Genomic DNA, 60,948 nt, shown 5'->3' on the forward strand with positions numbered 1-60,948 from the left:
GCCACATTGCCCTGTGCTCCCCTTACCCACTACCCCAAAGAGAGAGCAGCTGTCTTCAGAAGAGAGCAGCAAGTTTGAGAAAGAGAAGTTTACAATATCAGCGATGCAGCTGAAGAGATAATCCCATACTATCCAAACCAAAAAGACCTCAATGACTTTATCAGAGACTTTGATCTCACCAAATCCAATGCCAAGTTTTTGAAATCTAGGCTCAAGCAGTGGAACTTGGATGAAAGTGTACAAGTCACAGATCAAAGGAAGTATCACTAAGAATTTTCCACCTTCTTTACCCATCAAGATGGGCTCTGCCACAATGTGACTAGTCTGAGGCAATTGGAATCACCTGTAACCTGAAAGAGGTTCATTGACAGTTCATTGACAGTTCATCCAGGACAGCTCATCAAAGCTGTGCTAATCCATTAAGGGAACAATTGCCCGTCTCTTCCACTGGCTTATCCTCAAAGAGGATTACACTGGCTCATCCTCAAGGAAGTCCTTGAGGCGACCTGTATGCTATATGTAATTTTATATTTTGATGTATTTTAGGGTTTGGCCAATTTTTTAGCTTTAAATGATGGTCGTCGTTGATACGATGTGTATGTTTTATTGTAATTTGATTTTTTGTATGTTAGTGTGGAATTTGTTTTTCAGTGTGTATTTGATGTGATTTATATGATACATGTTATGTCTTATTTTGTATGTAAATGTGTAACTCGCCCTGGATAAAGGTGGGGGATAAATAAACAAACAAAAAAAACCCCAGCACCAACATCTTACTTGGTGCCTTGAAGTATGTTGAGTAAGGCTAGGAGGTAATCAGAAATTTCAAAGTGGTGGCATTCCTAATGGGTCTCTTCGGCAATTTTCTTGCTATCTCTGCCTTTGAGAGAGCAGAGACACAAATGTGCAGTATCAAAGGTGGGACTGGCCACAACAGACAAAGTTCTCTGTGGGGAGAAACAACGTCAAATGGGAGCCACTGATGAACCCGAAGAAGGTGCTGATGCCACCACTGCACATCAAATTGGGTCTAATGAAAGGAGTCAGCAGCCTTCAAGTACTTTCAAGATATCTTCCCTAATCTGTCTGACGCAAAGGTCAAAGCTGGTGTCTTCATCAGACCACAGATAAAGAATATTCTGGAGTGCAAGGAATTTCCCAAGAAAGAGGCACAAGAGGGAAAGAAATGCAAGAAAATAACAGGCCACAAACTCAAGTGTATGTACACGAACGCAAGGAGCCTGAAGAACAAGATGGGCGAATTAGAAGCTATGGCACAAAAAGATAATCTTGATATCATCGGCATTACGGAAACATTGTGGAATGAGAAAAACATCTGGGACACTGTGCTACCGGGATACAAGCTATACCGCAGAGACAGAGTGCTTCAAATAGGTGGGGGCATTGCCCTATACATCAAAGAGGGCATTGAGTCTACCAGAGAGAACACACCAGAGATGAAAAATAGGGTAGAGCTCTATGGGCCAAAATTCCAGGGTCAAAAGGAATGGAAATGAAGATCGACATCTACTACGACCCCCAGTCCAAAGAAATTAATGTAGAGTTGACAGATGAGATTAAATGCAACTGCAAGGGAGGCAACGTGGTTATTATGGGTGACTTCAATTATCTAGGGATAGACTGGAACCTAGGCACCTCCGGCTGTGGTATGGAGACCAAGCTCCTAGATGCTGTAGGCGATTGCTTCCTGGAACAACTTGTCAAGGAAAATATGAAAGGAAATGCAATTCTGGACTTAATTATAAATGCAGTACGAGAACCGGCGCAAGGTATAGAAGTAGAAAGGACACTGGGAAGTAGTGATCACAATATGATCTGCTTCGACCTGGACACAGGGGCAAAACATCGGACCAGAATGTCAGCCACAGCACTAAACTTGCAAAAAGGGAATTACGAAGGGATGAGACTCATGATGGGGAAGAAGATTAAGAAGAGGATAAGCACTGTAAAAATGCTAGAGCAAGCATGGTCCCTTTTTAAGGACATGGTCACCGAGGCGCAAAATCTATATATACCGCATATCACCAAGGGATCCAAGAGGAAAAAGAACAGGGAGCCGTCATGACTCACTGTAGCAGTTAAGGAAGCGATCAGAGACAAGAAGACTTCATTTAAGGAATGGAAAAGGTCAAAAACGGATGAAAACTGGAAAAAGCACAAACAACATCAAAGCAGGTGCCACAAGGCCAAAAAAGACTATGAGGAAAAAATAGCCAAGGAGGCGAAAAACTTCAAGCCGTTCTTTCGATATGTTAAGGGGAAATGACCGACAAAGGAAGTGGTGGGGCCGTTGGATGACCATGGAATAAAGGGAGTGCTAAAGGAGGACAAAGCCATCACCAATAAACTGAACACATTTTTTGCGTCTGTTTTTACCAAAGAGGATATACGCAACATACCGGAACCAAACAGGCTATACTCAAGAAACGAGGATGGGAAACTGACAGGGATGACGATCAGTCTAGAAGAGGTATGCAGGCAGATTGAGAGGCTTAAAAACGATAAATCCCCAGGACCAGATGGCATCCTCCGAGGGTGATCAAGGAACTGAAAGGGGCTATAGCTGAACTGCTTCAACTAATAGCCAATCTGTCGATCAAATCGGGAAGGATTCCGGAAGACTGAAAAGTGGCGAATGTCACGCCGATCTTCAAGAAAGGTTCGAGGGGAGATCCGGGAAATTATAGACTGGTGAGTCTGATCTCAGTACTGGGAAAAATGGTAGAGATTCTGATAAAGGACCGCATCATTGATCACCTTGACAGACACAAGCTGATGAGGACCAGCCACCACGGCTTCAGCAAGGGAAGAACTTGCTTGACGAACTTGCTTCACTTCTTTGATGGAGTAAATAGGCAGATAGACAAGGGCGACCCGGCCGACTTTGTATATTTGGATTTTCAGAAAGCGTTTGACAAGGTCCAGCATGAACGACTACGTCGAAAAATTGCGAGCCAAGGAATCGAGGGCAAAATCCTCATGTGGATTAAAAACTGGTTGGCGGATAGGAAACAGAGAATGGGGGTAAATGGACAATACTCGAACTGGAAAAACATCACGATTGGAGTGCCGCAGGGTTCGGTGCTTGGGCCCGTGCTCTTCAACCTATTTATAAATGACCTGGAAACTGGTACGACGAGTGAAGTGATTAAATTTGTGGACGATATGAAATTATTCAAAGTAGTGAAGATGCAGAAGATTGCGAAGACCTGCAATGTGACATAAACACGCTTGAGAAATGGGCTGTCACATGGCAAATAAGGTTTAACGTAGATAAGTGTAAGGTGATGCATGTCGGTAACAAAAATTTTATTCATGAATACAAGATGTCTGGTGCGGTACTCGGAGAGACTCCCCAGAAAAGAAACCTGTGAGTACTGGTCGATAAGTCAATGAAGTCGTCAGCGCAATGATTGTTGGCATCGGCGAAAAGGGCAAACAGAATGCTAGGAATGATTAAGAAGGGGATCACGAGCAGATCGGAGAAGGTTATCATGCTGCTGTACTGGGCCATGGTACGTCCCCACCTGGAATACTGCGTCCAGCACTGGTCGCCGTACAACTCGAAAGGGTCCAGAGAAGAGCGACTAAAATGGTTAAAAGGCTGGAGGAGCTGCTTTACAATGAGAGATTAGAGAAACTGTGCCTCTTCTCCCTTGAAAAGCGAAGACTGAGAGGGGACATGATCGAAACATTCAGTATAATGAAGGGAATAGACTTAGTTGATAGAGACAGGTTGTAAGGTAGAGAGAACGAGAGGGCAATCTCTAAAGTTAAAAGGGGATAAATTCCGTAGAAACATAAGGAAGTTCTTCTTCATTCAAAGAATGGTGGAAAACTGGAATACCCTTTCAGAGGCTGTTATAGGAGAAAACACCCTTCAGGGATTCAAGATAAAGATAGACAAGTTCCTGCTGAACCAGAAAGTATGCAGGTAAAGCTAGACTCGGTTAGGGCACTGGTCTTTAAACCAAGTGCCACCGCGTGTGTGGACTACTGGGCACGATGGACCACTGGTCTGACCCAGCAGTGGCGATTCTTATGTTCTTAACTAACTAGCTTTGTTGCAGTGGTTCAGAGCTTCTGGATAATCACAGGGTGGAAAACTACGTGGAGTTGGTTGAAAATCTGATGAAGAATTACAGTAAAATGGGTTGTAGGATGTCTTTCAAAGTCTATGTCCTTGATGCTCCACCAGAATATACTAAACTTTGAACGTAAATACCAAGGACAAAATAATGAGAACCTGATGGGAGACTATATCTGGGGGCTGATTCGTGAAAGTAACTTACAGTATAAATGCAAATCTTGAAAAACTACTCACTTCTAAATCATCTGTGGTCATCTTTGTATAACTTCAATATAAATACAGTACCTGTTAATTGTGAGTCATATGTTGCTTTTTATGACTATTTTATAAGAATGAAAAGTTGAAATTTCATGTTCCTGCCTGGCACTGAGCCACTCGCTGAATGGTTGCTGCAAATTCTCGCGGGACTCATGAGAACTCATGGCAGCCATTCAGGGAGTGGCTCAGCACCGGGCAGGAGTGTGGAAAGCTCGCTCATGCCCAGTACACCGCTGGGACGCAAGAACTTGAAGTGGCCATTCAGGGAAGGGCCCAGAGCGGGACAGGAATGTGGAAAGCACATTCCTGCCTGGTAGACTGCTGGACTACCAGGAATTCAAAAAAGGTACGTGGGGAAGGCAGGATGGAGATTAAAAAAAATGTCAGAGATGGCTGGGACAGGAGACGGGATGGATCCCTCCTATCCTGGCCCAAAAGGTCATACGGTAGGCCTGGTGTAGGCCTGCAGGTCATCGGAAGAGAGGGGGGACAGGACAGGCAGATGGGACAGAGTGGAAGGGAGGGAGGGAGGAACAGGGTATAGGGCAGGCAGATGGGACAGAGTGGAAGGGAGGGAGGGAGGAACAGGGTATAGGGCAGGAAGGTGGGACAGAGTGCAGAGCCTAGCAGGGAAGGAAGAAGGACAGGGTGGAGAGTCTGGCATGGAGGGAGGGGGCTGGGTGCAGAGCCTGGCAGGGAGTGAGAGGGATGGGTACAGAGCCTGGCAGGAGAGGGAATGAAAGATGGGGGCAGGGCACAGATCCAGACAGGGCACATGAATATTAACACATACACCTTCTCGGTTTATATTCAGGTCAACCTTTTTTCCTCCATTTTTTGGGGAAAAAGAGTACCTTTTCTTATACTCGGATCAACTTACATTTGAGTATACTATTTTATTACAAAAATATAGATGTTGTGCAATGGTTAAAGCTACAGCCTCAGCACCCTGAGGTTGTGGGTTCAAACCCATGCTGCTCCTATTGACCCTGGCCAAATCACGTAATCCCCATTGCCCCATGTATATTAAATAGATTGCGAGCCTACCGGGACAGATAGGGAATATTGCTTGAGTACCAGAATAAATTCATGTACACTGTTCTAAGCTCCCTGGGGAGGATGGTATAGAAAATTGGGGGGCTGGAGAGAGATAGAGAGAAGCTGCTCTAGGGGAGTAGGGCGGGGCCAGGATCAGTGGTGGGGTCTTGTGTCCTCTTTTTTTAGTTAACAAATATGGTATCCCTACCCATTAACGTTTTGCACCTATCCCAGGCCTACTTGAATTTCTGTCCAGCTTCTGCCTCTACCATCTTCACTGGGAATTCTTTTGCATATATTCTCCACCCTCTCTGTGGTGCCACAGTGAAGAACTAATGGCTTGATATCTGCCCTTTTCAGGGACACTAAACCGACTTTTTGCATGGAAGAACCAAACGAGACAAGCTCTGTCTCGCTATCGCCCTCCCCCCTTCTCCTTGGCTGCTGAAGCTATGAGGAACAAAAGTTTGATAGGGCCCAACCTGCATACACTAAAAGTGTGATGTGAGAGATAAGAAGAGAACCAAGAAAGAACAGAGCTCTAAAATCCAAATGAGGACAGCGTATCAAGGAGAAGGTGAAGGTGACCCGACCTGGTGGAGTAGTTAACTCCCAAAAAGCTAATCAAAGAGGTGTCATGTTAGACTAATAAAAAATAAGCCTCACTTATTTGCTGATCTCTATTTCCAAATAAGTGGACTGACAGTAACCACAGGCCTTTGTCTCATATTATTTCCAAAGCCCAATCCTAATATATACTATTTTGTGTATGTGAGGGGTAATTTTATAAAGGTTCTTCCATATGTATGGCTGGTGACAACACAGCACGTACTTGTTCTCTTTCATGCATTCTGGATTGAACCTCGATATTTCCAAGCTGTCCCAATTCATAGCTAACTTCCTTGTACAAAGACAAAGGGAAACTCCTACTGAACCTACTATTTCCAGTCTTAAAATTCTCACACAATACCCTGCCAGGAGCAGGTTCATCCTGCAAAGCAGCTTTATTTTTACCAGAGCAATCTCAGCATCTCTTATTGTGCGGAGGACCATTAAGCGAAAAGAAAGACAAAACAACGTCAACTTTTTGTGTCAGTTGCTAAGTGTAATTCCACTTGTGTTTGTTCTTCCAGCTCTTCTGTGACCTAGAACAGAAGACAGACCTACTCCACTTTCTGGACTCTGTTTGCTCTATACTATTAACAAAATCCATCAAGACTGTTATTTTTCTTTCAACCATCCATTTGTCTTTCTTTTGCTTTCCTCATACCATTGAAAGGAGGTTGCCCTGATGCCAGACTATGAGCTGTCTCTCAACCTGCTTGATTATAGGTGTGCCATGGGAGTGTCATGGTCTATGATTCACTGTCTCTTCATTTTCTCAGGTGTCTGTTCTTGCCAGAAAAGGTGAGTGTGTACACCATGGCCAGAGCTGCAGTATGAGGGTAGCTTTATAAAAGTTTATTTATATTGATAAACAGACACTTGATCGTAGCAGTGGTGTAGCTACGAGTGAGCTCAGCCTTTGAGCTCAGGCCAACCCAAAATTGTGGTACCCTTGAATCCTCAAGCTCCAGCAACTGAAGAGGTCCTCCTCCAGCGGCCAGAACACTCCCCTACACTTTGCAGTCATCTACACTGCTCATGGACTTCCCCCCCCCCACCCCCTCCACAAGTATGAAGAGTGTGGGGGAGTGTTCTAGGAGGAGGATCTCTTCAGCTGATGTAGCTTGAGGATTCCTGACAGCTCAGGATTTGAGTTGGGGGTTGTTGGGTGAATTCAGGCCCATCCAAAACTGCATATCTAACTACACTACTGAATTGTAGCCTATTCTATAAAGAACATAAGAATAGCCTTACTGGGTCCATCAAGCCCAGTAGCCCGTTCTCACGGTGACCAATCCAGTTCACTAGTACCTGGCCAAAACCCAAGGAGTAGCAACATTCCATGCTTCCAAACCAGGGCAAGTAGAGGCTTCCCCCATGTCTTAATAACAGACTATGGACTTTTCCTCCAGGAATTTGTCCAAACCTTTCTTAAAACCAGCTACACTATCCACTTTTACCACAACCTTTGGCAACGTGTTCCAGTGCTTAACTATTCTCTGAGTGAAAAAATATTTCCTCCTATTGCTTTTAAAAGTATTTCCCTGCAATTTCATCGAGTGCCCCCTAATCTTTGTAATTTTTGACGGAGTGAAAAATTGATCCACTTGCACCCATTCTACTCCACTCAGGATTTTGTAGACTTCAATCGTATCTCCCCTCAGCTGTCTCTTTTCCAAGCTGAAGAGCCCTAACCATTTTAGTCTTTCCTCATATGAGAGGAGTTCTATCCCCTTTATCATCTTGGTCACTCTTCTTTCAACCTTTTCTAGCACCACTGTATCTTTGTTAAGGTAAGGAGACCAGATTGAATGTAATACTCCAGATGAGTTCGCACCATGGAGCAATACAGGGGCATTATAATATTCTTAGTCCTTTTTTAATAATTCCCAGCATCTTATTTGCTTTCTTGGCCGCTGTCGCACATTGGGCAGAAGGTTTCATTGTATTGTCTATGATGATACCCAGATCCTTTTATTGGGCGCTACTCCCTAAGGTGGACCCTAGCATCTGGTAACTGCGATTCAGGCAATTCTTCCCATTGTACATCACTTTGCATTTGTCCACATTAAATTTCATCTGCCATTTGTACGCCCAGTCTTCCAATTTCCTAATATCTGCCTGCAATTTTCCACAATCTGCATGCATTTTAACAACTTTGAACAATTTAGTGTCATCTACAAATTTAGCCACGTCAATCGTTGTTCCAATTTCCAGATCATTTATAAATAAGTTAAATAGCACGGGTCCCAGTACAGACTCCTGTGGCACTCCACGGTTTACTCTTCTCCTTTGAGAAAAATGACCATTTAACCCTACCCTCTGTTTTCTATCTGATAACCAATTCCTAATCCACAGCTGAACTTTGCCACCTATCCCATGACACATCAATTTTCTCAGGAGCCTCTCTGGAACTTTATCAAAAGCTTTCTGAAAATCTAGATACACTATATACACTATATGAAGAGCAGCAAAAATTGTGCGTGAAATGATGCTGTAGATACTTATAGCTGCTCAAGTCACAAGTCCACCTATAACTAGGGTTACCAGATGTCTGGGACAACCCAGACATGTCCTCTTTTAGAGGTGCCCCGAGGGATTTTCAAAACCCAGCAGTTTGTCCAAGTTTTGGAAGTCCCTGAGCTCAGATCCACGTCTGGAGGCCCTCTGTGCATGTGTGGACATCGAAGCAATGATATCACATATGGATGCATGCATGCACGTGACATCATCCCATTGACATATGCAGAGGCCCTCCAGATGTAGCCGTGAGCTCAGGGAAGGATACTGAAGGTTTATGTGAGGTGGGATCAAGGGTGGAACAGAGCATGGCTGGTGGCAAAATGGGGTATGGTTGGGGCAGAACGGGGTGGAGCTAGGTGTCTTCTTTTTGGAGGGTCAATATACTCCCTTAGCTTTTGAAACTGCTTTCTATGTCCCTCATTCTTTACGTAGTCTTTTACATTTGCCCAGCAAGGATATTCCCCCTATATTCAGATCTAATATTCTCTTGAAATCTATGAGTGCTGTGGGGGAGTTTAGTCAATAAGTTGGGCGGGGATCCTAGAGTCACCAATCTGCTCCCTTTGAGAGGGAATTTGGCTTTCCCGTCGGGTGAGACAACCCTCCTTTTTTGGATTGGGCTCGTCAGGGGATAAGCCTTGTGGAACATTTGTTGACCCGGAGGGTCATTTGAAGTCCCTGACGGCCTTTGGAGATCAGTTGGGAAGATGTTGGGGGCGATACTTTTGCTTATTGTCAGGCTAAGCACTACATTCTCTCTCTTCCTCCAGAGCGGTTGCACAACCGATAGGAGAGGGTCTCTGGGATTTCCATACTTCAGTGTCCGTGCTACATAGGGCGCTCACTTGCTTTGAACATCCTAAAGATTGTCAATGAATACAGAGGAAATGGGGGCAAGAATTACATAAAGACCTTGGTCATTGGAATATCCAGGCCACTGTTAGGGGCATCCCTTGGTTGATAACTGGAGCACTACTCCGGGAGTATTGTGCTAGAGTGATCTATCGGACCTATTATACCCAAGTGCATCTACATAAAATAGGGGGCGTGGATTCTCTCCTCATTCTCTTGGTGCTCTGATCTATAACCATGGTTTTCAGTATCACCTCTATACTGATTCCTAGATCTACCACTCTAAACTAGAAATCTCTACAGGAATCCAGGCCCAAGTCTCAGTCTGTCTGTCCGACATTGCTGACTGGATATCCCACTGCCACTTAAAACTGACCATGGCCAAGACTGAGCTACTTATCCTTCCACCTAACCCTACCTCTTCTCTCCCCCAACTCTCTATCTCACTGGATAACACTCTCTCATCCTCCCTGTCTTGCCAGTTCGCAACCTTGGGGGTCATCTTTGACATCTCTCTCTTTCTCTACACAAATCCAACAAAGCAGCAAAACTTGTAATTTCTTTCTCTATAATATCACCAAAATCTAACCTTTCCTCTCTAAGAATGCTACTATAACCCTTATCTACACCCTTATCACCTCTCGCCTAGACTACTGCAACTTGCTTCTCACAGTTCTTCCACGTAACCATCTCTCTCCCTTTCAATCTGTTCAAAATTTTCCTGCACAAATTATATTCCACCAGAGTCGCTATGTCCACATCACCCCTCTCCTCAAGTCAATTCACTGGCTCCCTAATCATTTCAACAGACAGGTCAAACTCCTCATATTGACTTACAAGTGCATTTACTTTGCAGCTCCTCAATATCTCTCCTCTCTTATCTCTCTCTATACTCCTCCTCAGGAACTCCACTTATTGGGCAAGTCTCTCCTATCTGTACCTTCTCCTTTACTGCCAACTCCAGGCTATGCCTATCTCTCTTGCTGCACCTTACTATCCGAGTCTGTATGTCAAGCTCCATCTCTGGTAGTATTCAAATCTAAGCTAAAAGTCCACTTTTCCGAGATTGCTTTTAACTTCTAACTCCCACTTGCTTGTAAAGCACCCATGCCTGTTATCATTACCTCTCTGAGAATCTCCTAACCCTCTACTTGTCCTGTTTGTCTGCTTGATTAGATTGTAAGCTCTACTGAGCAGAAACTGTCTCTTGAACGTTTAATGTACAGAGCTGCGTATGTTTAGCAGCGCTATAGAAATGATTAAGTAGTAGTAGTAGTCAGTGAAGAAACAGTACACTTATGTGGGGTTTAAATAGTACAGAATAACTTAGGTCTTCGACTGTTTCCACATGCTGTTAAGGCATAGAAGCAGGCAGCCTACCACCATTTTACCCTTACCTGGAGTCCAGTCAAAGTCCTCCCATGACCTTCCCTAGCCACTTGCCTGGGTGCAAGAGTAGCCCAGCCAATTGTCCTGCAAACAACAAGAAGTAGGGAGGGACAACACCACCAGGGTTACCCTCACATCCCTGCACACTCCAGCCCAGCGGGTCCTATAACTGCCGTTTTTCTTCAATGACCTGAAGAAGGGAGCCCGTTTAAAACTAGTGGCTCTGTTACTGGCAAAGGCAAACTCACTGTGGCCTTCGCATTCTTTCTAATTGCAACCAAACATCCTAACATAGTAACATAGTAGATGACGGCAGATAAAGACCCAAATTGTCCATCCAGTCTGCCCAACCTGATTCAATTTAAATTTTTTACATTTTTTTTCTTCTTAGCTATTTCTGGGCAACAATCCAAAGCTCTACCCGGTACTGTGCTTGGGTTCCAACTGCTGAAGTCTCTGTCAAAGCTCATTCCAGCCCATCTACATCCTCTTAGCAATTGAAGCCCTCCCCAGCCCATCCTCAACAAAAAGGCCATATACAGACACAGACCGTGCAAGTCTGCCCAGTACTGGCCTTAGTTCAATATTTACTATTATTTTCTGATTCTAGATCCTCTGTATTCATCCCATGCTTCTCCACCACCTCTCTCGGGAGTGCGTTCCAGGCATCCACCACCCTCTCCGTATCGTAGAATTTCCTTACATTGCTCTTGAGTCTCCCATTCCTAAACCTCAAATTATGTCCTCTGGTTTTACCATTTTCCTTTCTCTGGAAAAGATTTTGTTCTACATTAATACCTTTCAAGTATTTGAATTTTTGAATCATATCTCCCCTGTCCCTCCTTTCTTCTAGGGTATACATATTCAGGGCTTCCAGTCTCTCCTCATACGTCTTCTGGCGCAAACCTCCTATCATTTCCTAAGGAGACTTCACTGAACCAGTTTTAACTTGGAACTCCAAAAGGAAACAGAAAGTAAGAAAAGAGGTAGAGAGGCCCTTCTCTGTCACTTTGATGTGAGGGAGAGAAGATAGATATGCAACATTTGAGTATGAGACATATTATGGAACTCTAGGGGGATAAACAGGGATTGATGCAGGAAGGTTGAGAATGACTAAATCATGGGCGGGAGAGGGACAAAAATACTTAGGAAACATCAAAGGAGGGAAGGAGATGGAGGTACTTTCTCTCCAGATAGGGAATTCAATCTGATTTTCTGGGGTTAAAAAAGAGAAGAAATGATGGAATAGGTCTGCAGTTATGGAATTATCTGCTATATCATGAAGAAGGACACGGTACTACTCGAAAGGGTCCAGAGAAGAGCGACTAAGATGGTTAAGGGGCTGGAGGAGCTGCCGTACAGCGAAAGATTAGAGAAACTGGGCCTCTTCTCCCTCGAACAGAGGAGATTGAGAGGGGACATGATCGAAACATTCAAGGTACTGAAGGGGATAGACTTAGTAGATAAGGACAGGTTGTTCACCCTCTCCAAGGTAGGGAGAACAAGAGGGCATTCTCTAAAGTTGAAAGGGGATAGATTCCGTACAAACGTAAGGAAGTTCTTCTTCACCCAGAAAGTGGTAGAAAGCTGGAACGCTCTTCCGGAGGCTGTTATAAGGGAAAACACCCTTCAAGGATTCAAGACAAAGTTAGACAAGTTGAACGTGCTGAATAGTCTCAGTTAAGGTGCTGGTCTTAGACCAGAGGGCTGCCGGGTGAGCGGACTGCTGGGCATGATGGACCACTGGTCTGACTCGCAGTGGAAATTCTTATGTTCTTATGTTATCACTTGTGTTAACTACAGAAATATAACATGGCTGTTTAAGAAACATTATAGTTTACAGGAATGTCAGGTGGTTTTTTTTTTTTTAACATTTTTGCAATCTACAAGTTAAGAAATCTCACGAATTAAGAAAATGTTTCCCTATAAATTCTCAAACTATTTGCAGATGGATATTGTGAACATTTGCTATTGTAGTGATAAGAATGATCCTATGCAAATAATGCTTTTATTGTACCCCATCTCGAGCTAGAGAGTTGTAAATGTAATGTATACGCTACGTCTTGTTTGTTGGTAGCTCTGTAGGTGGCATGACACAGACACGTTTCATAAGAGTACGCCAGTGTCTGTGTTCTACAAATAATAGATTTGGTCTCTGTTTATTTTTCAGGATCTAAGCTCTTATATTGAGTGGTGAAAGATGATTGCAGTAGGATGGTCATGGGGTCTGAGCTGAAGCTCTTTGAAATCTCACAAATGCATCTCCTTCACCTGGTGTCACAAGACTGGCTGTAATTTAGTCATCTGCAAATTTGGCAGTTGTTGCAGAAAAGGCTTTTTATTGGAATTGGAATTGGAGGTATGCCCATGGATTGCTTCATACTAATTATAACAATTAACTCATTCTTAAGCAATTACTTGTCTTATTAACTTATGATTTGCTTTTATTATCTAGTCACAGCTTGTACAGTGTTAGAGGGACGGCTGCCAGCTTTCCACAGGAAAATGACTCTTCCAGGCAGAGCCCATCTTGTTCAAACAGCCATCTGGCCATCTGCCAAGACTGTTTTGTTCAAAGGAGCCAGCATATAGCATATAATCCTCTGAACAGAATTTCTATACTCATTTATTTAACTGCATGTATTTTATAAGGCAGACTTTGCACCTGCAAAGACTGCAGCTATATTAACGTGCCTATAGCTCAGCCTCTTACATAGAAACATAGAAAATGATGGCAGAAAATGATGCCCACTTTAATGACCCAGCCCCCTAATTTCTTTCTTGAAGTGATCCCACATGCTTATCCCACTTTTTTCTTAAAATCTAGCACGCTGCTGGCCTCAACTACCTGCAGTGGAAGATCATTTCAATGATCAACGACTCTTTCGGTGAAGAAATACTTCCTGGTGTCGCTATGAAATCTCCCACTCCTGATTTTCAACGGATGCCCTCTTGTTGCCGTAGGTCCTTTAAGAAAAAAGATATTTTCTTCTACCTCAATACGGCCCGTGACATATTTGAACGTCTCAATCATGTCTCCCCTCTCTCTGCGTTCCTCGAGTGAGTATAGCTGCAATTTACCCAGCCATTCCTCATACGGGAGATCCTTGAGTCCTGAGACCATCCTAGTGGCCATTTGCTGAACCGACTCAACTCTCAGTACATCTTTTTGATAATGTAGCCTCCAGAATTGTACACAATATTCCAGATGAGGTCTCACCATGGATCTGTACAACAGCATTATAACTTCGGGCTTCCGGCTGACGAAACTTCTTCGGATACAACCCATCATTTGTCTAGCCTTGGATGAAGCTTTCTCCACTTGATTGGCAGTCTTCATGTCTTCACTATTGATCACTCCCAAGTCTCGTTCTGCTGCAGTTCTTGCTAAGGTCTCACCATTTAGGGTGTAAGTTCTGCAAGGATTTCTGCTGCCAAGGTGCATGACCTTACACTTTTTGGCATTAAAACTTAGTTGCCAAGTTATGGACCATTGTTCCAGTAAGAGTAGGTCCTGCATCATACAGTCGAGCACTGTGCGTTTGCCTACTATGTTACATAGTTTGGCGTCATCGGCGAATAATGTAATTAGAAACATAGAAACATAGAAAGATGACGGCAGAAAAGGGCTACAGCCCATCAAATCTGCCCACTCTACTGACCCACCCCATTAAGTCTGAGTGTATATGACTTAGTTCCTTAGCTCGACCTTCGTAGGGCTCCCACGTGGATGTCCCATTTATTCTTAAAGTCGAGCACGCTGGTGGCCTTGATCACCTGCACCGGAGGTTTGTTCCAATGATCCACCACCCTTTCTGTGAAGAAGTACTTCCTGGTGTCACTGCTAAATTTCCCTCCTCTAAGTTTAAGCGGGTGCCCCCTTGTGACCGAGGGTCCCTTGGAAACGAATGTGTCGTCTTCCAGCTCTACACGACCTGTGATGTATTTAAATGTCTCAATCATGTCACCCCTTTCCCTGCGTTCCTCTAGAGTATAGAGCTGCAATTTGCCCAGTCTTTCTTCATATGAGAGATCCTTGAGTCCGGAGACCATTCTAGTGGCCATCCGCTGGACCGACTCAGCTCGAAGTACATCTTTACGGTAATGTGGCCTCCAGAATTGCACACAGTATTCCAGATGAGGTCTCACCATGGCTCTGTAAAGTGGCATTATGACTTCAGGTTTGCGGCTGACGAAGCTTCTCTTGATACAACCCATCATTTGCTTTTCCTTGGATGATGCCTTCTCTACTTGTTTGGCAGCCTTCATGTCTGCACTGATGATTACTCCCAAGTCCCGTTCTTCTGAAGTCCTAGCTAGTGCTTCTCCATTCAAGGTGTATGTTCTGCATGGATTTCTGCTGCCGAGATGCATGACCTTACACTTCTTAGCGTTGAAGCCCAGCTGCCATGTCGAGGACCAGTTTTCCAACGTGATCAGATCCTGCGTCATACTATCCTTGAGATTGCTTTCACTTACTATGTTACACAGGTTGGCGTCGTCGGCGAACAGTGCTACTTTACCCTGAAGCCCCCCGGTCAAGTCCCTTATGAATATGTTGAAAAGGGATGGTCCCAGGACTGATCCCTGCGGCACTCCGCTAATCACCTCCGATGTCTCAGAGAGGGTGCCATTGACCACCACCTTCTGAAGTCTTCCACTCAGCCAATCATTGACCCATGCAGTTAGTTTCTCACCCAACCCCATCGATTTCATCTTGTTTAATAGTCTACGGTGCGGGACACTGTTGAAAGCTTTACTGAAATCCAAGTACACTATGTCCAGAGACTCTCCCGAGTCTAGTTTTCCTGTCACCCAGTCAAAGAAGCTGATGAGATTGGATTGGCATGACCTGCCCCTAGTGAATCCATGTTGACAGGGATCCCTCAGATTTCCCTCATCCAATATCATGTCTAATTTGCCTTTAAGTAGAGTTTCCATGAGTTTACACACTATTGATGTGAGACTCATAGGAGGGGACCTTATGTATCTGAGCTAATCAGGGCCTTGGGCCCCTCCCAGTGCATCCCAGGATGCACCAGGAAGGGGAAAGCCCACTATTTTGCAGAGGCAGGGCCTGCTGGCAGGAAGGAGTGTGTAACCCTTTTGCTGGATTTCTACTATGAAACCTACAAAAAGGTACGGAGTGGGGGTTAGGGGCATCCGTAAGCTGGAGGGGTCTGACCTGACTCCTCCCGACCCACCATAGTCTTCTTTTGAGGACTTTGGTGGGGTGGCAGAAGGGGTCAGAAGGGGGGCCATTGTGTCAGGGGGAGTGTTAGGGGAGAGTATCGGGGAGGGGCCCAGATGCACTAAAACGTGGTGTTGCTGAGGCAGGAGGGAGTGGGCATCCCTCATTGTTCTCTTTTTCAGGGATGTGGTTGGGGAGTGGGCAGCCGTTGTTGAGGGGGACAGGCACAACTTTTTAAAAAATGGGGACAGACTTTGTGTGTGTGTGTAACACACACACAACATTTGTGCCATTTTAAAAAAAAAAGTTTTCCTGCCCTGAAAAGCTAGCTGAATGACAGGAGGCTGCTTCGGGGCTTCCCCTGCCTCTCAGCTGTTTAGGCTTCCCCTGCCAGCTCTGTGCATGTGTGAAAGTCGCTTTTCCAGTGACTGGTAGGGTAGGATTATGACAGACCTCTGCAAAACTCATTTGCATGGGAAGCTGTTTGAACATCCATCATCGTTTTAGAATTGGTCAAAACTAGGTCCAAAGCGACCCACATGGTCTTAATGACCATTTTTAGTGCATCTGGCCCAAAGTTGAGTGTGCAAATTTGGGCAAAGAGGACAAAAAGCGTGTACAAATTAACGAGTTAATGAGATGTCAACAATCATTGGAGTTAATTGCATCGATTTAGATTTGCTCGTGTATCTGGCCTAGTTGCTGTGCTATAACATCTGCACTTAAATTTCATAGCATACAAGTAAAAAGGGGGTAGAGTCATGGGAGTGGCATCGGCAGGTCAGGAGCATTTCCAGAAATTAGGTGTGATGTTATAGAATACTTAGATTTTCGCACCCAACTGCTATCACTTGGGCGCAAGGATTTATACCAGGTTTCAGCAAGCAGATGTCCTCCCGCCCAGAATCAGATGAGGGAATCTGCTCTACTGCTACTATAACTGCTTATCATTTCTATAGCGCTGCCAGACACATGCAGCTCTAAACATTAGACCGCTAGGCACTATTCTATAAAAGGCATTTAACTCTAAGCAACCTTTATAGAATTGGCATTTAGCATGAATCGTAATGGTGCCATTTTCTGAATCCAACCCATAGCATGTATTTTTTTGTATATACAGAGTCACGCTGTAACTTGATGAATAAGCATGGAGTAGCCAACTGGTTTAGGGTTACCAGACGTCTAGATTTCCCCGGACATGTCCTCCTTTTCGAGGACATGTCTGGGGGTCCGGACGGCTTTTAAAATCCCGGCACTTTGTCTGGGTTTTGAAAAGCTTCCTCAAAATTGTGTCGGGCTTGAGGGTGTCCCCACATGCACAGATGCCATGCGATGATGTCATGTGCACACATGCGCAAGCACGTGACGTCAGTGTGTCGCATGCACGGATGCCCTCCTGCCTAATGAGAGCAAGCAGCGGATGGGTGGGACTGGGGCATAATGAGGTGGGGATCTTGCCCGGTAAAAATGGAATGAAAAATTAAATTGCTCGGAGTCATCCTAGACAAAGATTTAACCTATCATGACCAGATAAGCTCCGTTATAAAAAGTTGTTTCCACAAACTTCGGCTCATCCGTTCTTTAACCTCAATCCTCACTGGTCATTTCTCATTTAGATTACTGCAACTCCCTATATAATGAGATCACCCAAAAAGAATTAGACTGCAATTCATTCAAAATACGGCAATTAAACTCATCTATAAGGTAGGAAAATAAGATCATGTTACCCCTCTTCTGCAAGAAGCAAATTGGTTACCCATAACACATCCTATCACATATAAAAATTTACTGCTGGTCCTTAAAATCAAACTTTTGCACCTACCATCCTTTCTTGATAAACTTATCATCCTCTATTGCTCTTCCCGGACCCTTAGATCAGCTGATCAGAACTTATTGACCATACCGCCTATCAAGGAATTCTACTACACTAGAAATACTAATTTTTCCATTGTAGCTCTAACTCTGTGGAACGCCATGCCACCTCAACTCCGTTACGAAAACTCACTCGATAAATTCAAGACTAAACTAAAAACATTCTTAATCAAAGACGCATACCATAGCGTCTAATTGTTTCCTTTTCCAATAACATAGCAGTTTACAAAACGAAGCGCTTTTAAGAAGTGATCCCCCTTCCTGGTGTTTTCTTCCCCCCCCCCCTTCCCCTTAATTAATTTGTTTTGACGATGTAATTATTTAACTTTTCCTCCCTCTTCACCCTCAAACTTGTGTTCGTAATCGTAATTTGTCTATTTAATGTTCACATTTTCTCCCCTTATCCCCCTTCAAAAATTTATTGTAATATTTTTAGCTTTGTAAACCGGCCAGGTGGACGTTGATGGCTGGTAGATTAAAATTTAAATCAACTTGAAACTAGAACTGGGCAGACCTGAAGGCGAGTCTAGGGGTCCGGATTTTACTAAAGTAAAATCTGGTAACCCTATACTTCTTAGAGCAGCAGGCTATCAATCAACAAATCCATGTTCAAATCCCTTTGCTGCTCCTTATAATCTTGGCCAAGCCACTTAACATCCATTGCCTCAGGTGCAAATTTATATAGCAAGCTGTCTGTGGACAAGAAAGTACAGGAATTCACCTCACATGGAGCTATTACTACAAAGGTGTGAGTTGTGAACCGCCTAGAACTTTTTCGGTATGGCGGTATATAAGAATAAAATTATTATTATTATTATTAAATCCAATTAAATAACAGACAAGATACTTTGAGTTACCGCAGTTGTTTTTCTCGGGGCCTTTTTTTCTGCCAGCTCTTGTACCTTTTTTGTCTTTGAATCTGCCTTAGGAAATGGCGTTGAGGGAAGGGCAGGATTAAGCAACAGAGTAATTTACTTCGGTTTTCTTCGGTTACGGTCTCTCGCTCCTCCTACCCTCTTGACCTCTAAAGTTTGCTCCCAGGGAAGAACTTGGACGGTGGAGGAAGCAGAGATCTGTTTTCTGCATTAAGGGCCCCTTTCACAAAGCTGCAGTAGCAATTCTGCCTGGCAAAGGTGACACAGCCCCATTCAATTCCTTTGGGCTGTGTGGCATTTGCCTTGTAAAAGAGGCCCTAAAGTAAAAGTTTGTCTCACAGATTTATACAACTTGCTCTATACTTTCACTGTAAAAGAACAATTACGGAAATATTCAAAAAGTAGTTAAGGATAAGAAACCAAAAAAGTCTCAGCTGTGTAAGTCTCCACACAATACCCAATTGATTCCGTTTCCAAACATTGCCTTCAGAAGTCTCTGGAAAATGAAATAGATAGAAGATCAGCTAATGTGAACACTCTTGGGTAAAGGCTCAAATTGTTTCTGATCTATGAAGTGAGTTTAAAGCAGAGGTCTCAAACTTGCGGCCCAGGGGCCATATGCGGCCCGCCAGGTATTACTTTGAGGCCCTCAGTATTATAAAGAATGATTCTTTATGGAAAACCTGTGCCTTAAGTGTCCAGCGGTCACGTTCTGGAGCGTTGCCCGCCTGCCAGTGTTCCCGCTAAGCTGCGCTGGCGTGCGCTGGCGCACAAAATATTACATCGCAGCGCACAAGTTTCACGTCACAGCGCACACTCGAGCGGAGGTGAGAGGAAGCGGCGGCGGTCTGCCCTGATCGCCTAAGATGCAGCAGCGGCGGCATCCCCGTAATTTACGGGGATCATGAAAGGAGCCGCCGCTGCTGCATCTTAGGCGATCAGGGCAGACCGCCGCCGCTTCCTCTCACCTCCGCTCGAGTGTGCGCTGTGACGTGAAACTTGTGCGCTGCGATGTAATATTTTGTGCGCCAGCGCACGCCAGCGCAGCTTAGCGGGAACACTGCCCGCCTCACTGCTGTAACCTCATGCAAGCGCTTTCCTGCGTCTGTACGCAATTGTCCTCTCCACTCCACCTCACAATCACACACAGGAAAGCGCTTGTGTGAGGTCACAGCAGTGAGATGGGCAACATTCCAGAACATGATGCCTCGGATCCTGTAACCCATTAGATTCTAGGAAGTTCACTATCCTTTCTTTCAGCAACACCATTCTGAGCTCCTCTGGGAGAACGGTATAGAAAATTGAATGAATAAATAAATGAACATAAGGTAACCATTGGAGGCAGTGCAGCTTGTGTGTGTGTTTGGCAGGGATAGGGAACTCCGGTCCTCTAAAGCCGTATTCCAGTCGGATTTTCAGGATTTCCCCAATGAATATGCATTGAAAGCAGTGCATGCAAATAGATCTCATGCATATTCATTGGGGAAATCCTGAAAACACGACTGGAATAAGGCTCTCGAGGACCGGAGTTCCCTACCCCTGGTGTACAGTGCTGGAGAACGTGGGAACTGAAGGCGGTTAAGGCATAAGTTTTCCATAAAGGATCATTCTTTAAAATACCAAGGGCCTCAAAATAGTTGGTCCAAAATTTTGTCTCATGTAGTTGATACTTTGATAGTTTTTCACCTTCTCCATGTTGCACTGCTTTCAGCTGTGTATAGCTGAAATTATCAGAAGCAATTAAGGAAAGATTTATAAACTTAATTGCTTCTGTTAATTTCATATTTCAGATAATCCACATTTTGGATTTGTAGGTACTTACCTCATGCAAAGTTGTCATTTCTTTAATAAGACATTAATTATTTTTTCTGCGGCCCTCCAAGTACAGTATCTACAAATCCAAAATGTGGCCCTGCAAAGGGTTTGAGTTTGAGACCACTGGTTTAAAGCAAATGTCTAAAGGATAAAGCTCTTCAGTGGTACAGAGTAGGGAGAGCTATAAAAATGTATCAATGCGTTTGAATATTCCTTGAGGCACTGTAGAGACAGTTTGATACCACCAAGACCAGTGGCGTAGTAAGGGGGGGGTGGACTGCCCTGAGTGCTGTCTTAGTGGAGGGGCTGGCACCTCTCTGCCCCCACCCCACGCCATGCTCATGCCCTCCATTCCCCCTTACCTCTTTACATTTCCACCAGCGTGAGCAAATCTCCAAACTACACCACTGTTTCTCGGAAATAAAAAGCTGGATATCTCCAAATAAGCTGCAACGTGGTGTAAACAGAGCTCCTCCAGCTATGGAGAGCCAATCCCAAACTCGCCCACCTGTCAGTCTCTTGGGAATCTGCCACCCTGATGGCCAAAGGCAACGTGTGCAGTCAGGGGTGATCCTTGACAGCAACCTTTCGCTCTCTGACCATATCTCCCAAGTATTATCTGGCTTATTCTACTACCACCAGTAGCTACGGAAAATTAGACAATACTTCTCAGAACCAGACTCCTCTCAACTACTCTAAGAACATAAGAACATAAGAACATAAGAACTGCCATCTCCGGATCAGACCTTTGGTCCATCAAGTCCGGCGATCCGCGCACGCGGAGGCCCTGCCAGGTGTACCCTGGCGTAATTTATAGTCCATCATATCTTTATATGCCTCTCTTAAGGAGATATGCATCTAGTTTGCTCTTGAAGCCTAGGACGGTCGATTCCGCAATAATCTCCTCTGGGAGGGCATTCCAGGCGTCAACCACTCTCTGAGTGAAGCAGAACTTCCTGACATTAGTCCTGAACCTGTCCCCCCTTAGCTTCATTTCATGTCCTCTAGTCCGTGTCAAATTGGACAATGTAAATAATCTTCTCTGCTCTATTTTGTCGATTCCTTTCAGTATTTTGAAGGTCTCGATCATATCCCCACGCAGTCTCCTTTTCTCTAGGGAGAACAATCCTAGTGTTATAAGTCTATCCTCGTATTCCAGTTTCTCCATACCCTTCACCAGTTTTGTTGCTCGTCTCTGCACCCTCTCCAGCAGTTTTATATCCTTCTTTAGGTAGGGAGACCAATGTTGGACGCAGTATTCCAAGTGTGGTCTGACCATTGCCCTATAAAGCGGCATTATAACTTTCTCCGATCTACTCGAGATTCCTTTCTTTATCATGCCCAACATTCTATTTGCCTTCTTTGCCGCTGCCGCGCATTGTGCCGACGGCTTCAGGGTCCTATCTATCAGTACACCCAGGTCCTTTTCTTGTTCACTCTTCCCCAGAGTTGCACCTGACATTGTATACTCGTATTCCTTATTCTTATTGCCTAAATGCATTACCTTGCATTTCTCCACATTGAACTTCATCTGCCATTTCTCCGCCCATGTTTCTAACCGACACAAGTCGCTCTGGAGTTCCTCTCTATCCTCCTGCAATCTGATTGCCCGGCATAGTTTTGTATCATCTGCAAACTTGATGATCTCACTGGTTGTTCCTTCCTCCAGGTCATTGATATAAATATTAAAAAGGATCGGCCCAAGTACCGAGCCCTGTGGTACACCACTAGTCACTTTCTCCCAGTCGGAGAACTTCCCATTTATGCCCACTCTCTGCTTTCGGTTTTCCAGCCATTTGCCTATCCACCTTTGTATATCCCCCTCTATGCCATGGCTTTGTAGTTTCCTGAGAAGTCTTTCATGTGGAACTTTGTCGAACGCTTTCTGGAAGTCCAAGTATATTATGTCCACCGGCTTCCCACTATCAATTTGCTCGTTCACAGTCTCAAAAAATTGGAGTAAATTCGTCAAACATGATTTCCCTTTCCTGAATCCATGTTGACTGGGTTTCATCAAGTCGTGTGCGTCCAAGTGCCAGACTATGCTATCCTTGATCAGTGCTTCAACCATCTTGCCGGGGACAGACGTAAGACTCACAGGCCTATAGTTGCCCGGTTCCCCTCTCGATCCTTTTTTAAAAATTGGCGTGACGTTCGCTATCCTCCAGTCGTCCGGTATCTGTCCAGTTCTGATTGTCAGATTTGCAAGTTTTTGCAATAACTCTCCGATTTCAACCTTCAATTCCTTTAAGACTCTCGGGTGAATTCCATCCGGTCCAGGGGATTTGTCACTTTTAAGTTTGTCGATCTGATAGTATATCTGGTCTAAGTCCACTTCAACTGTGGTGAGGCTGTCTTCTATTTCTCCTGCAAACACTTTCTCCGCTTCAGGTATTGTTGAGGTGTCCTCCTTCGTAAAGACGGACGCAAAGAAGGAATTTAGTTTGTCTGCGATTTGTTTATCTTCCTTGATGTACCTTCGTCCTTCGTCCTCTTCCGTATGGACTACTGCACCATGTTTCTAAATGGGCTCACTACAAAAATCCTCCATTGACAACAATGAGTACAAAATGCTGCCATCTGATTTCTAAAGTATCTCTATATGCGAGACCCAATCGCCCTGGCATTATGCGTTGCCCACTGGCTGTCGATCGACAAATGATGTACCGTATTTTTTGCTCCATAAGATGCACCAGATCATAAGACGCACCCTAGATTTAGAGTAGGAAAACCAGAAAAAAAAAACATTCTGAACCAAATTGTGAACTAATATATACCAGGCTCTGCACCTTATTTCCCCTTCCCTGCCAGGCTGTTCCTTTCATTTTTCATATACACACAATACACACAGCAGATATAAATTATCAAAACTGACACTAAATTGAAAATAAAATTATTTGTTGTCTAGTGATTTCATGAGTCTCCTTTCTTTCTTTCTTCCTTCCTGTCTTCACTCAGGCCCAACAATTGTCCCTTTCTATTTCCTCCCTCCCATGTTCCAAGTTCATGCCCCACCCCCTCACTACCGTGCAGCCTTTGTTCTTCGACCTACCTCCCTCCCATGTCCCGGGTTCGTGCCCCCTCCCTACCTTCCAGCCTTAGTCCTTCGTCCTCCCTGCCATGCCGGAAACTGCCTTCCTCCCTCCCTGCCGTGCTGAAGCCTGCCTACCCTCCGCAGATTCCTCCTCCTCTGGCCTGGGTCTGCTGCCGCACTGGAAACTGCCTTCCTCCCTCCCTGCCGCGCTTAAGCCTGCCTACTCTCTGCCGATTCCTCCCCCTCTGGCCCCGGTCCGCTGCCACCACTATGCTGCAACTCAAGGAAGGGAATGGAAGAGCCAGCGTGCAGTGATTGCACGTCGCCAGCCCACAAGCCTTCTCCCAATGTCAAAACTGACGTCAGTTCTGACATCAGGAGAAGGCTTATGGGCCAGAGACATGCAATCGCTACACGCTGGTCCTTCCCTTCCCTTCCTGGAGTTGCAGCACAGTGGCGGCCAGCAGGGAGCAGTGGCGGTGAGCAGGGATTAGGAGTAGCTGCGGCAAGCAGGCAGGCGGGGAGCAGCGGCAGGGGGCGGGCAGCAGTCAGCCCGCGTACCCCCAACGAGTGGGACATTGTAAAAAGTTACAACGGGGTGGGTGGGGGTGTTTTTAAAAAATTATCTTCGCTTCATAAGACGTACCAAATTTTCCACCCATTTTTGGGTGGAAAAAAAGTGCATCTTATGAAGCAAAAAATGCGATATATTCAAAGGCCTAGTAATGGCCTGCAAACTCTTCCACAACATGGTGCTGGCCTATATGGCCTCTGAACTTCCACCCAGAGAGAGAAAGAGATAATGGTTGCTGCGGATGGGCAGACTAGATGGGCCATTTGGTCTTTATCTGTCATCATGTTTCTATGTTTCTACCCTAAGCCACAAATTGACCACTTCACTCGCAAGAGAAAAAGCGATTATGCATACCCTCAGAGCGCACCCTCCACCTTGAAAACACCCAAAAAAGATCTTACTAGTATACCTACATTGCCTCTGGAGCAAAGTACCTGCATAAGATAATTAGGTCTACTGAACTTCAGGAAGGCAATAAAAACTCACCTCTTTCCATGACCCACTATGAGAATGTGCCAATCCAGATACCTTGGACCTTCTGCACTGTCTCATCTCAAACAGTGATGTACTTCGTCCTATGTCTGACCATCCCATGTTTTGTCATACAAGGTTCTACCACACTCTGTCATACCTAATGCCTTATGGTTTTTGTACAGTGGTGCATTAATATTAGGAAGGTTAGATATGTTTATGTTTATGTTATGTTTATGTTTATTTTCATTTGATGGATCGCTAATCCGTAGTTTACTAAGCGATTTACAATAAATACATGAACAATTTGAAACATGTTAATAACAACAAATACTTGGTAAAAAAAAACAAATTCCTAAACTGACAAACACTTTAACATTATAAGACGATTAAAAGCATTTTGATGTACATGTTAATAAAATAGAGTGCTGAATAAAGACAAACACATAAACAGACAAATACAAAGACACATAATGATAAGAGGGGAAAAGTTACATAATAGGTATTTCAAGAAAGAAACATTCAACGGAAAAAACACTAGGAGGGATGACTTAACTACAATAATAAGTATTTTGATTAAAGATTAAAAGCATCTTTAAAAAGAAAAGTTTTTAATTTATTTTTAAACAGACTAAGTTCCTTTTCATTTTTTATATATTGTGGTAGAGAGTTCCAAGTTTGGGGGGCTACAATTGAAAACATATCGTGACGTCTGGTACCCACCACTTTCAGGGAAGGGACTGCCAGTAACCCCTGAGTCACAGAACGAAGGGAACGTGATAAATTATGTGGAATAAGCATCCGGTTTATAAATGAGGGTTCGTTTGTGGATAGAGTTTTAAATACCAGCAATAAGATTTTAAATGTTATGCGGTGAGAGATAGGGAGCCAGTGCGACTCGATCATAAAGGGGGTTGCATGGTCAAATTTTTTGCCATTGTATAAAAGTTTAACTGCAGTGTTTTTGAATTATTTGTAACCGTTTTTTTTTCTTTCTGTGTAATGTTGATCAATAGTGCATTACAATAATCAAGTTTTGCAATTATCAATGAATGTATTAGAATATTTAAAGATTATTTCAATGTGCTTTATTTGGGGGAGGTGAAAATGAAAAGTAGGGCATTGCAGGTTTTGATTAATTCTGCTGCAAGGTTGATTGTGGGTGCTTCACGGAGGGCCCATATTACGCCAGTTCTGAAGTAGTTACCTTGGCTTTCTGGACAACAGAGAGTCCAATATAAAGTGCTCGTGGTTGTGCTTCAGGTTTTATATCATAAAGCCCCTGGATGTTTTTGAGATTTGCTGGAATTGTACTGTCCAAGAAGGGAGCTAAGATCAGCACAGGATATGAGATTATCATTGATGAAAGAAAGAAATGTGATACATACCAGGGTCAGGAATTCTATGTTTTTTGGGTTTTTTTTTTTGAAAATATTTTTATTAGAAGAAAGGGTATAACAAGGCAATGGGCCATATCATGGAAAAACCAGGGGTCATGAACAAGAAGGGAAAAAAAAAAAAAAAAATTACGTAAGAACAACGAAAAATCACATATCCATCGCTGCAGTACATCAAACCCTTAGTAGGGATGAAATTTTGGAACTCATTGACAGGTCAGTTACGTTTATGTTAACCCAGGGATACTTTCTTTTGAAAACACAGTTATTTATGTGAACAAAAGTACAGTAAGTATCGCTGTGATACTTTTAAAAACTCTTGAAGATTCAGTTATAGGATAATGTATTTAAGTGAATGAAATAAACATGTTCATAATGGAGGATGTAGGAGAGTCTATGAGTATATGTTGTATTGATATTATTTATTTTGTAAACTGCCTAGACTTTAGGCATTATATATATATTTAAAACAAATAAATACTGTTCACCATACTATATACCATATTTTCCATACTATGTTGCCATACTATCTCTGTCATGCTACGATCTCTCATGTCATCTTTGCTACACCATGTTTGCCATTCCATATCTTCCATGCTATTGTTTATCATGCACGCTTGCCTTACCATTTTTGCCAAGTCCTGTCATACTATGTTAGCCATGCTTTGTAATACTATGTACGCCGTACCATGCTCGCTATGCTATATCTCACCATGCCATGTTTTGTCATATTATGTTTTACCGTGCTTTGTTAACTGTTTTGCCATCTTTGCCAGACAAGGGCTGCCATGCTGACTTTTTACCATACTATATCTGTCAGTGTGGTGCAGAGGTTAGAGCTGTGGTCTCAGCACCCTTAGGTTGTGGGTTTAAGGCCACGCTGCTCCTTGTGACCCAAGGTGCATTAGATAGATTGTGAGCCCACCAGCACGGACAGGGGGAAAAAAATGCTTCAGTACCTGAATAAATTCATGTAAACCATTTTGAGCTTTCCTGGGAGAACAGTATAGAAAACTGAATAAATAAATAGTTGTACAAGAGTCCTCCCCTAGCTTTCCTGCTGCTGGGAGGTGGTGATTTGAATTTTTTTTTCCACAATAATGAAAGGCTGGCATATCCCACAGGTGGAGAAGCCTCTCGCAGCTTAGAAGTATAGTTGCACACAGGCAGGTGATCCCAGGGGAAGAAGTTGGGTGCAGCTGGGGGCAAAGTTGCAGAATATATACACAGCTGGGTAGATTGACACCCCCCACCCCGCTTTAAAAAAAGTGTAGCGTGCTTTTTAGTGCCAGTCGGGGCGGTAACAGCTCCAATGTTCACAGAATTCCTACGCGCAAAAGAGTTGTTACCGCCGCGGCTGGCACTAAAACCGTGCTATGCTTCTGTATAAAAGGGAGGGTAAGGCAGGAAAGGTACCGCTGCCTTAGAGCAGGTGTAACTTTGTGTACCAGCTTTTGGGAAGGCACCTTCTAAAATATCTCAAAAGCTTTTACTCTGCCAAATAGCTAGGCAGATTACAAAGTGAATACGCACGCTAGCATATAAAACTAAACCTAAAAATCAGTAGAAAAGAAAAGAAAAATACCCCCCAAAACACTCGTACACTACACATTGTAGCTAAAATACACGTCCCATCATTCTTAACATTTCAACAGGCCACAAACCCCAAAGTGTTCCTCCAACCCTCTATGAATCTTCCCAGCCTATAAAATCCCCCTTCCTTTGAATAAACTGCTCAGTTACAACTATCAAACATATTCTGCATCAGAAGGAAAGTTTATTGAATTGCAAAGAGAAGCAAAGCATGCTGTATATGGTGTGCCTTGCAAAAAGAATCTTTGAGTGAGATGGAAGCTGAAATAGAGAGGGGCATCCAGAAGGTGACGCAGTGTGAAGCACAAAGAAAGGGTTTCTCATTCATTGCGAAGCTGGAGTCTGATATAAAGAAGGGTCTTGCTGTTGGATTTAAGGTGTCTTCTCTTCAACTTCTTTGACCTTTAGCATCAACCACCTCTTCGACTGCTGTCTTCTTTTGATAGTAGGATCTATACGAAAGTGACCACGTTTAAGAAATTAAGAAGATTTTGATAGCTAAATAATGGTTTTAACTATCACAGGAATCACAATTTTGTCATTGCACAAGTTTTGAAATGTCGTTTACAGATTTTACCCACCTATTGCTTTGTAAGTCATAGTATTTTTGTGTGCTTGTAATATATTTATGACCATATAACTTCCTTATTGTGCTAAAATTCTTACAGTTCAAAAAATCTGGCTTCATATATATTAGTACATGAATTGCAATGCTGTTGCATTACTTTTTATTTATTTATTTATTAAAAAATTATATGCTGTATTTTTTTGCTCTATAAGACGCACCTCACCATAAGATGCACCACAGATTTAGAGAAGGAAAACAAGAGAAAACCCCATTCTGAACCAAATTTTATACTAATATATACCCGACACCTTTAAATTCCTTCCCAGCTCCCTAGCACCTTTAAATTCCATTCCAGCCCCCCCCCCCAATCAATCATTACTTTTACATACCCCCCAGCACCTTTAAATTCCATCCCAGCCTCCCAGAACCTTTAAATTCTGTCCCAGCCCCATGGCAGTACCTTCAAATTTTGGAGATCAGTGGACGGCTGACTGCTGCTTGTCGGGGCCCGCGGTGCACAAGCTCGCTAATGCCTGGGCCCGCAACACTTCCTAATTGTGCCAGTCACTGGTGCTTCACAGGGCGGCTGCCTGCTGATTACCGGCACGTCGGGGCCAGCGGGTGCACAAGCGCGCTGTTGTGTGGACACGCGCCACTTCTGAATGGCTGCCTCAGTTGTCGTGATCAGCAGACAGCTACCCTGTGAAGCACCAGCGACTGGCACAATTAGGAAGTGTTGAGGGCCCAGGTATTAGAGCGCTTGTGCACTGTGGGCCCCGACAAGCAGCAGGCAGCCATCCACCGACCTCCAAAATTTAAAGGTACCGCTGGGAGGTGTGTGTGTGTGTGTGGGGGGGGGGGGGGTTGGTATATTTGCTTCATAAAGCACACACTTATTTCTACCCACTTTTGGGGGGGAGAAAGTACGTCTTATGGAGTGAAAAATACAGTACTGCATACAACTATGCGGTTTACATATTACATATATATTATCCTCCCTACGAAATAAATTTTTACATAGTATGGTGTCATTGGCAATACTGCATGCTATTGTGGTGGATAACCAGTTCCCCTAATGTACTAGTACCGAATATACTTGAATATAAACCAAGGTTTTTGAGCCCCCAAAATGGGGGGTCTTAGTTCATATTTGAGCTAACCCATCCTGGTCCTACCACAGGCCTCCAGTACTGCCCTGCTGGTCCTGTGGTGTGGGGAGCCGAAGTTGCTGTCATTCCCTCCCTCCCAGAGACTTTGTACAGCTAGCCCGCCCCTCCCCTTCCTTCCCCTTCTCTCCCGAGCCCCCTGCATGTCTATCTTAGGTCCCCAGTCTAGCAGTGAAGCAGGGCTCCTGCCCAGCAGTCTGACTGCCACAAGATCCTGCGGCAAACTTCACGAGACTTGCAGCAGTCATTTTTTCACTATCGATACTGCTGGGCAGGAGCATAAAGGGATCACTCCTGCCAGTGGGCAGGAGTATAAAGGGTTCGCTTCTGCCCCACCTCACCGCCTCATTATTGGGAACCTACGGTAGACCTGCAATAGGGAGACTGGGAGGTGAGGGAAGGGGAGAGGCGGGCTAGTTGCACAAAGTCGCTGGGAGGGAGGGATTGAAGGCAGCTCCAGATCCCCTTTCCATTGGACCACCAGGGCAGTACTGGAGGCCTTGTTTGGGTCCGGGAAGGGGAAGACTGACTGTCTGTCTGTCTGCACCACCAGGTTAGTACTTCAAGCCCGCGGTGGGTCTGAGAAGGGGGGGGGCATTCCGGGCAGGGGGGCAGATTGGCTGCTGAGCCGGCAGACAGGACACCAGGGAAGGGAAGGGAAGAGGGGTATTTGAATATAAACCATCAGTTTATATTCAAGTAAACCTTTTTTTCTCCTTTTTTGGGGGGGAAAGGTTACCTTGGTTTATTTTTAAATCGGTTTATATTTGAGTATATACAGTAATACAATCAACTCTTTCTCCAGCCTAAAATTAAACATGAAATCAATAACACTGGCTGAACTCCAAGATTGAAATTGGTGGGCAGATCATCTGGAAGCATTGGATGCAGGCGGGCATACGTACTCTGGAGGATGTAGTATCAGAGGGAAAGCTGCTTGACTTTTCACGACTGCAACAAATATTTGGCATTACTAAGTCTCAGAATTATAGGTGGTTGCAGTTGAAGCAGGCCATTCAGAAGGGGTTCCCTGATTGACGAAATCTTAAAAGTCAGTATAGTTTGCCGGTCCTATGCTTCCAGACAGATCTTCTAGGGCATCAGGCCGCCCAGTGGTACAAATTAATATCTGAATTTTTGAATAAGAAACCAAAGACAGGTCTTCGTGACATTTGGAGCATTGAGATAAAGCAGCAGATTTCTGCGTCTCAATGGGTACGAATTTGGACTTGGAGGATGAGGTGTAGGGCGTCTGCATCTATGAGACAAACATGGTTTTTCTTATTACTTAGAGCTTTTTGGACCCCTTTTCGGTTACAGAAATTAGATAGTTCCAAGTCTAACAAATGCTGGCACTGTCATCTCGATGTAGGGACATTAGATCATCTACTGTACTATTGTCCCTTGATACTTAAATTTTGGAGATCCATTTGGGATCAAGTGAATAAAATATTGAAAAATCCAGTAGCATTGACATACGATACCGTGCTATTTGGCACGTTAATGGGAGCTAAAAGCCCAATATCTTCCCATAATAATAAACTTCTCTTTATTATGACGGGAGTTGCCATACAACTCATTTTGAAGAACTGGAAAAACTGGGATCGGTTAAATTATAACTTTTGGTGGGAATCTTTATGCTACATTTTTAAAATGGAACGTATGATTGCCATCCAGCAGAGACATTACAAGAAATTTAAGGAGGTTTGGGAGCCACTGACAAGATTCTGTAAGGAGTGATTGTTGATTTTGCCCTTTGAACATACACGTCCAAGGTGGGTGGGAAGGGGTGGGCAAATGCTTTTAATTTGAGTGCAATTGTTGGATATGTAGAAGGGGGGGATGATATATGTATTTTGTCATGAAATATAAGTTGATAGAATTTAAGTGCTGTTAACCCTTTCAGGACCATAAGGATCGTAGGCCAATTTTTGTGGTTTTGACGACATTTTTATGGTAAAAAGGGCTTGCAGATGCCAAAAAATTGATTTTTTTTGGTGAAATATCATTATTTTTTTTTTAAAAATCTAACTTCTGGCTTATGGACAGTGTGGCAAGTGAATCTTCTCGTCAATCTGGCAACGACGCTAATGAATGAATGTCGGAACCAGTTTGTTTACATAAAGGCAGTATCCTATGGAATCCGTACATATCAAATTTAGAACTGTAGACTATCCCAATCAAAATTTATAGGATTTTAAAGTTATGGGACAAATATGTCCCTTGGTCCTGAAAGGGTTAAAGCTAGAGCCTCAGCACCCTGGAGTTATGGGTTCAAACCCACGCTGATCCTTGTGACCCTGGGCAAGTCACTTAACCCTTTCAGGACCATAAGGATCGTAGGCCAATTTTTGTGGTTTTGACGACATTTTTATGGTAAAAAGGGCTTGCAGATGCCAAAAAAATTGATTTTTTTTGTGAAATATCATTATTTTTTTTTTAAAAAAAATCAAACTTCTGGCTTATGGACAGTGTGGCAAGTGAATCTTCTCGTCAATCTGGCAACGACGCTAATGAATGAATGTCGGAACCAGTTTGTTTACATAAAGGCAGTATCATATGGAATCCGTACATATCAAATTTAGAACTGTAGACTATCCCAATCAAAATTTATAGGATTTTAAAGTTATGGGACAAATAGGTCCCTTGGTCCTGAAAGGGTTAAAGTGTAAAATGCCTATATAATATAATAGCACTTATTTTAGCTTTAAAATGAATAAAGATTTATAAAAAAAAAAAAAAGACATAGTTGGAATCATGATATTGATGTTACCTTTTTAAGAGCTTGTTGAGTAAGTTGATAATTTGTGCGTAGTTGATGAACTTCTAAAGAGGAAGGACAATGATATAGTCACTAATTAATTTTACTGATTATGAATTACAGACAAAAAAAGCTCCAGTATCCGAGAAGAAACATCTAGCATGCTCTCTGAATTCCTGTGTATGGTATAAACTCCAGTTTATGTGACCACTGCCGCTTTTGAAAGAATAATATAAGTAAGATATGACAGAAAGAATTACACAGTTCAATTATAAACAAAAATATGAGAAGATTTAGGTTCATTTGGTCAAATATACGAGTATTGACTCAGATAAAAATGTTAGGGGCCTCAACTATGCTGCATTAGGCACTAACACACGCTCAATGCAGCAAAAATATGCTAACATATTCCACATTAGTTTTGCCATCTTTGCATGCTAAATGTGTGGCATTTATTTCTTTTTGTGAAGGGGCAGAGAATGGGCATGGACATGTTAACCAGAGAGCGCACTGATGCTAGCATGTCCATAATGCCAGAAACTCTTAGCATCTCCGGATTAACACTACGAGGGGCTGCTGAAAGGTTTTCATCCCAGGATGCACCAGGAAGGGAAAGCCCACCATTTTGAAGAAGCAGGCCTGCTGGCCAGAGGGAGTAGGCATCCCTCTTGGTGGCCTTCCTTCTTAAGGTACGGGTGGGTGGACTCAGGGGTCTCAAGGTGGGCTGTTAGGGGTGTTGAGGTTCTGGGGAGGTATTGGGGTGGGGTATTGAGGGTTCAGGGGATTGGTGGCAGGAGGGAGTGGGCTTCTCTCCTGCTGATCTCGGGGGAGGGCGTGTGTATTGGTGGAGTGTCAGGCATGAGGGATCAGGTGTCCTGATGATCTCGGGGGTTGAGTGTCAGGGGTCCTCTGCCGCAGCTGGCTCAGCTGATTGCGGCAGGGGTATTTTCCCCCCCCCACCCCCCCCGATCAGCTAAGCCAGCAGGACTCTCCAAAACCATGGTTTTCGGGAGTCCTGCCGGCTCAGCTGATTGGGGATTTCTGTGCCGCGATCAATTCAGCTGGCACATCTACTTTTCTGATGAAATGTTGGGTCTCTTAAACTCACCCAAGACCAATTCTGGGCAAAACCACACCCACGCCCAGCCTTGGGTGAGCTTAAGTGTCTCCTTAGACCCACGACAAAAGCCTACAGTGTAGGCATCCTGCCTCAGGGAGGATTTTCAAATCGACTCCCAGATAAGAGTAGGATGTCTACCACCGCCTACAATTGGGATGCCCATTTGTAGAATCAGGCCCCAAGGGTCTGATTCTGATAATGGTGCCTACATCAGCTGGCGCCTCCAAAAGTGACTCTAGCTGCATGCTAGTCACACAGAGGTGCCATTAAGAGAATCACAGCTTGCGATTACCATAGGCGCTTGTAATGCAGGCCAGGGTTTTGCAGGCCTACATTAGTGGCGCCTATGTATGATGAGAATTGTATCTACAGAGGCACCCAGTGGCACCAATGGTCATTTCCGCTTCCATGTGGGAGGTACTTGGGGCTGTGGGTGTTTCTGCTTCTGTGGTCCGTTTCATGGGAGCGGATTGATCGCCATGCATACAGACTCCTGAGAGGATTAACAGAAAGAATTCATTGCCAGAGGATGTGGTGAAATCAGTTAGCTTAACGGGGTTTAAAAAAGGTTTGGATAATTTCCTAAAAGAGAATCCATAGTCCATTATTGAGATGACTTGGACAAATCCACTGCTTATTCCTAGGATATGCTGCATAAAATCTGTTTTTTACTACTTGGGACCTGGGTTGGCCACTGTTGGAAACAGGATATTGGACCTGATGGATCTTTGGCATGTCCCAGTCTGGCATTTTTTATGTCCGTAGGTATTTTGACCATAGGCACTTCTGTAGATGCAATTATGGTGTCCTTTTTTGTAGGCACCTGTGGGTACCTACAATATTTTAATAATGACTTTTTCATTGGTTTTAAATGACACGGTCAATTACCATGCAGATTAACACTAAACAAAACAATAGATGAGCGTCAGAACATTTAGTGCTCTGGGTTGTGGTAGAAACCTCTAAGGCAGCTTAGTAAAAGGGGGGGGGGGGAGATAAGTTAGATGGCAGTAGGACACCTACTGCCACCTAACGTAAGGTGCCGTTACTAAATTCAAGTACCAAGTGCGTGTGTAAATACAGAATGCTAGCACTTATATACAACACTGTTACAATTACACACATATGTGCTAACTGTGCACTCAGCAGTATCTGTAACTTATGCATGCATCTGCCTTAGTGCGTACATGCTAGGGGGCATTCACAGGGGGTGGGGCATAGGTGGGGATGACATTTATGCACTTAACTTACAGAATACTGTACATTATGTGTGCAACTGTCACATTTAGGTGCGTGCATTTCCGCCTGTTATTGATATAGTGCAAGTCTACACACCTAGATTAGACATGCTGATGCCAACATATGCTACTCTGCGGAATTTGAGCACCTAGGTTGTGGCATCCAGCTATAGAACTGTCCCCTAGTGTACTTGTAATGAGTGTAAGTGCACGTAACCAGTGGTGTAGCAAGGGTGGGAGGCATCCAGGGCGCTGGTGCCCCTCATCCTCTTCTCCGTCCCCCTAGCCCTCTTCTCCTCCCACTGCCGCGCACATTCCCCTTTCCCTGTACCTGTTTAGGTCCTCGGCGTGAGCAGCGTCTCAAACTTGCTACCCACGCCAGCATCGTCTCTCTCTCTCTCTTTCTCTCTGACCTCATTTCCTAATTGCAAAACCTGGAAGTGACGTCAGAGGGGAACGCTGAGGCCAGCGCGAGCAGCAGATTGGAGCTACTGCTCACTGGCGAATAGCTAGAGGTATGATGATGGGGAATTGAAGGCACATCCATGACTGGGGAAGAGAGGAGGAGAGGTGCTGGCACCCCCACCATGATGGCACCCGGGGCGGTATGCCCCCCTGCCTCTCCCTTACTGCGCCACTACACATAACACCTCTTCTTGAGGAGATGGTAAGTCCACTTATGTTATGTGATAGTGCACAGTAAAGTTATCACACACTAACTCAATGCTCATTCTCCCCCCCATAACCCGCCATGTTCTTTCCCTAGAATACAGTGTGCACTTAGGGTTGCCAGATTTCCACCCCGTTCCGCCCACAGTACTGTCCCGTTCTACCTCTGGCTCCACCCCATTCCTCCCCCACAGCCCTGCCCCCTCACAAACCTCTCCGAGTTTGAAGACTGCATTTGGAAGCCTTTGGGCATGCGCGGATGTCACTGCAATGACGTCACACCCATGCGCGCATGGGTATGACATCATCACAGTGACGACTGCACATGCGTAAAGGCTTCCAGGCGCCACCTCCGAGCTCAGGACTTCCAAAACCCGGACAAACTTCTGGGTTTTGGAAATCCCTCCGGGCGCCCAGAAAGTCCTCCAAAATGAGAACACGGTCCGGGTTTTCCCCGATGCCTGGTAACCCTATGTGCACTTAGCATGCAAATTAGCACGTGCTCATGCCAGCATTGTAACCGTTATTGTACTCATGCGCCGTTAGCGCAGGTTAACTTGTGCACTAAAGAGGTAATTCTATAACTGTGTGCCTATAATTAGGTGACCAGTGGGGTAGGCAAAAATACGCACCTAGAATTTAAGCATGAGCACTTACACCATAGAACTGGTGTAGATTTGTGCACCAGTAAAAGGCACATAACTTACTCAAAGGTACATGCATAATTGTCTACTCCACTCAGACACCAGCTCTGTATAAGATATGCAAGAAATTACAGAGTCTGAACTGAAAACCCCCCCAACAGAAACCATTAATCATTTGTTAATAAACCTCAAAATGTGAGTGAGTGTTTCATGAAATAACACCTATTTCAATGCAACTTAACATCTCCTGGCATATAGAGATCTTCTGTATTGGGCTATGTGGAAAATTCCTCACAGCCACCCATTTCATCATTGGTCTCACACCTTCAAAGCTTTAATTTTTTTTTCAAAAACTTTTTTTTTGCTGTGAAATTACAAAATAGCACATTATTGCCTTAAACACACACACATGGACACACATATATATTAGCCAGTGCATTTTTTTCTAGCAAAATAGGTGCCGATATCCAGGACATTCTTCAGGAGCAGCGTGATCACTGATGGACCCAGCCCAAAATAACCAGGCCTTCTGCAACCAGTTACAATATCCATGAAAAGGCAGCATTGAGTGTACAGAACCTGAGCGCTTTCATTAATACTTGAGGAACATGGGTCATTTTTATCAAGTAATAGAAATGGACCCTCTCAAAAAAAGCCCTGATGTTAACAAGGCTAATCCTTCTTTCAAGATGAGTAGTTTTGATCTTACCTTGTTGTGAATTATTGCACTACACAGCAGAGGCAAAGCGCCTGGGGCAGTGGCGCCCCTCCCTAGCCATCATCTATGCCCCCCCCACTCCTTCCCCAACCCCCTTGCCACGTGCACGCCCCCTTCCCCATACCTCTAGTTATTCACCACGTGAGCAACGACTTCAACATGCTCTTCGCAACCACGTTGGCTCTCCCTCTGATGTCACTTCCTATGCGCGGCACCCAAAAGTGATGTCAACAGGAGCTGATGCGATCACAAGGGGGCGGAGAGGAGGAAGGGTGCCAGCACCCACACCATGATGGTGCTTGAAACTTACAAGTTATTCTGCATTTTTCTTGATACTTTTCTTTTCAATGATATGAAACAAAATGAAAAGTGTCATGAAAAGTGTGGAATAACTTTTTTTTAATATTCCATGCACCCCAAATCTTCTTCAGAGTTTTTTTTCTTACCCTCCTTCTCCATCCATTAGTTGTCGGTACGTCCCAATCTCCTTTTCTAACCGACTTTTGATGTCCAGGAGCATTTGGTACTCTGAGTTCTGACACTCCATGTCAGACCTGATCTGAAGTAGCTGCTCTTCTACACTACTGATTCTTGATTGTAAGTCTGCTAGCTGCATGCAGAAACGACCTTCTGTTTCTGCCAGGGAGCTCTCCATGGATTTTTTCTGGTAAAAGTCAGTAAAAAAGAACATGCTACTCACTAAACAAATTGGAGAGCGTATTTCTTCATTCAACATGTAATTAAGCTCTAGAATTCATTATTGGAGAATGTGGTAAAAGCAGTTAGCTTAGCAGGGTTTTTTTTTTTGTTTTTTTTAAAGTTTAGACCAGGTCCTAACAGTAAAGTCCATAAAGCATGATTAAAATGGTTTGGGAAAATTCACTTCATATTTCTGAGATAGCAGCATAAAATCTGTTTACTCTTTTGAGATCTTGTCACTGGATTGGCCACTGGTCTTCATGGACCTTCGGGCAGTCCTAGTATGGTTAAGCAGAAAACTGCTACCTTAGTTTATTTCATAAACAGAAATTGAAGCTGCTTTCAGTTTTATAACAAAATACATAATAATCTGGACTATAAAAGAGTCTCAAAATATACAACAAGTCAGACTAAAACAAATGTATCCATCAGGTTGAGTAATAGCATCATGTAATTTCCCTCAAAGAATGCTGGGATGTTATGGCTGTCTTTGCTGGTAAGGTTGATTCAGATGATGGCATCTCAGTGTGGTGAATTACCTTCTAAATGATTCATAAGCAGACCAACACAGCTGCAATACAAAGTCCATTTAAAGCACCATCTGGGTACAATAATACGGTGAAACAAGCAGCTGTTGGTCTTAGTTCGCAGTAGCTATGGGACATTAATAGCTGCCAAATACATTTTTAGCTGCTGATTTTTGTGTGAAAGTTCAAAAAAAATTTTTTTTTTAAATGACACAAGGACTGGACAACTTGTCAAGGAAAATACTAGAGGAAATGCAATTCTGGACTTAATTCTAAATGGCCTGCGAGGACCAGCACAAGATGTAGAAGTAGAAGGGACGCTGGGAAGCATCGATCACAATATGATCCGCTTTGATCTGGACGCAGGGGAGAAACATCGGTCCAAAATGACAGCCACGGCACTGAACTTCCGAAAAGGGAATTACGAAGGGATGAGACTCATGGTAGGGAAGAAGATTAAGAAGAAGATAGGCACTGTAAAAAACTCTAGAGCAGGGGTAGGGAACTCCTGTCCTCGAGAGCTGTATTCCAGTCAGGTTTTCAGGATTTCCCCAATGAATATGCATGAGATCTATTTGCATTGCTTTCAATGCATATACATTGGGGAAATCCTGAAAACCTGACTGGAATACGGCTCTCGAGGACCGGAGTTACCTGCCCTGCTCTATTTAAGGACACAGTCACCGAGGCACAAAATCTATATATACCGCGTATCAACAAGGGATCCAAGAGGAAAAAGAACAAAGATCCGGCGTGGCTCACTGTAGAGGTGAAGGAAGCGATCAGAGACAAGAAAACTTCATTTAAGGAATGGAAAAGGTCCAAAACGGATGAAAACTGGAACAAGCACAAACAACATCAACGCAGGTGCCATAAGGCGGTAAAAGGGGCCAAAAGAGACTACGAGGAAAAAATAACCAAGCCGTTCTTTCAATATATTAAGGGGAAACGACCCGCGAAGGAAGCGATGGGACCGTTGGATGACCAAGGAATAAAGGGAGCGGAAAAGAGGACAAAGCAATTGCTGCCAAACTGAACACATTTTTTGCATCTGTATTTACTGAAGAAGATGTACACAGCATACCGGAACCCATCAGGCTGTATGCTGGAAACGAAGACGGAAAGCTGACAGGATTGACAATTTGTCTAGAGGAGGTGTGTAGGCAGATTGATAGGCTTAAGAGTGATAAATCCCCGGGACCGGATGGCATCCATCTGAGGGTCATCAAGGAACTGAAAGGGACCATAGCTGAACTGCTTCAACTAATACCCAATCTGTTGATCAAATCGGGAAAGATTCCGGAAGACTGGAAGGTGGCGAATGTTACGCCGATCTTCAAGAAAGGTTCGAGGAGAGATCCGGGAAACTACAGACCGGTGAGTCTGACCTCGGTACCAGGAAAGATGCTAGAGTCACTGATAAAGGACAGTATCATTGATCACCTTGATGGACACGGGCTGATGAGGACCAGTCAGCACGGTTTTAGCAAAGGCAGATCGTGCTTGACAAACTTGCTGCACTTCTTTGAGGGAGTAAACAGGCAGATAGACAAGAGCGATCCGTTTGACATTGTATATCTGGATTTTCTTCGGAAGACTACTTCGGAAAATTGCAAGCCATGGAATCGAGGGTGAAATACTCATGTGGATTAAAAACTGGCTGGAGCATAGGAAATAGAGAATGGGGCTAAATGGACAATACTCAGACTGGAAGAGTGTCACTAGTGGGGTGCCACAGGGCTCGGTGCTTGGACCCATGCTCTTTAACATCTTTATAAATGATCTGGACATAGGTACGATGAGCGAGGTGATTAAATTTGCGGATGATACAAAGTTATTCAGAGTAGTAAAGATGCAGGGGGATTGCAAAGATCTGCAACGTGAAATAATCAGGCTCGAGGAATGGGCATTGACATGGCAGATGAGGTTCAATGTGAATAAGTGTAAAGTGATGCATGTCAGTAACAAAAATCTCATGCACAAATACAGGATGTCCGGGGTGGTACTTGGAGAGATCTCCCTGGAAAGGGACTTGGGAGTTCTGATCGAGAAGTCGATGAAGCCGTCCATACAATGTGCGGTGGCGGCAAAAAGGTCAAACAGAATGCTAGGAATGATAAAGAAGGGTATCACGAACAGATCAGAGAAGGTTATCATGCCGCTGTACCGGGCCATGGTACACCCTTACCTGGAGTACTACATCCAGCACTGGTCACCGTACAGGAAGAAGGACACGGTACTACTCGAAAGGGTCCAGAGAAGAGCGACTAAGATGGTTAAGGGGCTGGAGGAGCTGCCGTACAGCGAAAGATTAGAAAAACTAGGCCTCTTCTTCCTCGAACAGAGGAGACTGAGAGGGGACATGATCGAAACTTTCAAGCTACTAAAGGGGATAGACTTAGTAGATAAGGACAGGTTGTTCACCCTCTTCAAGGTAGGGAGAACAAGAGGGCACTCTCTAAAGTTGAAAGGGGATAGATTCTGTACAAACGTAAGGAAGTTCTGTGGTAGAAAGCTGGAACGCTCTTCCAGAGGCTGTTATAGAGGAAAACACCCTCCAAGGATTCAAGACAAAGTTAGACAAGTTCCTGCTGAAAAAGAATGTGCGCTGGTAGGGCTAGTCTCAGTTAGGGTGCTAGTCTTTGACCAGAGGGCCGCCGCGTGAGTGGACTGCTGGGCATGATGGACCACTGGTCTGACCCAGTAGTGGCAATTCTTATGTTCTTATGGACGGATAATTAAGAGTGCTAGTGAATTGGACACATGGCCGTTTCAGTTTGCTGAGCCTGGTTGTGTGATGTTTCTTAGTTCTGAATGCACAAGATTCTTGATTTGCATTTTTGAGGAAAGGCACTTGTAAGCGGATTAATTTAGGATTGATCTGCTAATGGCTACGTGCAAAGATAGGCATTCAAATAGCACACTGCAATAGCTGGCTTGAATATATCTGTTTTTAGGCTTGCGTATGGATTTGGCTTTGTAACAGTATATGTTGTTTCTTCTATTACAGGGTTTGGAACGTTTCTTAAAACTTTGTAAATCCCAAATTCCATGTGGTAAACTGCTTTTATTCTTGTTATTTCTTTACTAGAGGAGTCGCTTAGTGGTTAGTGCCCTGAAGACATAGGGAGCTGGGTTCAATTCCCACTGCAGTTCCTTGTGACATTGGGCAAGTCATGTAACCTTCCACTGCCCCAGGTACAAAATAAGCACTAGTACCTGTATATAATATATGTAAATTTCTTTGATTGTGACCACAGAAACACAGTATATCAACTTCCCTGTGATGAAATCAGTTAGCTTAGCGGGGTTTAAAAAAAAGACTTGGATAATTTCCTAAAAGAGATAGGCCATTATTGAGATGGCTTGGGAAAAGCCATTGCTTATTCCTTAGATAAGCAGCATAAAATCTGTGTTACTACTTGGGATCTAGCTAGGTACTTGGGGGCCTGTGTTTGCCACTGTTGGAAACTGGATACTGGGCTTGATGGACCTTTGGTCTGACCTAGTGTGGCAGTTCTTAAGTTCCCTTCCCTAATTGATTTTCTGCCCTAATGTAGCACAATCCTTTTGAAACGCTTTGCTTGACCTGACAACTGAAAATGTTTGAGATTTTAATGTCTGGGGTGTGCTGTGGGATATGTACCACTCCCCATCCTTTCCACCCATTCAGACCAGCACCATGGACTGTGAAGCTTTAAAAACTTGCTTTGCTCCCATTCATATTTTTCTGACCTTAACTAAGTCATCTTCAGTTATTTGCATTGTCTTCCCTTGACCTTTTAAGTGGTAACTGCATCACTTTGGAATATGTTGCTTCACAATGTATTCAGGGGTCCTTCTACTAAGCTGCACTTATCGCAGCTTAAAATGGCTTTATTGCAGGACACAACCAGGCATACTGCTGTAATTTCATGATCTGCATGTGGAAATAGCATGCTCAAAGATGTCTGGAGTGAAGAGTGGGTTTTTCTGCATTAATTAATTAGCATAGCAACATTCCCATGCACTAACTGATTAGCTAATTTTTTTATGCCCACACACTAATGTTTTCACTAATGTTTTCACTAATGCATACTGTTGTGACCAACTTCAATCTATCCAATTCTATATACTTCATAGGTCCTCAGCGGGCCACCACATACTCAAACCATTTCATTGTATGTGGCTTAATCCGGTTTACGGTTCCGACGCAATGGTGGAGTGAGCTAAATGACTGGTGAGAGGGAGCCTTGATAAAGCCCTGGGGATTGACCGGGCGAAACATGTTGGCGACATCTGTTCCCTCCTGACTAGCGTCGAACACACTAAGCTAAGTATTCTTAGCATATATCTGAAGTATATTTATAATAAGCTTTATCTCAAAAAATTAAAAAAATGGTTACATGGTCCGATGAGGATTTGGAGCATAAAGCCACATACAATGAAATGGTTTGAGTATGTGGTGGCCCGCTGAGGACCTATGAAGTATATAGAATTGGATAGATTGAAGTTGGTCACAACAGTAAGATAACTTCTTACGGTTGTTGTGTTGGTCTATGAATACTTACTTCAACCAAGATTCATATTAATGGTGCCTGGGGATTCACTAATGCATAGACATTAATGGGAAAAAAAAAAAAGAAACTTGGCCTTAGCATTTGGGAAAAATTATGTAAGGATTTACTAAGGCCGCTTTATACCGTAGTTTAGTAAAAGGACCCCTCATGAATGGAAGATGCAGACCGCCAAAATGCTACAGATTGGCATGGAGTTTCATAAGGTGCTTGCAATCACCCACAGATCGCTTGCAGATTACCACACCAGTCAGCAACACTTGGGCAATTTGCTCTTTAAAAGGGTCATCTTGACAGAACAAGATGTTGCCTACCATAGACAGCTGAGACTGCAGTTCTATCTCCAGACTCTGAAGGGTGCGCCTCAGCTCCGAGATCTCAGTTTTACCGGTCTGCATCTTCTCCTCGCCAACTGAAATCTCCTTTTTCAATTCTTGGCTCTGAAATGACAATGGAAAATCAGATTCCGTCCTTTTGTGCTTCGGAAAAACAAGCTTTCTCTGCTGGAGTTTATCTCATGAGCACCTGCCAAAGTTAGAAGGTTCGAAACATATCTGATTTTAAGAGAAAAGTGTAAAAGGAAATTAGTCAGTTTATTCACTTTGGTCTACACTGATCATACAAAGAAAGAAAACAATGTTACCAGCAGGAGAAAAAAAAAAAACCCCCTCAGAAATCAATACATTTGGTTGACACCAGGCTTACAGTTTTGCACTGCACTCTGCACCTAGATTTTTGGTCAATCAAATTGTAAGGATATTTTGGCCATGGTAGAAACCTTTGCAGGCCTATTTATGAATAATGCAAACTTGCAATGTCATCAGGCTGCTTGACTTTTTCTAAGCAGATACATTTTATACCTGTTTGAGGAACTGGGCTTCAGCGTCTCTACGATTCTGCTCTGACAGGCTTTCGTACTCTGCCCTCATTTTATTCAGAACGTTGGTTAGGTCAACACCTGGAGCAGCATCCATTTCTACATTGACTTCGCCAACAGTTGCACCTGTCAGAGATTTCATCTCCTGGAAGGACATGAGAAAATTGGAACATCAGCACGGAGTGGAGGAGTGGAGGAGTGGAGGAGTGGAGGAGTGGAGGAGTGAAGGAGTGGAGGATTGGAGGAGTGGAGGAGTGGAGGAGTGAAGGAGTGGAGGAGTGGAGGAGTGGAGGAGTGAAGGAGTGGAGGAGTGGAGGAGTGGAGCCTAATGGTTAAGAACATAAAAACATAAGAATTGCCACTGTTGGGTCAGACCAGTGGTCCATCGTGCCCAGCAGTCCGCTCAACCGGCGGCCCTCTGGTCAAAAACCAATGCCCTAACTGAGACTAGTCCTACCTGTGTACGTTCTGGTTCAGCAGGAACTTGTCTAACTTTGTCTTGAGTCCCTGGAGGGTGTTTTCTCCTATGACAGACTCCGGAAGAGCGTTCCAGTTTTCCACCACTCTCTGGGTGAAGAAGAACATCCTTACGTTCGAACGGAATCTACCCTTTTCAATTTTAGAGTGCCCTCTCGTTCTCCCTACCTTGGAGAGGGTGAATAACTTGTTAGTGCAATGGGCTTTGATCCTGGTAAACTGGGTTTGATTTTCACTACAGATCCTTGTGACCGTGTGCAAGTCACTTAACCCTCCATTGCTCCAGGTGCAAAGCTTAGATTGTGAGCCCACTAGGGGCAGGTACCTGCATATAATGTGTACTTCTAGTCAATGACGTAGAGAGAGTAGGAGGCACTCGGGGTGGTGGTGCCCCCCCCCCCTTCTCCACCCCAGTACACTGTTTCCCTTCTTCTGTACCTCTTTAACTTTGCTAGCGCAAGCAGCATCTCTAACTTGCTGCCCGCACTGGCCTCGGCTCTCCCTCTGACTTTACTTCCTGGTTACACGACCAGGAAGTGATATCAGAGGGAGAGTCGAGGCTGGCATGAGCAGCAGGTTAGAGCTGCTGCTTGCCTCGGTGAAGAGCTAGATGTATTGGGTGGAGAGAATGCATGCACATGGTGGGGAAGGGGTAGGGAGGAGTGGTGATGGAGAGGAGGAGAGGTACCAGCATCCGGGGTGGTCCACCCCTCCCATTCCCTCTTACTATGCCACTGCATGCAGTAGCACTATAGAAATGAGTAGTAGAAGTTAAAGATAAGGGACTTTTGGCACAGCTGAAAAAAAGAGCTAGGTTGGTTACAGTGGAACCATGTTAAAAAATGCACACAACAAGTGCCTGCCATGTGTCCTATGTGAGAAGTTAATCTGCCTGGAATTCCTGAATATTACTTCAGCCTTTGTTTTTTTTAACATTACATCATTCATTTTAGGTCGCTGCGAGGACCAGATTAAAGGGTAGGCCAGGTAGACACGTGCCTCGGGCCTGAGAACATCAGGGGGGCCCACCAAAGTTAGGGGAAGGCAAATAGGGCAGCTGTCCAGGCATCTCTTCCCCTCACCTTCGTGGCAACCAGAGGGGCATTCACTAGTTGCATACCCACGGCTGCTGCAAAGCTTCTCCTCTGATGCGATCTTGCAGAAACTGGAAGTTGCATTAGAGGAAAAGCTCCAGGGGAGCTGTGTGTGTACAACTTATTTTAAATGTGCTTTTCTTGAGTGACTGGAAATGTTCGCGAAAGACGGCGTGTAAATACAACGCAGGCAGCAGCGCAATAGCTGCTCTTCCAGTGCAGCCTGTATTCCCCGGCAGGATAGTTCCTGTTTGGGATCTCATTCGAAGAGAGGAGGGACAGGTTTGCTGGAGAGTGGTCTGGGACTTTAGTTTCCGCGGCGTTGATGGCTGTGAGGGGGGGAGGATGATTGCTTGGGGTTTGGTCTGGCAGCCGCTTACTTCCTTTTGTTAGCAATTATATTGGTCACCACAGCACCAGGTGGACAGAGCCCGAGCCGACGCCAGAAAGAGAGAGATGGAGTGGGCCAGGGATATTCAAGATCTAGTTCTGACCTCTGCCTCATGCTCTCCACCATTACCCCACTACTTATGATAACGGCTTCCTTGTCAGGGCCGGTCTGAGAGAGAGAACTTCGCTTTTAGAAAGCATCCGTGAAGGTGAGGGGAAAGGAGGGAGATGGCCCAGGAAGAGGTGCTTTAGGTTTAGGAGGACAGATGACTGGAAGGGGGGGAGGTGGAAGGGGGAGGTGAGAGAGGGGCACAGACACTGAATGGAAGGGGAAGGTGAGACAGGGGCACAGACGCTGAATGAAAGTGTGGGGGTGAGGAGCACAGGCGCTGAATGGAAGGGGGGAAAGACATTGAATGGAAGGGAAGATGAGAGAGGGGAACAGATGCTGGAAGGAAGTGAGAATGAAAAAGAAAAAAGGCACATGCTGGATTGGGGGAAAAGGATAGAGTTAGATACTGGAAGGGGTGAGGGAAAGAGGTTGCAAGCCATAGATAGACACAATGAAAGAGGGAAATTGAGGACTGAATAGTAAGAAATAATTTAGACAGAGGCAGAAAATAAATTGAGAAGGAAGACCAGGGAATAAAAGGAGGAAGAGAAAGGAGAGATGCCAGAGCATGGGGGGAGCAGGAGGAGACAGATACCAGACCTGGGAGGAGGAAAAGAGAAAGAAGACAGATACCAGATCTGAGGGGAAGAAAGGAAGAGAGAGAGAGATGCTAAAATCTGCTGGGAAGGAAGGATGGAAGGTAAGAACACAGATGCCACACCATTGGGGAAGCAGAAAGAAGTAGATGGATACCAGACTGATGGGAGGTAAGTGGTGGGGGGGGAGGAGAGATGTGAGAAGCAGACAGTTTCTGGAAGAGGCATAGAAAGAGAGCAGATCCCATGTGGAAGAGGCAGAGAGAGGGCAGACAGTGGATGGAAAAAAGAGAATGATGAGAAGATGAGGAAAGCAGAAACCAGAAAACAAAAGTAGAAAAAAAAATCTATTTGTTTTATTTATTTCATCGTTTATTAATAGAAAATGGAAATAAGGTGATCTTTTTCATTAGCCTAATTTTAATACTTTTTTTTTTTTTTTTCTAATTCAGGGACCAAAACTCCCTTCCTTAGGTCAGGACAGGGATACTGTAACAACACCTCTGAAAGCTAATTGAGAAATGTATTAGTCCAATAAAATGGCGGGCACTAAATTTTCTTCCTGCCATGCCCATGCCTCCTACCCAAATGGAAAAAAAAAAACAAAAGAGAAAACTGCAGACAGTATGTACAAGATGCAGGCTGTGTTTATTAAACCAAATATAAAATGCAGTAACTATTGTCACCCTTTTTTTACAAACACGGTCCGTGTTATGGAGAACACGCCTTCTTCAGGGGTCCATTAGTTGTAAGGGTTAAAACAAACCGCAATATAAATTGGAAAGAAGCAAAGCACCTGGGTTAAAGCAATCAATGTGATCCAACTGTACACCACAAAGGCGAGTTGCTCTCCGCTCCAGCATCTCGCATTGATTGCTTTAACCCAGGTGCTTTGCTTTTTTCCAATTTATATTGCGGTTTGTTTTAACCCTTACAACTAATGGACCCCTGAAGAAGGCGTGTTCTCTGAAACACGGACCATATCGGGTCCCAGGGTTTGTAAAAAAAAGGGTGACAATAGTTGCCGCATTTTATATTTGGTTTAATAAACACAGCCTGCATCTTGTACATCCTGTCTGCAGCTTTCTCTTTTGTTTTTTTGCTTGCTGCTCTTGAATTGCAGACACCGTTGGATTTCCTACCCAATACACAATATAAATTGGTGGGTTTCCCAAAGCCCTGCCAGCTGAAGATCTCTTCCTCTAGGAAGGGGGGATTTGTTCAGAGATGTTTGGAGGCTGCGTAGAAGAAAAACTGTACACTAGCACTGGTATGCTAATCTTTGTTGTTTTGAATTTTAAAAGAAAAGAAAAGAAAATGAGAAATCAAGTGGAAATAAAGAAGTAAAAAGGAAGGGTAAGTAAATGGGGGCAGGGAGGGGTGGGGCCGGGTAGGTGGGGCAAGGGGCCCAGTGGACTTGTGTGCCTAGGGGCCCCTCTAAGAATTAATCCTGCCCTGGTCGCTGCATCTCAAAAAAAGATAGAGCAAAATTAGAAAAAGTTCAGAGAAGGGTAAAGAAAAGGATAGAAGAGATAAGACAATTTCCCTATGAAGAGAGGCTAAAGAGGATGGGGCTCTTCAGCTTGAGAAAATGATGAGTATGGGGAGATGTGATATATGTACCTAAAATCAGTTGAATTGGTAGCCGTGAATTGCTTGTTTACTCTTTCCAAAATACAAGAACTAGAGGTCATGCAATGAAGCTGCAAAGTAGTAAATTTAAATCAAATTGGAGAAGATATTTCATCACTGAAAGTGGAAACTGGAATTTGTTGCCAGAGAATGTGGTAAAAGCAGTTAGTATAACAGGGTTTAAAAAGGTTTGGAGAAGTTACTGTAAAAAAATAAATAAATCCATAAGCCATTATTAAGATGGACTTGGGAAAATCCACTGCTTAAGCATAAAATAGGCAGTATACAATCTGTCTTTACTCTTTTGGGATTTGGATTGCCCACTGTTGGAAACAAGATACTGGACTTGATGGAACTTGGCAGTGCTTATTTACTTAATTCATAACTAAAAGAACAACCGCATTTTAGACAGAACATAGAAATTAGAATTGATATGTCCAGGTCGAGATATATAAAATTCTGGTATTATTTTAGGAAAGGATCTGCCAACATAGAACCTTTTTTAAAAAGTGCCCAGGAGTGCACCTGTATATTTGTCTGCATGTGGAGAAGAAGCTAAGAAAAACAGAAGAACAAAACCCCTCTACACAAACTTGTCAAAACAAACAACAAAAGTGGGGAAAATATTATCAAACCTATACCAATGATAGTTCTGTAACAGACATCAGTCTTAAACATGTTGGCTGTTGATATTTTTTAATGCAAAAATTCATCTGAATAGGAGGGAAAAAGACCTCAGATACCCCGTTAATGGCTCTATGAGTGTTAGGAGCAGCGCAGAGCATTCAGCATCCCGGCCTGTGCTAAATACCGCTTTCATGATTTTGAAAAGGGGGTGTGTGTGTGTGAGGTTGGTATTTTTTTTTTTTTTTGGGGGGGGGAGTTAGTATTTCACAATCTACACATGTAAATGTTGGCACTTGTTTTTGTCACATTCAGGTACATTGGGTACTTTCCTGTCCCCAGAAAGCATTTTAAATTGTTGTGTTTGATATGCAAAGCACTATACGTAGGTTGTCCTGTGAATCTTTCCAGGAAGTTTTTTAATTATTTTGTGGGCATTGCATTCATCACAAAAAGAACTTCTTCAATTACTGGGCCTCAGTGTTATTAAGCTATTATCAAATAGGAAACAGGCTTTTTCATATGCTGGACCTCTCCTGTGGGAATTCCTGGCTGGAAAGCTCTCATGAAGTTTTTTCTTATTTTATTTTTCAAAAATGTATTAAGTTATTACTTTGGGAACAGTATTTGTGTATGTATGTGAGAAGTAGGAGCATATCGTATGGTAAGTCTGTAAAAATTATGTAATAATTGTAAACTGCTTTGACACTGAAGTAAATTGTGAAATATTAAATGAATAAATCTAATTTGGATTCAGGCAATAGAGGGTTAAGGTGACTTGCCCATGAACACAATGAGCCAAAGTGGGATATGAACTAGGCTCCCTTAGTTTTCAACCCACTGCCCTATTAGGCTGCCCTTCCATTTACCAATGTCTGCCTGCCATTTTGCAACTTTACAAATACACACGCTGCCAATTAACGATAAAGGCTGCAATCCATATGTATTTTCTTATTGGATGGGAAAATAAGTGCAAGAACTCCTTGAATCCCTCCTGTTAAAGGCTGGCCCAAATGAGCCTTTTTAACAAATCTATAGGGAAAGAGGTATGGGATGGGACTTGATAGCTCACCTTTCTATGGTTACAATCAAAGTGGTTTACATATTACATGCAGGTACAGTGGTGCCTCACACAACGAACTTAATTGGTTCCAGGAGCAAGTTTGTTATGCGAAAAGTTCGTTATGTGAAACGCGTTTTCCCATAACAAGACATGTTAAAAAAAATTATTCGTTCTGCAGCATAAAATATGCTAAGATGACATAAAAAAAGATAAATTTGTCAAAATGGTGAAAATGGTGGTCTTGCTGAGGCCAAACTCTTTTGACGAGGTCACACTGTTTTACCCCACATTCACTCCTTCTAATTATTTCCCGTTTCATTTCAACAGAAATCACCTTCCTGCTTTTTGTAGAAGCCATGATATATAAAAAATATTGAGTTTATCTTAAAAGGACGACTGTATACAGTGAGAGAGGGCAGAGTCTCAGCGGCAAAAACTGGGACTTAACTTTTCTTTTTTTTTTTTTTTCTAGCATCGGGGAAGCGGCGAGAGTAGCTCTGCCCCCCCCCCCCCAACGCATCAGCAGTAGGCGCCGGGCCCCTCCATAAAAGGAGGCGAGCCGACGGTCCGCCACTGCACAGGGAGCCAGGCGAAGGGCTGTGAGAGAGGGCAGTTAAGCGCAGTGACTAATGACTGCCTGCAGTGCCTGCGCGGAAGGATGCAATACATCGGCAGCTCGGGCGACTTCATTGTGTGAAACGAAGTTCGTTGTATGAATCATGACATGAAGTTCGTTGTGTGCAGCGTTCGCTGTGCGAGGCGTTCTTTATGCGAGGCACCACTGTACTTATTTCATATCTGGGGCAATGAAGGGTTGAATGACTTGCCCAGAGTCACAAGGAGCTGGGAATCGAACCCAGTTCCCCCCATTCTCAAGCTACTACACTAACCGCTAGGCTCCTCCTCCGCTATGCATGCATTCACTTTCCGAAATGGGGAACACGTGTGTCGATTTTAGCTCTGTCCAATCTCTTCCCCTTTTGCAAGCTACACACAGCGCAGATTTACAAATCTACAGTAGATTCCAGTTTTTGATATACAAATGCAAAATGCTGGTATTTACACCTTTATATAAGAGTCAAAGTACTTAACACTCAAAATGCTCTAATCATTACATTACATTAGTGATTTTTATTCCGCTTGTGCCTTGCGGTTCAAAGCGGATTACATAAGAAGAGAGCTGGACATTTCCAGGAGGGTACATGACATTGGAGAATACAGATTGAGGGTATAGACTAATGACAGAGAGAGTGTGTAGACATAATAACAATGGAAGATAAATCAGGTTACATTACTATACATATCAAATATTCTGTTTCCATACGTTGGTAGGGATCGGTTTCGGTAGGGTGAATTAGGTTCCAGGTTTTTTATTTTTTTTATTTATTATTTTTTTTTTATATATGTATTTTTTGTCGATTGATGGTATGGTGCCAGGGAGTGAGCAAACCTGGTTGGTGGAAGCGGAGAGGGAGATTAGGTAGATTGTAAATACTTTTTGAAGAGCAGCGTTTTGATTTCTTTACGGAATGCTTTGAAGTCAGATGTTGAGGTTAACAATCTAGTGATGGAGGGTTCGAGTTTTGCTGCATGCGTTCATGTATTGTTTTTGTTATTGACCCATGAAAGATTAAGTCGATCACAAGTGTAACGGTTAAATTATAACTAGCTTTAAGTTTATCAGCGGAACAGGTTATCGCATAAATATTTTTCATGCACAAATTGAGATTGGCGACTCAAGTGTTGGTATTTTGAAGGTGTGTGTGGTGCAGTCGTTAAAGCTACAGCCTCAGCACCCCGGGATTGTGGGTTCAAATCCATGTTGCTCCTTGTGATCCTGGGCAAGTCACTTAATCCCCCCCTTGCCCCAGGTCCATTAGATAAATTGTGAGCCCATCGGGACAGACAAGAAACAATGCTTGAGTACCTGAATAAATTCATGTTCTGAACGCCCTTGGGAGAACGGTATAGAAAACTGAATAAATAAATATATTTGTTTCAAATACAGAAATATATTCTTGAAGTGGATGTGTTTATTTATTGATTTATTTGATTATGTGCTTAATATACTGCAAGTTGGTCATCAGTGGCGTCTTTGCGGTTTACAACAGTAAAGCAAAATCCAGAAGAGGAAAGGGTAGAAATGGGAGGGAAAGAAGAGGGGCAAGAAAGAGAGAGAGAGAGGGAGGAGGAGAACAGGCAGAGACGGCATCAGGGGGGAGGGAAGTCCAAAGGCCTTTTACAGAAAAGATGAGTTTTAAGGAGTGAATTGAACATAAACAGGGAGGATTCAGTTCTGAAGTGAGATGGGAGAGAGTTCCAGAGTTTGGGACTAAGGTAGCTGAAGGTCATTTCATGGGAAATGCTGAGATGGAAGAAAGAGAGTAAAGGAAGGACAAGGAGATTACTGTCAGCAGAGCGTAGAGAGTCAGAGTGTTTGGAATCAAAAGGATTTTTAAGGGTAGTACAATCATGTTTACAAAAACCCGGAAACCGATGCACTAACCTGTAGTGTCTCTCTTCTTCGCATGCAACTTTGCTACCCATGCAAATGGGATGGGTGGCGAAATTGCAAGGAACATTTTCATCCAAGATGGCAAAAAAAAAAAAAAATAATAATAATAATTACAGTACACATCGGTAGTGAAATTTCTGCATACAGGTCTTTGTGAAATTCATGTGGGAAAGCACCGAACTTATAGAGATTGTTATATAAAGAAAATTATCTGGGTAACAGCACCTGATACTCAGATAACTAGAGCTCACCAGGCCTGGCGGTGATATTCAGCAGCATTATCCAGACAATACCTCTCAATATTAGGTTTGACCGCCTCAGCACTATCCAGATAGTGTGTGGCAGTCTGGGGCTAGAGCTAAAGAGGAGCTAGAAGATATCCCGGCACCATCGATATTCAGCAGCAGCACTTGGGTAATTATCCAGGCAAGTTAGGTTAGAGAAATAGCTGTTCTACCTTTCTTGTTCAGATAGCTGGATACCAGCACAGAATATCAGGGGTACCTGGATAGCTTCTGACAGCCACAGAAAATCAAGTTATAGAAATACTCACTGTGGTCGATATTTTTAGAAAACGGTGAGTGCTATAGGTTCACTATCACCATCATGATTTTTTTTTTTTTTCACAAGGAAAAAAAAATGCAAGACAACCATGATATTTCAGCTTTTACGCCCATTTGGGGGTATTTTCATACCGTTTTTTATCATGGAGATCCACTTGTGAAACTTTTTGCAAATTTCACACTTCCACTAGAAAGCTCAAAGCAAAATACACTCTTCCCCCCCCCCCCCCCCGATGACTGGTTAACCCTTTAATTGGCAGATGGTGAAATGGCTGCTCTACATACGGTAACTTGATATTGAACGAGGGCAACGGTGCCAAGTAACAGGCATTTGGAGATGCAGATCTCCCATAAGAGCATGTTGCTTCAGAGTAATAATGCCAAATAAAGGTTTAACATGTGTCTCAGTAGCTAACTGGTAATTTTCAGCGGGAGATAGCTGGTTATCCTGGCTGAAATTCACCTGATAGTGCTGAAACGTTAGCCAGTGAACCTGGGGGTGTTCTGTGACCTTTAGGTCCCAATTATCAGCATTAGCCAGTCAAGGTCCTGTCTTTCTGCACTAGCTGATGGTTGGATAGTGCTGAATATCGGTTAAGTCGTTATCAGCTAGCCGCCTTTTTAAAAACCTGGATATTCCATGCCAGTCACTGGAAACAGCCTGGCATTGAATATCCAAGGTCAGCACCAGCAGTGGGCTTTAAGCGGGCTGCTTGCTACCAGCTGAATATGAGCCCGATGTGACTCCAAATCATTGGAAAGCCATAGAACTGGCTTAAAAGAGGCCATTTTTTTGTATTTCTGTCAACCAACAGGCAGCTTTACCTCCTCATGGTTCTTCTTCAGGAAGGCCAGCTCCTCAATCCGGCTCTCAAGCTGCATCTCCAGGTCAGACTTGTTCAGGGTCAGTTCATCCAGGACTCTGCGCAGACCGTTGACATCGGACTCCACGCTCTGGCGCAGCGCCAGCTCATTCTCATACCTGGGGAAGGACACATTGAAATTTCAAAGGAGATAGATTGGATGAGTGAGATCACTCTCACTTGCTCAAGCAAATAAATGGATGCAAATGGGCTAAATATTCCCTACCTAAATCAGCATCTTACTAATATTCATTTGAGTGCTGACTAAACATTGTTTATGAATAGAAATAGCCACAGAGATATCAGGAGATATATGTTTAACTTAGGGGTCTTTTTATTAACCCTTTCAGGACCAAGGGACATATTTGTCCCATAACTTTAAAATCCTATAAATTTTGATTGGGATAGTCTACAGTTCTAAATTTGATATGTACGGATTCCATATGATACTGCCTTTATGTAAACAAACTGGTTCTGACATTCATTCATTAGCGTCGTTGCCAGATTGACGAGAAGATTCACTTGCCACACTGTCCATAAGCCAGAAGTGTGATTTTTTAAAATAAAAATAATGATATTTCACCAAAAAAATCAATTTTTTGGCATCTGCAAGCCCTTTTTACCATAAAAATGTCGTCAAAACCACAAAAATTGGCCTACGATCCTTATGGTCCTGAAAGGGTTAAGGTGCGCTAACTGATTTATATTAAATTATATTAATATTATATTCTATGGGCACTTAGCATTTAGTGCATGCTAAACTTTAGTGCATGCTAAATCGGTTAGCACACCTTAAAAGGACCCCTAATTGTTTTGGAATAGGGAATTTATTCTAAGAAGAGTACAACATGTGTGCTTTTGACATCCTTATGGCATTACAGGGGTATTGCTGGAGCACTGCACTTATATTTAGGCAAATAGAAGATACCTACGTAGTGTCTATAAAGGAAAGAGGCACCTATTTTCCATTCTAGAATACTAGCGAACAAGTGAAATGCACGCATAGAATTTAAGAGTGAGCATTTACACCAGCCATAGACTGTTGTGTATGCCGGAGATACAGGTAACTTATAGTATTCTATAAATTATATGCATGTGAGTACCACTCAGATTCCGACTATGTGTATTCCTACCTATAAAATATGTGTCATACAAGATATGTGCACATTTGTAGGCAGAATTTTGGCATGTACTCATGGATGTGCACAAATAATGAATGCTGTTGTTAGGTGCCATCGACTCGTGCTCGAGTCCTAGCGACTTGATGAATTGCGGATCTTAAAAGAAATCAGTTTTGTGCTAGTCCGGAAAGTCCCTCCAGCGCCATCCCCACAGTTGCTTTCAATGTGTCCAGCCCTCTTCTTGCAGGTCACCCTCTTCGCCTGGTTCCTTCAATCTTCCCAAATACGATGTCCTTCTCCAGTGATCTCTCTCTTCTAATGGTGTGACCAAAATAAGTCGGTCATAACTTCAACATTTGGGCTTCGATTGACATAGCCAATTTGATCTCTTCCACAGTTGATTTGCTAGCTCTTCTAGCATGAATGTACATGCCGTTATTCTAAATATCTACATGCATAATTAATACACAAATGCTACCGCCTATTTTGTAGATTTACCCCATGATGGCAATTTTAAAAGGCATTTACATTAATAGTATTTTACATAGAAATACAGTTTTATCTGAATTCCCCTGGATTATATGCACTTAAACCAAGCATTAGAGGATGGGAAGCCAGAACATTTTTGTGTCATTTCCCTTGTCGTTTTCAGGAATTTTCATTTTATATGGGTTTTCTTGGCCATCTTGTCATTATGTCATTAAGAGTGCCCTCTTTTCAAAGAGGACTCTCTCTTTCCCGATAGGTGCATGCACACGCAGTGGTTCATGCATGTATGATAGTGATCCGGAGGAAGTGATCCGGCAGAGTACAGTACAGGGATTCAAACAGGGATTGGACAGATTCCTGAGGGAAAAGGGGATCGTGGGGTACTGAGGGAGGTGCTGGGGTGTTGCATAAGTATAGACAGCTCACCAGGTCGTGCAGGTGCAAGGCCGGCGGGTTAGGACGTTGATGGGAAGATAGGACTTCAATGAGAAACCTAGGGGGCAAGGGGGCCCCTTCTGGTGATTAAGGCAGGTCATGACCTGTTGGGCCACCGCGGGGGCGGACTGCTGGGCGGGATGGACCTCTGGTCTGACCCGGCAGAGGCACTGCTTATGTTCTTATGTTCTTATGTGCTATTAGGAAAGAATTGGCTCATTTTGCAAAGATTGTGCGATAATATTGGCAAACAACATAAAAAACACACACCGTGGTGGTGGTAGTGTGTGTGTGTGTGTGTGTGTGGGGGGGGGGTTCTGCCTGTTTTTACTTGTGAGGTTCAGCTTTATCAGAGATATCGCAAATTAATCATAACACTAGGAAATCTAGAAAAAGGAAAAGGAAATGCACATCATAAGGAAATTGGATATGGAAATAATATCCCTAAGAGAAACAAAAGAAGGGGAATGGGTGACTAAAAAGGACAACACATCAGTGAAGGGCAGTCCTTGACATTTTCAAAGGAATACATTTCATACTTCACTTTCCTGTTGCACAAATTAAAAGGCCTGTGTAAAAAATTATCCACTTTATTCCATAATGCATACTTGCATTAAAAATATTCAACCTCTACAAACATATTTTGGACAGAGGGTTTGGATTTACCCTGATGTGACTAAAGAGATGCAGGAAGGCATTTCTCGCTTTGCAGCAGGAAACAAGAAATCTGGGGGCAACGTTTTTGCTCACATATCCTTGTAAATGTTTTGTCCGCTATGCTGGAGTAAAATATATATTTTTATACTCCGGACCAGTTGAAAGGTTTTCTAGATTTGAAGAAGATCTCTGTTGGGTAATGGGTGTTTCTAATTTTTTGGAGGGTTTTTTTTATCTCACTAAGCCTAATGTATTGATGATTAATTTCTTCATTCCTTAGTTTTCTGGGCTGACCTTCCTTCTCATTAGGGGGGGGTCTAAGAAGAATTATGTTATATTTATCTTGTTTAAGCGTTATTATATGTTTCTTTTCACTTTTCCTAAACAAGTGTTATACTTGCAAAAGAATTCTCAAGTTTCAAGTTTGTTCAAAATTTTATATCCCACTTTATCGATATCAAAGTGGCTTACATTTAAAAAAAATCCAAGATTTATAGGGGAAATCACAGACTGAATGACTGACAAGACGGAACAAGTTTAGACATGAGATATCTGGGGGAGAAATACAATTTTTGATAGAAAAGATGAACAATGAAGGGAAGTACAATAGGGAAGGGGAGTAATCTTTCTGCTTGGAGGGAGAGGAAAGAGTTTATAGATTGAAAGCATCTCTGAATAGAAAACCTTTCAGGCTGCATTTAAATTTATCTAAAGATGACTCCTCACTGAGAGTGGCTGGTAATGAGTTCCAGAGAGTAGGTGCCGTAACTGAAAAGATTGTTTTACATGTAGTGTAATAGAAAAGATGGCGTAGGGAAGAGATAGCTAGAAGATTTTGAGAGTTTGATCTTAATGCTCTTGTTGGGTTAAATTAAAAAAATAATAATAATAAAAAATTTATCTACTCTGCCAGGGTTCTCAGTACAGTCCTTGGGACACATCAAGCCAGTCTGGTCCTCAGGATATCCACAATGAATAAACATGATATAGATTTGCCTTCACTGCCTTCAGTGCATGTTAATCTATCTCATGCATACACATTGTGAGTATCCTGAAAACCTGACTGGCTGAATGTGTCCTGAGGACTGGGTTGAAAATCCCTGTTCAATTTGAAGTAAAAAGACTCACATGTTACAATTTCTTATCTATCATCTCTTTCATTTATTAAATTGCATGCTGAGAAAGTTTCAGAGAAATGCCATTTTTTTCCATTTCCAGCTTGCGATGAAATCAGTGCACTGAATAGAGCCATGTTTCCAATAACCATTGACTGGTGTCTGTTCCCTTTAACAAATCACTCTACTCACTTCATCCTGAAGTCATCGGCTGCCATCCTAGCATTGTCAATCAATAGAATGATCCTGCCATTGTCTATGTTGCCTGCGATGATCTGTGGAAAGGAGGATTTATAGAGAGTGATGCAAACCTTGAATTCAGTCTTAAACTGGATTTTTTTTTGTCCATGCTAAATGATGATATGATTGGGATTGGGACTTGTATACTGCCTTTTTGTAGTTTTTCAGCCACACTCAAAGTGGTTTACATACAGGTACTTCAAGCATTTTTCCTATCAGTCCCAGTGGGCTCGTGGTCTATCTAATGTACCTGGGGCAGTGAAGGATTAAGTGACTTGCCCACGGTCATAGGGAGAAGCATGGGGTTTGAACCCACAACATCAGGGTGCTGAGGCTGTAGCTCTAACCACTGTGCCACATTCTCCTTCACAAATAATTGTCAAACCTTTCTACTGGAGCTATTAACAGTTTAAATACAATGGGAAGAAACAAATTTTCTCTGTTTTTATCACAGCCTTATTTTCCTTAACCTGAATGAATAAAATCTATCAATACGGTTTGCGCTTCTCATGGAAATACATACTTGCATTAAAAATATTCAACCTCTACAAACACAGTAATGGACAGTTTACATACTGATTCAGTCTGTCTATACCTTGATTGCTCAGAGAGTTATAAAAACAATTAGTTTCTTGCCTTGTTGTTTAGATCTTCAATTATCAGGTAATATTTGCTGTAATCATGAGCTGGCCCACCAGTGGTCCCAGAGTGGTTTTTCTGATACCACTCCTTGATTTTCTGCTCCATATCTGTGTTTGCCTCCTCCAAGGCACGGACCTTGTCCAGGTAGGAAGCCAACCGGTCATTGAGATTCTGCATGGTTTGCTTTTCGTTACCGGAGAGAAGGCCGTCCCCCCCAATACTGGCCCCTTGGAAACAAGCGCCGGCATAATCAAAACTACCACCATAGCCACCACCAAATCCTGCTCCTGAGCTGTTAATGAAACCAGCACTTTGACCACCACCATAACTACCGCCCATGCCTCCTCCAAAACCACCACCGTAGCCTCCTAAAGATGCGCTACTAAAGCCTACTCCGCTGGAGCCACTGTAGCCTACCCCCCCACCAGCCACGCTGCCAGGTGCAAACCCAACAGAGCGCATAGTTGCCATGGTGCTCAGGAAGAGAGGGGAATGTGCCCTATTAACCGTGGAAAAGCAGCTGCCGGTAGATGGGACACAATGGTTCAGGTGAATTTTTCAGCCTTTATATAAAGACTCAAGTGGGTGTTTCATTTTCAAATTCTACCTCGCCTTCTATAAAAAATATCTATATTGCGCCAACCCAGCTTCTCATTCACAAACTATGTGCTGTCAGCAATGCTTATGTATAGATTCTTCAGAAATGTTACCCTCTGGGTATAATTACTGAGTTTAAAAAGAGGAAATGGGTGGATCAGAGTTAAGCTTTCATTCAGCGCTTGTTCAGTTGCTCTCCATCACTTGAACTGTGCTTAATATGAACTCCCACATACTAGTTCACATGTTTTGATGTTCTTGTTAGTGATTAAAGTTGCAAAAGAATCTCTAAGGCTGGGACAAAACACAGCTCTGACTACTCCTACCTCATCTATAAGAAGCCAGTGCTGTGAGCAGGTACTAGAAGTCGCTGAGGGCAACTTGCCAGTGCTGAAAACTGCTCCTCAATGACAAGAAATGATATGCTTATAATATATGACCTTTCATCCGAGTAAAAAATCACAGACCTCTCCCAATTGAACATTGACTAAGGAAGAGCCTAGGTCTCCTTCCCCATCGTGCTACCCTTTCTCCTGCTTCCCTATAAAAGATTGTAGTAACACCCTTCTTCCCTTATGTCTCAGTTTGTCATGTATCTGCCCTAAGTACTGATGGTTTGTCACCAAATTTTATTTTATATTTTTAATGGAATGTACACCACATTGACAACTTTAATAATAATAATAATAATAATAACAGTACCGTTAAGTTCTATGCGGTTTACAAAAGATTAGTGGAGTACAAGTTGAGTTGACGTACAAGTTGAATTAACTTAAGGGATGTGGGGAACAATGGGGAGAAAGGGCAAGGGAGGGGATAAGGCGGTATATCAAATTTGAATAAACTTGGAGCATGGAAGTTGATGGAAAAGTGAGACAAGGCTAAACTGAATCAGTGGAATTTGAAAGTAAAGAAACGGTTCCTGCTTTCAGGAGAAAATGGCTTGATTATAGAATCAAGGGGCACTTTTATAAATGACTTGAGCATACAGATCAGTGTTTTACACCCTCCAGTAAGTGCTTATCACATTACCCCAGCGTTCGCTAGGGAGGGCAGCCAGATAATGTTCATTTCGTACCATTTCCCTTGTATTGCTTTTGTTTGCCCATTTTTTGGACACGGGATCAATGCTATTGAGTGCACACGCTCTTGAAAGGCGGCGTACTATGTGCAAAGAGGGCAGACTCTTTCTAGAAGAGTGAGCTCTATGAATACGCATGAAGCGGTTTACATATGTGCAATAGTTCACGCAGGCTGAATGGGCACCCTCTTTGCAAATAGCGTGTACTGTCTTGAAAGAGAACATAAGAAATGCCTTCGCCGGATCAGACCGAGGTCCATCAAGTCCGGCGATCTGCTCACGCGGCGGCCTGTTTAGGTTCTCTATTATGAAAACCTGAAATTACCGTACCCCCTCAATATGATTTGCAAGAAGGTGTATATCCAACTTGTGCTTGAAACCCTGAAGAGTAGTGTCCGCCACAACATCCACAGGAAGAGAATTCCAAGCGCCCACCACTCGTTGTGAGAAACAGAACTTCCTGGCATTCGTCCTAAACCTGCTGCCACCCAGCTTCAGGCTATAACCTCTAGTCCGTGTCACATCTGAAAAACTTAGTAATGCTGCTTCTTGGTCTATTTCATCTATTTATCAGCAAATGATGAAACACACATTTTTGGGGGTTCTTTTTTCTGCTCTTTTGTATTTGATACCGACATGCAATGACTTGGGATATGTTGGTTGACATTTCCCACATCACTGAAAATGAATGCCAATACCTAGCATATATGCTCTAGCTAGGTCTGCCCAAAAGAAAATATAAAGCACTACAACAACTGATGAATTCGGCAGCGAGATTGATTGTGGGAATACTAAGGATGGCATGCACATATTACCCCGGTATTAAAGCAATTACACTGGCTTCCAATCACATAATAGTACAATTATAATAATAATAACTTTATTCTTTTATATCGCCATAACCAAAAGTTCTAGGCGGTTTACACTAAAAAGAGCTGGACAATCAGCAAAATACAATAATACAGTAAAAAATACAAACATTTGTAAAATAGAATTTCAATAATAAAACTCACTAAGTAATAAATTTATCGAACAAAGTGGTCTTAATTAATTTCCAAAAACTGCAATAGGATAACATAGCTTGCTGAATACATTTACCTAACCAAGATTGTTGCCTACCAGCTTGAAATGCTCAGGTCCTATCTAAGAAGGTCTTATATCAGGGGTGTCCAATGTCGGTCCTCGAGGGCCGCAGTCCAGTCGGGTTTTCAGGATTTCCCCAATGAATATGCATGAGATCTATTTGCATGCACTGCTTTTAATGCATATTCATTGGGGAAATCCTGAAAACCCGACTGGATTGCGGCCCTCGAGGACCGACATTGGACACCCCTGTCTTATATCTACACCCATTAATTTTTGGATAAGCAAATAAGTAGAAGTTTCTACTTTCTCTTGATAGTCTATGCAAACCAAAATGAGGAAAAAGGTAAGCTGGAGACAATCCTGATATCAACCTCACAGCTCTATGCGGTTCACAAATGTAAATAAGACTGCGTA

The 60,948-nt window shown here is 43.3% G+C and overlaps 1 protein-coding gene across 1 annotated transcript; it reads right to left on the reverse strand.

The window, feature by feature from the left end:
- Nucleotides 1-27,761: 27,761 nt before the first annotated feature.
- Nucleotides 27,762-58,318, reverse strand: LOC117347590 (keratin, type I cytoskeletal 47 kDa-like). Its single transcript, XM_033918706.1, has 8 exons — nucleotides 57,765-58,318; nucleotides 57,081-57,163; nucleotides 53,034-53,190; nucleotides 43,126-43,287; nucleotides 42,580-42,705; nucleotides 36,930-37,147; nucleotides 32,107-32,159; nucleotides 27,762-28,051 (listed from the first exon to the last, which is right to left on the reverse strand). Exons 1-7 carry the CDS (start codon nucleotides 58,239-58,241, stop codon nucleotides 32,111-32,113), a joined length of 1,272 nt encoding a protein of 423 aa, XP_033774597.1. The 5' UTR covers nucleotides 58,242-58,318; the 3' UTR covers nucleotides 27,762-28,051; nucleotides 32,107-32,110.
- Between the last annotated feature and the right edge of the window lie 2,630 nt (nucleotides 58,319-60,948).

This window comes from Geotrypetes seraphini, chromosome 13 (genome assembly GCF_902459505.1).
Source record: "Geotrypetes seraphini chromosome 13, aGeoSer1.1, whole genome shotgun sequence".
Taxonomy (NCBI): Eukaryota; Metazoa; Chordata; class Amphibia; order Gymnophiona; family Dermophiidae; genus Geotrypetes; species Geotrypetes seraphini.

Bases quoted from the DNA above. Each gene is read 5' to 3' on its own strand.
- LOC117347590 (XM_033918706.1), bottom strand. From the start codon at position 58,241: ATGGCAACTATGCGCTCTGTTGGGTTTGCACCTGGCAGCGTGGCTGGT. The intron at 57,164-57,764 runs GCAAGAAACTAA...TCCTTTCCACAG, and splicing joins TTGAAGATCTAAACAACAAG to ATCATCGCAGGCAACATAGA. The intron at 37,148-42,579 runs GTAGGCAACATC...GACTTTTACCAG, and splicing joins TGCAGTCTCAGCTGTCTATG to AAAAAATCCATGGAGAGCTC.